The 72,089-nt window shown below is 44.2% G+C and overlaps 3 protein-coding genes and 1 long non-coding RNA gene across 4 annotated transcripts; all 4 read left to right on the top strand.

Moving 5' to 3' along the window:
• The first annotated feature begins 15,771 nt into the window (after positions 1 to 15,771).
• Positions 15,772 to 17,352, top strand: LOC123405826. The gene is made up of 5 exons (XM_045099368.1): positions 15,772 to 15,804; positions 15,847 to 16,216; positions 16,344 to 16,519; positions 16,820 to 16,915; positions 17,010 to 17,352. Exons 1-5 carry the CDS (start codon positions 15,772 to 15,774, stop codon positions 17,343 to 17,345), a joined length of 1,011 nt encoding a protein of 336 aa, XP_044955303.1. The 3' UTR covers positions 17,346 to 17,352.
• Positions 17,353 to 18,684: 1,332 nt separating this feature from the next.
• Positions 18,685 to 21,532, top strand: LOC123404567 (protein NRT1/ PTR FAMILY 8.3-like). Its single transcript, XM_045098505.1, has 5 exons — positions 18,685 to 18,878; positions 18,960 to 19,214; positions 19,585 to 19,687; positions 19,781 to 19,998; positions 20,111 to 21,532. The coding sequence occupies exons 2-5, from the start codon at positions 19,152 to 19,154 to the stop codon at positions 21,419 to 21,421; spliced, it is 1,695 nt and encodes a 564-aa protein (XP_044954440.1). The 5' UTR covers positions 18,685 to 18,878; positions 18,960 to 19,151; the 3' UTR covers positions 21,422 to 21,532.
• Positions 21,533 to 28,678: 7,146 nt separating this feature from the next.
• Positions 28,679 to 29,121, top strand: LOC123405958. Its single transcript, XR_006611989.1, has 2 exons — positions 28,679 to 28,751; positions 28,917 to 29,121. It is a non-coding gene; the product is annotated as an uncharacterized LOC123405958 (long non-coding RNA).
• A 4,954-nt stretch (positions 29,122 to 34,075) lies between these two features.
• Positions 34,076 to 39,564, top strand: LOC123404757 (probable cinnamyl alcohol dehydrogenase 5). The gene is made up of 4 exons (XM_045098701.1): positions 34,076 to 34,449; positions 38,033 to 38,660; positions 38,840 to 38,993; positions 39,150 to 39,564. Exons 1-4 carry the CDS (start codon positions 34,352 to 34,354, stop codon positions 39,371 to 39,373), a joined length of 1,104 nt encoding a protein of 367 aa, XP_044954636.1. The 5' UTR covers positions 34,076 to 34,351; the 3' UTR covers positions 39,374 to 39,564.
• Positions 39,565 to 72,089: the final 32,525 nt, after the last annotated feature.

Here is a 72,089-nt window from a genome sequence, read left to right as displayed (position 1 = left end):
GTATTTCCTCACTGATGAATTACTCTCGAAGACTGAGGAATTTGGGTTGCTCTTATGACAAGTGTCAGTTTCTAACGGAGCAGCCAACCAGCTAATGGTTGTGGGGGCGGCTATTTATAGCTTGGGAGCATCCCGACATGATTTCACATTAATGCCCTTAAATAATATGATCGTTGGTGTGGATAAGACCAATGATGTGGCGTGGCTATCGATAACGGTCGGGACCCTCAACTGTGAGAGTCCTCATGTCTCTCATATTCCTCATTTGAGGCTTTTGGTAGGATTAGGCTTGGGTTGAGCATCATGAGGAAATTCATTCCAATGTGTTACCTTGACCCCCTTTAACAGTACGGTGTTCCTATTACTCAAGTGTGAAGAAAACAAAACAGGAAGAATAAATCTTCATGCTTCAAAGTCTTCAGATTGATTTTCTTCAGGACACACCGAATTCCTCAATTTCAATATCTTCATGAGGAATATCAATTTCATCGCAAATTCTTTGCGATTCAAATCTTCAGCTTCAGACCAATTTCTTCAACCGAAGATGTATATTTTTAGGGTTTGATATTCATCAAATATTTCAAACTTCTCAGCGACTTATAGATCCTGTGTACACTCAAGAACACATTAGATACTTAACCTATAAGTCTCCAAACCACCAAAATCACTAAGGTGCAATAGATGCACTTATAGAGCTCCAAGACACCACCAAGCTTCTAGGACGCCAAAGCATCCACGAAGAATAATATCTAGGGTACTAAGTACCAAAGGTAATAAGCTTCTCAAACTTCACTTCCACGTATCACCGTGGAGAACTCAAACCGATGAAACTAATGCAATGGCAAGAACACATGAAGTGGACAAGTCCCTCACACTCAAATCCCTCCACAACAACAAAAGCTATGAAGAAATATGAGAGGAAGAACAAGGAGCTCACAAAAAACTCCCAGATCAAGATCCAAGTGGTTCCCCTCACACACAGGAGAAAGTGATTGGTGGAGATGTGGATCTAGATCTCCTCTCTCTTTTCCCTCAAGAACAAGCAAGAATCATTGGAGGGATTGAGAGTTAGCAAGCTCTAAGAAGGTCAACAATGGGGGAGAACATGAGCACAACGGATGGATAAGTCCAAGGGGGAAGAAGACCCCCTTTATATAGTGGGGGAAGAAATCACACCGTTACCCTCACTTACAGCCCGAGCACAGCGGTACTACCTCTAGCCCTGGCGGTACTACCGCTAGCCCGTGGCGGTACTACCGCTAGACCCTGGCGGTACTACCTCTAGCCCTGGCGGTACAACCTCTATAGAAAGTCTTCGCAAAAAGTCCGACGAAGAACAACCGCTCAGACAGAGGTACTACCGCCCACCCGGAGCGGTACTACTGCTAGGGTCTTACTACCGCTCCGGGGGTGGTACTACAGCTCCGGGGGCGGTACTACCGCTACAAGAGTGGTACTACCGCTGGCACCAGGAGCGGTACTACCGCTGGATACTGAATCTGCTCTAACTTTCGCATACGGACTCCGATTTCAACGAAACTAAGTTTGTTGGAAAGCTAACGACATGCGCTAAAACAATCTTGATAGAAATATAAATAAGAAGCAAGTGAGAAAAGGCCCATAAGAAAATGGTGAGAACCCTTCTTCGAATAAGATCGGTAAAAACTCCCAACATCGAAAACATCATAGAAGATGCATATGGACTCCTTTTTCGATGAACTCGAGCTTGTCATGAAGATGACCATAAGCTCTAAAACTCAAAAATAGAAACACCAAACAAGAACCTAGAAGTATGACGCAAGGATGCAAATGGGTGAGAAACACCAAACAAGAACCAAGAAGTATGATGCAAGGATGCAAATGGTTTGAGCTCTCAACGAATGATACGATCAAGCTACTCACTTGAGAGCCCCCTTGACAGTACGACAATCTATCCTAAAATAGAAAACCTATGAAGGGAAAACCTATACCTTGCACCACGTCCTCTTGAGCTAGATGATGATGATCTTGGCTTCCTCAAGATGGACCACCTTTCTTGATTACGTTGGCTTGATGAAGACTAGTTGATTGCTCCCCCATACTCACTATGGGTAAGCCACTCTTCAGCATATCTTCACAAGTCCATTGCCACCACAATGGACGGCAAGCTTAAAGCATGATATATTCGTGTTGGTCCACTTGAACTTGTACACCGCAATCTTGATGACGATCACCACTTGACGTCATCCTTCATGGGTTGTATGAGATCTTCCTTTTGACGCAAGCCCATGGAAACACACCTAACCCCCACATAGAACTCTCACGAAGACCATGGGTTAGTACACAAACACGTAATGGAAAATGCTTACCATACCATGGGATCACTTGATCCCTCTCGGTACATCTTGTACGCTTTGTGTGTTGGTCATCTTGATTTACTCTTTGTCTGACGATCTTGATCAACCTTGTGTCTCTATGACCATTCTTTGGATAATACCTTGAATACCATCTTGGTCATCATATAAACTCCTTGAACTCAATAGATGGACTTCAAGAAGTACCTATGGACAAATCCTATAAATATAACTTAAGGCAACCATTAGTCCATAGGAATTGTCATCAATTACCAACACCACATATGAAGAAATATGCTCTAACAGCGGGGCTGTTATCGACTTGGACGTAAGTTTACCCCCACGACCTACCCTATCCACACTATATGAACAGACACACGCCTACCCTAGCCGCCAAAACATAGAGTTTCACATCGTTCCTGCACATTGTGTCGCCACAGAAGTCTTTTCCATCCCTCCTTCTGGCGTGCACCGCGAGAAGGGATAGCAGGGCTCCGAAACCCCGCCTCTCGTTATCCGGTACGGGAGAGGTACGATCATGTTTTTGGGGAACACACTCGCACAACTGCTGACAACAACTCCTTTTCGAACGATGACTTCTTCCCCAACCTCGGGAACGTCTTCATCAACGACATGGGTGACAACACCAATGCTGACGGTTCTGCTCCCGCTGCACCGTATGCAATCATGTGTTTTCTGTTTGAGATCGTACTAAAATTTATGTTTTAGTCTTTGTGCTAGATTCGATCTATTCATCTATTATACTAGTCGACATAATTAGTTTAGTCTCTGTTACTACCATCATGATTTATTTACTGTTTATTTAAATTAAAATTCATAGTAATTTGCTCAGGTCTTTAACATGTATACTCTTAGACGGACTCCATTGAGCTAGGCTCCACATCCCACCCTGCACTAGAAAGGCTACCCCTAACGACTCGCGTTCGTGGAGGCGGTCTTCTCACCACTTAGGCCTCGCATCGGTTCTTAGGCCCCTTCCAATGCTCCGCCTTATACATGTGCACTAAGGTTGCCAACAAAGGAAAAACCTGATGTGGCATGTTAACTAACAAGAGAGAGAATATTATGGTGTCCTAAGGAGAACCAATGTTAAATGCGTGTACCTGCAGGGTGGAAACAAAAATCTGAATCTATACCTAATTAAATGAAGGGAGCTCACCAACCAAAAGCTAAGCACCAGTACATGGGGAAGTTTAGTTGCTAAACATTTTAATGCACTTAGCACCTCATCTAAGCACTCATGCATTAGAAGAGGTCTTAGATGAGATGTTAAGAGCATCTACAACCGGACATTGCAAATACGATCCTCTAAATGCCCGCGAACACGCCCGGTCAGTGACTGGGCGTGTCCCCTATTTGTCCGTCTGCGCAGCCACACTCCTTATTTTCTTTCTCATATGTCCGGTGGTCACTTACATGTGATTGATGGAGAGAAAGAGAGAGAACAAAAAAATGAACAAAGAAAAGAAAAAAGATGGTCTAGGGTGAGGTCGCGTCCTATGTGGCGGACTGACTAGGCGTGTCCGGGCGCATTCGCAAGCCCTCATATCCTCTCATATTTTGAGATGGATATGGGGGGTCGCGGACAGCCCGAGCATATAGCAGTGATATGAGGGGTCCGGTTGGGTCACTTTTTTCTTCTCTCTCCTATTTGGTCACAGGTCATACGCATCCGCGGACGTATGAGGGATCATTTGAGGGGTCCCGTTGTAGATGCTCTAAGTGTATTGAAAACCTTAGCAACTAAGAATAGTCTCCTCGATGCATAGGTTTATAGCTTTTATTGCTAACTTTTCATATGAAATTATTTAATAATTAAACTTCTTCATATATTGGTTGGTAATCATTTTACCTAGGTTTACGTGCTTTGCATAGTATTTTCATGGGTCATCATAATGTTCTCTTTTTTCTTTAGGCTGGTTGTAATGAAAGTATTATAGGTAGTATCATGCATGCCAACTATGCATATTTGATGAGGTGTCATATAATTAAATAAAGAAAAAGAGGGTTTGAGTATCATATCATGATACGGTATCATATTAAATGTTGTGCTAGTATGTGTCATGCATGACAATAAATGAACTATCTTGTGATACTAATATATGATACTATGCATTACGGATGTAGTATCATACACTAGTATCATATGCATGAGACTACCCACAATGGGAATAACATAGGTAGTAGCATAGATATCACCTAAGTAAAAAAATGATGCGGCAACTAATTAATGAGAAGATAGAGAAATTGGATAACTTTGCTAGTTATTCATACTAACATAACGCATACCAAGGCAAGACGAGTCTATAAGCTAATAAATGAAACGCTCAATGTTACTACTCCTATATTACTATCCACTGTGGAGATAGTAACTTAGAATAGTAACATATGTGTGTTATTACTCTATGTTACTCCTCATTGTGAGTAGTATGATACCAGTATATGATACTCCTCATTACAAGCGGGCTTAATTGCGTTGCCATGTCACCTTAGAGCATCTTCAGCCGCTCTCCCTCCTTGGGGCTTGAAATAGCGCCGCCTGGGGCGCGCTGGCAAAAAAATCAGCGTGGGGGCGGCTCGGGTTCCCAGCCACCCACCCACCCCCAAGGTCGCCTCCCAATCGGTTTTAAAAAAACAAACTCGGCCTAAATTCGACAAAAAACAACTCAAATTTGAAGGAAATTCACAGTTTTCATTGATATTTGTACAAAATTGAAATAAAAACATAATCTAAAATGAAATTGGATGACGCCGCCCGTCGCCGCCTTCTACATGCCGAGAAGCTTGTAGAAGTTGGTGTAGTCACCGCCGTCGTCGTCCTCGCCGTCCTTACTACACCCCTGCCCTGGGTCATCGTGGCGAACGAGGTTGGAAGGCCCGACCACCTCCTCCTCGTTGTCATCGAGGATGACGACGCCGCCCTCCTCACGGCCAGGGCGTCGAGCGGTGATCTCCTCAAGGGCGCGACGATAGCGCTCCATCACCTCCCGGACGTAGTCGTCCCGCGCCCATTTCAGGGCGGTCTCGTCGGCGTCGGCCATGTCGAGGTGCTCCTGGTTGACGAGGAGGAGTGACGGCTCGATCTTCGGCTTGACGAGATGGGAGGAGGAGCCGCGCTCGTTGATGACGATGCCGTCGCTGCACGTGTGCCGTGTTGGAAATATGCCCTAAAGGCAATAATAAATTAGTTATTATTATATTTATTTGTTCGTGATAATCGTTTATTATCCATGCTATAATTGTATTGATTGGAAACACAGTGCATGTGTGGATATATATAGACAAAACACTGTCCCTAGTAAGGCTCTAGTTGACTAGCTCGTTGATCAAACATGGTCAAGGTTTCCTGACCATAGGCAAGTGTTGTCACTTGATAACGGGCACATCATTAGGAGAATCATGTGATGGACTAGACCCAAACTAATAGACGTAGCATGTTGATCGTGTCATTTTGTTGCTACTGTTTTCTGTGTGTCAAGTATTTGTTCCTATGACCATGAGATCATATAACTCACTGACACCGGAGGAATGCTTTGTGTGTATCAAACGTCGCAACGTAACTGGGTGACTATAAAGATGCTCTACAGGTATCTCCGAAGGTGTTCATTGAGTTAGTATGGATCGAGACTGGGTTTTGTCATTCCGTGTGACGGAGAGGTATCTCGGGGCCTACTCGGTAATACAACATCACACACAAGCCTTGCAAGCAATGTGACTTAGTGTAAGTTGCGGGATCTTGTATTACGGAACGAGTAAAGAGACTTGCCGGTAAACGAGATTGAAATAGGTATGTGGATACTGACGATCGAATCTCGGGCAAGTAACATACCGAAGGACAAAGGGAATGACATACGGGATTACATGAATCCTTGGCACTGAGGTTCAAACGATAAGATCTTCGTAGAATCTGTAGGATCCAATATGGGCATCCAGGTCCCGCTATTGGATATTGACCGAGAAGTCACTCGGGTCATGTCTACATAGTTCTCGAACCCGCAGGGTCTGCACACTTAAGGTTCGACGTTGTTTTATGCGTATTTGAGTTATATGCTTGGTTACCGAATGTTGTTCAGAGTTCCGGATGAGATCACGGACGTCACGAGGGTTTCCGGAATGGTCCAGAAACGAAGATTGATATATAGGATGACCTCATTTGATTACCGGATGGTTTTCGGAGTTACCGGGAATGTACCGGGAATGACGAATGGGTTCCGGATGTTCACCGGGGGGGCAGCCCACCCCGGGGAAGCCCATAGGCCTTGGGGGTGGCGCACCAGCCCTTGGTGGGCTGATGGGACAGCGCAAGAAGGCCCTATGCGCCATAGATAGAAAATAAAAGAGAAAAGAAAAAAAAAGGAGGTGAGAAGGAAGAGAAGGACTCCACCTTCCAATCCTTGTTGGACTAGGATTGGAGGAGGACTCCTCCTCCCCTTGGTGGCGCAGCCCTTGGGGCTCCTTGAGCCTCAAGGCAAGCCTCCCCTCCCCTCCTCCTATATATATGGAGCTATTAGGGCTGATTTGAGACAACTTTTGCCACGGCAGGCCGACCACATACCTCCACGGTTTTTCCTCTAGATCGCGTTTCTGCGGAGCTCGGGCGAAGCCCTGCTGAGATTAGATCACCACCAACCTCCGGAGCGCCGTCACGCTGTCCAAGAACTCATCTACCTCTCTGTCTCTCTTGCTGGATCAAGAAGGCCGAGATCATCGTCGAGTTGTACGTGTGCTGAACGCGGAGGTGCCGTCCGTTCGGCACTAGATCGAAGCGGATCATGGGACGGATCGCGGGACGGTTCGTGGGACGACTCGCGGGGCGGATCGAGGGACGTGAGGACATTCCACTACATCAACCGCGTTCACTAACGCTTCTGCTGTGCGATCTACAAGGGTACGTAGATCGGAAATCCCCTCTCGTAGATGGACATCACCATGATAGGTCTTCGTGCGTGTAGGAAATTTTTTGTTTCCCATGCGACGTTCCCCAACAGTGGCATCATGAGCTAGGTTCATGCGTAGATGTCTTCTCGAGTAGAACACAAAAGTTTTTGTCGGCAGTGATGTGCGTTTTGCTGCCCTCCTTAGTCTTTTCTTGATTCCGCGGTATTGTTGGATCGAAGCGGCTCGGACCAACATTACTCGTACGCTTACGAGAGACTGGTTTCATCGCTATGAGTAACTTCGTTGCTCAAAGATGACCGGCGAGTGTCGGTTTCTCCAACTTTAATTGGATCGGATTTGACCGAGGAGGTCCTTGGATGAGGTTAAATAGCAATTCATATATCTCCGTTGTGGTGTTTGCGTAAGTAAGATGCGATCCTACTAGATACCCATGGTCACCACGTAAAACATGCAACAACAATTAGAGGACGTCTAACTTGTTTTTGCAGGGTATGCTTGTGATGTGATATGGCCAACGATGTGATGTGATATATTGGATGTATGAGATGATCATGTTGTAATAGTTAATATCGACTTGCACGTCGATGGTACGGCAACCGGGAGGAGCCATAGGGTTGTCTTTAAACTAATGTTTGTGCTTGCAGATGCGTTTACTATATTGCTAGGACGTAGCTTTAGTAGTAATAGCATGAGTAGCACAACAACCCCGATGGTGACACGTTGATGGAGATCATGGTGTGACGCCGGTGACAAGAAGATCGTGCCGGTGCTTTGGTGATGGAGATCAAGAAGCGCATGATGATGGCCATATCATTTCACTTATGAATTGCATGTGATGTTAATCCTTTATGCACCTTATCTTGCTTAGAACGAAGGTAGCATTGTGAGGTGATCTCTCACTAAAATTTCAAGATGAAATTGTGTTCTCCCCGACTGTGCACCGTTGCAACAGTTCTTCGTTTCGAGACACCACATGATGATCGGGTGTGATAGACTCAACGTTCACATACAACGGGTGCAAAACAGTTGCACACGCGGAACACTCGGGTTAAGCTTGACGAGCCTAGCATGTGCAGACATGGCCTCGGAACACATGAGACCGAAAGGTCGAGCATGAATCGTAAAGTTGATATGATTAGCATAGAGATGCTTACCACTAAAACTATTCTCGACTCACGTGATGATCGGACTTGAGATAGTGGATTTGGATCATGAACCACTCAAATGACTAGAGAGATGTACTTTTTGAGTGGGAGTTCTTAAGTAATATGATTAATTGAACTAATTGTCATGAACATAGTATAATGGTCTTTGCGAATTACGATGTAGCTTGCGCTATAGCTCTACTGTTTTTATGTGTTCCTAGAGAAAATTTAGTTGAAAGTTGATAGTAGCAAACTTTGCAGACAGAGTCTGTAAAACCGAGGATGGTCCTCATTGCTGCGCAGAAGGCTTATGTCCTTAATACACCACTCGGTGTGCTGCACCTCGAGCGTCCTCTGTAGATGTTGTGAACATCCGACATACACGTTTCTGATGACTACACGATAGTTCAGTACAAAATACTTAATGGCTTAGAAGCAAGGCGCCGAAGACGTTTTGAAACGTCACGGAACATAAGAGACGTTCTATAGAGATGAAATTGTGATTTCATGCTTGTGCCCTTGTTAAGAGGTATGAGACCTCCGACAAGATTCTTTGTCCACGAAGTAGAGGAGAAAAGCTCAATCATTGAGCGTTTGCTCAGATTATCTGAGTACGACAATCGCTTGAATCAAGTGGGAGTTGATCTTCCAGATAAGATAGTGATGGTTCTCCAAAGTCACTGCCACCAAGCTGTGAGAGCTTCGTGATGAACTATAACATATCAAGGATAGATACAATGATCCTTGAGCGATTCGCGATGTTTGACACTGCGAAAGTAGAAATCAAGAAGGAGCATCAATAGTTGATGGTTAGTAAAACCACTAAGTTTCGAGAAAGGCAAGGGCTAGAAGGAATACTTCATGAAACGGCAAAGCATTTGCTGCACTAATGAAGAGACCCCAGATTAAACCCAAGCCCGGGACTAAGTGCTTCTGTTATGAGGGGAACGGTCACTGAGGCGGAGCAACTCTAGATACTTGGTAGATAAGAAGGCTGGCAAAAGTCGAAAGAAGTATATTTGATATACATGGTGTTGATGTGTACTTTACTAGTACTCCTAGTAGCACGAGGGTATTGGATACCGGTTCGGTTGCTAAGTGATTAGTAACACGAAATGAAAGCTACGGCATAAACGGAGACTAGCTAAAAGCGAGGTGACGATACGTGTTGGAAGTGTTTCCAAGGTTGATATGATCAAACGTCGCACACTCCCTCTACCATCGGGATTGGTGTTAAACCTAAATAATTGTTATTTGGTGCTTGCGTTAAGCATGAACATGATTGGATCGTGTTTATTGCAATACGATTATTCATTTAAAGAGAATAACGGTTACTCTATTTGCTTGAATAATCACCTTCAATGGTTTATTGAATCTCGATCGTAGTGTTACACATGTTCATGATATTGGTGCCAAAAGATACGAGGTAATGATGATAGTACTACTTACTTGTGGCACTGCCGCTTGAGTCATGTTGGTATAAATTGCATGAAGAGGCTCCATGCTGATGGATCTTTATACTCACTTGATTTTGAATCACTAGTGACATGCAAATCATACCACATGAGCAAGGCCTTGTTTTCATTGAGATGAAACAAGATAGTAACTTGTTGGAAGTGATACATTTTGATGTATGCAGTCCAATGGGTGCTGAGGCACGCAGTGGATATCATTATGTTCTTACTTCAATGACGATTTGAGTAGATACAAGAGTATTTACTTAATGAATCACAAGTATGAAATATTGAAAAGTTCAATTATGTTTCGGAGTGAAGTTCGTCGTAACAAGAGGATAAACTGTCTACGATATGATCACAGAAATGAATATATGAGTTACGAGTTTTGGTACGCAGTTAAGACAATGTGGAAATTGTTTCGTAGTTCATGCCACCTGGAACATCATGGTGTGATGATATGTTTGAACGTCATAGCCACGCACTATGTGGTATGGTGCATGCTATGATGTCTCTTATCGAATTACTACTATCGTTTATGGGTTATGCATTAGAGACAACCGCATTCACTTTAAATAGGGCACCGCGTATTTCCGTTGAGATGACACAGTATAGACTGAGGTTTAGAGAAATCTAAAATGTCATTTCTTGAAAGTTTGGGGCTTCGACACTTATGTGAAAAAGTTTCAGTCTGATAAGCTCGAACCCAAAGCGGATAAATGCATCTTCATAGGATATCCAAAACAGTTGGGTACATCTCCTATCTCAGATCCGAAAGCAAAGTGTTTGTTTCTAGAAACGGATCCTTTCTCGAGGAAAGGTTTCTCTTGAAAGAATTGAGTGGGAGGGTGGTAGAACTTGATGAGGTTATTGAACCATCACTTCAACCAGTGTGTAGCAGGGCACAGGAAGTTGTTCCTATGGCGCCTACACCAATTGAAGTGAAAGCTGATGATGGTGATCATCGAGCATCGGATCAAGTTACTACAAGCCTTGTAGGTTGACAAGGTCGCGTACTACTGCAGAGTGGTACGGTAACCCTGTCTTGGAGGTCATGTTGTTGAGCAACAGTGAACCTACAAGTTATGGAGAAAGCAATGGTGGGCCCGGATTCCGACAAATGGCTGGAAGCCATGAAATCCGAGAGAGGATCCATGTATGAAAACAAAGTGTAGACTTTGGAAGAACTACTTGATGGTCATATGACTATTGAGTAAAGATGGATCTTTAAAAGGAAGACAGACGATGATGGTGATAAGTCACTATTAAGAAAAGCTCGACTTGTCGCAAAGATGTTTCCGACAAGATCAAACAGTTAACTATGATGGGACTTTCTCACTCGTAGCGATGCTAAAAGTCTGATAGAATTATGTTAGTAGTTGCTGCATTATTTATGAAATATTGCACATAGGATGTCAAAACATTGTTTCCTCGACGGTTTCCTTGAGCAAACATGGTATGTGATACAACCAGGAGGTTTTGTCGATCCTAAAGATACTAGCAAGTATGCAAGCTCCAGCGATCCTTCGATGGACTGGTGCAAGCATCTCGGAGTTGGAATATACACTTTGATGAGATGATCAAAGATTTTGGGTTTGTACAAGGTTTATGAGAAACTTGTATTTCCAAAGAAGTGAGTGGGAGCACTATAGAATTTCTGATAAGTATATGTGGTTGACATATTGTGGATCAGAAGTAATGTAGAATTTATGTAAAGCATACAAGGTTGTTTGAAAGGAGTTTTCAAAGGTATACCTGGATTGCGCTACTTGAACGTTGAGCATCAAAGATCTATGGAGATAGATCGAAAGCGCTTAATAGAAGTTTCAACAAGATGCATGCCTTGACAAGTTTTTGAAGGAGTTCAAAATAGATCAGCAAAGAAGGAGTTCTTGGTTGCGTTGTGAGGTGTGAATTTGAGTAAGACTCAAAACCCGACCCCGGCAGATAAAGCGAATAGACGAAGGTCGTCTTCTATGCCTTGGCCGTAGAATCTGAAGTATGCCATGCTGGGTACCGCACCTGACGTGTGCCTTGACTCAAAGTCTGTTGAGAGGTACAGAGAGTGATCCATGATTGAATCACTAGCAGCGATCAAAATTTATAATTAGTAACTGATGGACTAAGTAATTTTTCTCGATTATGGAGGTGGTTAAAAAGTTCGTCGTAAAGGGTTACGTCGATGCAAGCTTTGACACGAATTCGAATAACTATGAGTAGTGAAATGGATTCGTTTAGTAGAGTAGATATTTGGAGTATTTCCGAATAGCACATAGTAGCAGCATCTATAAGATGACATAAAGATTTGTAAAGAACACACGGATCTGAAATTTTCAGAACCGTTGACTAAAACCTCTCTCACGAGCAAGACGTGATGAGACCCCATCACTATATGGGTGTTGGATTCGTTGGAATCACATGGTGATGTGAACTAGATTATTGACTCTAGTGCAAGTGGGAGACTGTTGGAAATATGCCCTAGAGGCAATAATAAATTAGTTATTATTATATTTCTTTGTTCATGATAATCATTTATTATCCATGCTATAATTGTATTGATTGGAAACACAGTGCATGTGTGGATACATAGACAAAACACTGTTCCTAGTAAGCCTCTAGTTGACTAGCTCGTTGATCAAAGATGGTCAAGGTTTCCTGACCATAGGCAAGTGTTGTCACTTGATAATGGGATCACATCATTAGGAGAATCATGTGATGGACTAGACCCAAACTAATAGACGTAGCATGTTGATCGTGTCATTTTGTTGCTACTGTTTTCTGCGTGTCAAGTATTTGTTCCTATGACCATGAGATCATATAACTCACTGACACCGGAGGAATGCTTTGTGTGTATCAAACATCGCAACGTAACTGGATGACTATAAAGATGCTCTACAGGTATCTCCGAAGGTGTTCGTTGAGTTAGTATGGATCGAGACTGGGTTTTGTCACTCCGTGTGACGGAGAGGTATCTCGGGGCCCACTCGGTAATACAACATCACACACAGGCCTTGCAAGCAATGTGACTTAGTGTAAGTTGCGGGATCTTGTATTACGGAACGAGTAAAGAGACTTGCCGACGAGATTGAAATAGGTATGCGGATACTGACGATCAAATCTCGAGCAAGTAACATACCGGAGGACAAAGGGAATGACATACGGGATTATATGAATCCTTGGCACTGAGGTTCAAACGATAAGATCTTCGTAGAATATGTAGGATCCAATATGGGCATCCAGGTCCCGCTATTGGATATTGACCGAGAAGTCATTCGGGTCATGTCTACATAGTTCTCGAACCCGCAGGGTCTGCACACTTAAGGTTCGACGTTGTTTTATGCGTATTTGAGTTATATGGTTGGTTACCGAATGTTGTTCGGAGTCCCGGATGAGATCACGAACGTCACGAGGGTATCCGGAATGGTACGGAAATGAAGATTGATATATAGGATGACCTCATTTGATTACCGGAAGGTTTTCGGAGTTACCGGGAATGTACCGGGAATGACGAATGGGTTCCGGATGTTCACCGGGGGGGCAGCCCACCCCGGGGAAGCCCATAGGCCTTGGGGTGGCGCACCAGCCCTTGGTGGGCTGGTGGGACAGCCCAAGAAGGCCCTATGCGTCATAGATAGAAAATCAAAGAGAAAAGAAAAAAAAGGAGGTGGGAAGGAAGAGAAGGACTCCACCTTCCAATCCTAGTTGGACTAGTATTGGAGGAGGACTCCTCCTCCCCTTGGTGGCGCAGCCCTTGGGGATCCTTGAGCCTCAAGGCAAGCCTCCCCTCCCCTCCTCCTATATATATGGAGCTATTAGGGCTGATTTGAGACAACTTTTGCCATGGCAGCCCGACCACATACCTCCACGGTTTTTCTTCTAAATCGCGTTTCTGCGGAGCTCGGACGGAGCCCTGCTGAGATTAGATCACCACCAACCTCCGGAGCGCCGTCACGCTGCCGGAGAACTCATCTACCTCTCCGTCTCTCTTGCTGGATCAAGAAGGCCGAGATCATCGTCGAGCTGTACGTGTGCTGAACGCAGAGGTGCCGTCCGTTCGGCACTAGATCGGAGCGGATCGTGGGACGGATCGCGGGACGGTTCGTGGGATGGTTCGCGGGGCGGATCGAGGGACGTGAGGACGTTCCACTACATCAACCGCCTTCACTAACGCTTCTGCTGTGCGATCTACAAGGGTACGTAGATCGGAAATCCCCTCTCGTAGATGGACATCACCATGATAGGTCTTCGTGCGCGTAGGAAAATTTTTGTTTCCCATGCGATGTTCCCCAACATGCCGCCCTAGCGGCGTCTCCTGCGGCTCCGGTTTGACAAGGAGGAGCGTCGATGACCCGGAGAAGCAAAAGCAGGAGCCGACCGAGGAGGAGGCAGGTGGCGGCGGGTATTCGAACCGCGATGAGCTGCCGCTCTCAATGTGCTCGAGGACGGCCTCCAACGTGCGGCCGGGGACGCCCCACCATAGACGGCGCTCCTCAGAGTCGAAACGGCTGCGAGGGTGAACTCCGTTGGTAGCGGCGAGCTGGTCGGCGTGACGACGTTCGAAGTACGCCGTTCATAGCGTGTTGCTGTTGGAGGCGTACCTCGGCTAGTCCCGCGAGATCTCCGACAGTGATAACCGGATGCGCGCGATCTCCGCGCGCTGGTCAGCTCCAGAGAGCTATGGTGGCACCGGGACTCCGCCAGCGCTCAGCCTCTACGAACCCGACAGCCGCATGTCTGGTGGCGTCGGGTAGTCCGCCTCGTAAAGGAGGCGGGCCTCACACTCGTGCAGGTGACGGCGACCGAAGCCATTGGTCGTCGCTCCGTTGCCGGGGTAGCGCTTGACCATTGGTGGAGAGAGGGAGAGGGAGAGGGAGAGGAGGTGCTGGTGACGAAAGGGGCGACAAGAGGAGAGGACGTCGGCGACGAGAGTCTGACGAGAGAGGTGTGTGGCCACCGGCGAGGGGAGGGGCGACTTTTATAGCCGCCGGCGGGCGGCACGCGGGGAGGCAGCCGTGTGAACGTGTGGCGGGAGTGGACGGGACGTGCGTCGCCGTGCGTTCACTGCGTCGCCCGTGAAGAATCAATGAAAGGATGACCGTCGGCGTAGCCTTCGCATTGATTCCCGCATGAAACAAGGCGATGAGAAGGACAAACGCTCCTAATCGCTCACAGGACGGGTCCACACACATTTCGCAGCGTTTCGCGTAAAAAAACGTTTCCATGTTGTCCCCGAACATTTCCAGCGCGATGGGTTCGGCCTGGAACCGTCAGAGACAATTTTGATCCTAAATAGCGAAAAAGGGGTTCTTAAAAACGCGAATGGATCGGGTTTCCAAAAAGTGATATTGGAGGGTCCGTTGGGGACGCAGGTGTAGATGCTCTTAGCACCGGTGCGGGCCTCACCTCCGTCGGTTTTCTCCGGGAGATTAACACAGCAATAATGGTTGGCTGAGGGAGATCGACGGACGGCGGTGAATCCTCTGCTCTCCCCTTTGTTGTTTATATAAATACCGGAGGGATGGCCGGAGGCGTCTTGCTCATCCTGTTCTTCCCCGGCAGCTGGCGGTGGCCTGAGCTTCTGCTTGTCCACGAGCCAATCTCAGGTGACCCTGCAACTGCAATGCTCTCCTTTTTCTTCAGATAGACCCCCGACTTTGCTGAGCCTACTTCCATCGATGGACTTCACTAATCTCTCATGTATCCGCTGGTTTTTCCCTGCCCCCCATAATTGCTAGCCGCCTGTGGAGAGGCACAACAAGCTTGCGCTTCATCTTGGACGAGAGGTCAAGTTTCTCGCGCTGTGAGCATTTTGGAAAGTTGGTGAAGCTGGTCATCCACCTCCGGGGAGACTCGCCTCTTGTCAAGTTCGAGATCAATGCCTATCCTGACGATGAGACGGAGGGCACATACACAAACACCATGCAGTTGATAGAGTACGCTCTCGCGTGCCAAGTTAAGGAGCTCCTCGTAAGAGCTGTGCAAATTGAGGCATAGCCGCTGACATTCGATGCGCCTCTCGTGTCCCAGCACCTGAAGACCATAGAGCTTGAAAGGGTCAACCTTGAATGCTCCGCTCTGAATTTCTCTGGCTGCCCGGTATTAGAGGGTCTGAAGATGATACATTGTTGGACTTATGCACGCAGCCTACCTTCTGAATCACTGAAGTATCTGTGCATCACCGGTTCTTGTTCTATGCTTGATGATTCCCACATGAGGATTTACACCCCGGCTCTTATCTCACTACAACTTGATGATTTTCATGGCTCGGCCCCTTACCTTGAAAACATGCCATATCTAGTAGCAGCCCAGCAATGCTACACATACATAAATTTACATAGGTTTTACAAAAAGATGGATTTTGATTGAAGATTAAGGGAAATGAGGGTCCCACCCCCTTAAAAATCAGGAAAGGAGTGGTTAGTTAGAAAGAAAGAATCATAGTCAGCGTGTAACATTATGTAACTCTTTGTATGTCTAGCGTTTTTAAGTAGCAGCATACGTTCGCGTTGGCAAGGGATGCTGCAATTCCACGTTCTGTAACATAAACATGGAGGAGGACTGTGATGTTCCTTGCTGTGATTGTCATGCGTATCCTGTTGATGAGGGTGTGCTTCTCAATGGCTTGACTCATGCTGTCAATTTGGGGTTGATTGCTGAACCTGAAAAGGTATGGTTGAACGTACTGCACTCTATTTTGCTCTTTTCCTCCCTTGCATCAGCTCTAGCATGGGATATACGTTGCTCCCCGTGGCCTTTTATAGAATTTAGGTAGGGGCCTCTCCTCCCAACTTCACTACAGAAAATGTTTCTAAGTAATGAATAAATAACACAGTGGTTTAATTGGATAAAAAAATGATATTTCAGGGTTCAAGGTGCAATGTTTGCCTACCCAAAATTCCCATTAACTGAAGTTATTTTGTCTTATAGAGCCTCAGATTTCTTTTTTCTTCATTTGCAATTTGTACAGATTATCTACAGCTGGGATTTGGAACGACGCCCTATATTTGGCAACTTAAAGACTCTGCTTCTCAATGAGTGGTTCACGACTATATGTAATACTGAGGTACACCGATCCTTTTTATATAAAGATGTTGCTCTATTTTAAAAGAGTTTTCATGTATATTCTATTATCTTACTAAATTTGCCATATTATAGAGAAACTCATTGGAACAACAGGAGCACAAGAAACAGTAAAAGAATCATTTGTGTGCGCTCACCTTAAGGTTGTGAACATTGAATGTGGAAAAGTCGACGAGGGAATTCATAAAATTTTGAAGATCTTGAGTACGTGTGGTGTACCTCACCAGCAAATTAGCATCAAGGATCCATGTTCTCGCTCAGACCGAAAGTTCCTTTGCCGTTCTTCAGTCTCAGTATGTTTTTGCAATGTCATCACTGCTTTGTTTGTCATGTTCTGCTGTAATTACATGTCAACTTTAGTCTATGAAAACATTGCAAAACCATTATATCCAATATCAATTATGGTTTCGTAAAAAAAAAGGATGTCATTACTGGTGGAGTTCAGGATGGCTTGTAATATTCACCAATACTAATTACTATGTTATTTCTGGTGGCCATACGATGATCGCCGCACATTACTGTGGTGGCCATACAATTTGATCGCCACACATTACCGTGGTGCACATAAATCTATACGATCCATGCAAACTAATTTAGGATTAGTCCTCTGCTTTCATCATTGTTTTAACTATTTATGAAAATAGCCGGTTGTTTGAATCTATTTTATTAATAATCTTAAACTGATAGGGGATAGAGTGTAGTTCTCGGATATCTAGCAAGTGCAAAGTGGCTTTGCCTCATGTTTCTTTTTTTGCTTCATAGTTGTTCCTCGCCTGGCGTAAGTCTAAAGCCCTGCCGAGTCTTGAGGTGTCTGAATGGTCATACATGTTTTGCTCTCACGAGGCTAAACTCTGTGTTAACACATAAATCTGGTCAAGGCCATTTGAGGAGAAACAAAGGGAAATTGATCAAATGCGTGGTAGTTCCTATACATCAAACTATTTGCCAAGCTATTCCCGTGTTTATATCAAGCGTGGTAATTAATGTCGAAACCAAACTTACAGTGCATCGTCATGCATCCTGCAGGTTTCAGTTTCCAGAAGCGTCCGGCAGCCACAGCGACCTCCACCATGGATCATGGATGGCACGTGAGACGTGTGCCCGGTCATGATATTTGGTCTGGGCCTTCTGTGTTTCTTTGAATAAGCCCGTATCGTTAGTTTCAGTTTCTTGCTTTTGATCTTTTGGTCAATGCTAGAACTTGGATTTGTGGGTTGTCTGGTGCGATCAAGCAATTCGATTTTCGGTCCGTTGATCTGTTTATCGCTGATGAAAATCGTCATGTGCCCCCATCCTGACTGCAGGAGTTCCTTTGGCTCGAGTATCGCTTTTTTCTTTGTTCTTTTTTTTTTAGCTTTAGCAGAATGGCTTTTGTGTTTGGTTGAGATGTTGGACCTGAGCCTGAACCTTGTTTTAGTGTTAGTGTTGTTGTTTTCTCTCTCTCTGGTCGCATCATGTGTATTCTGTCCCATAATATAAGAGCGTTTTTGACACTACGGTAGTATAAAAACACTCTTATATTATGAAACGAGGGAGTACTATTTCTTATGAATTCGTCACCCGCACCTGTACTCCGAGGATGGTGTAAGTATGAACCAAAAGTATGTACGGACTTTAATTCTGGCGTTACGTCTTATTAGGTGGAAATATGCCTGACGAAAATTCGGGCGTTTGTCCTGTGCACGAAGTTATTTTTTCTTCCAAACTCATGGATAGGACGACGCGCAACCTCACCATTGATTGGGCTATGTTGGGTCGTTGGTTGGTGAGACGAGTGGCCCTGTATGTGACACCTCAACTCAACCTACCTTCACCATGGCAGCTCACTCACTACTCTAACTGCTGATTAACTGGAACCGTGACGGAGGGAGAGGAAGAGGGCCTCCGAATCTCTCCCATCATCTGCTTCTGCTCCATCCTCAGCGCTACACCTCCTCCTCCATCAGGTATGTATTCATCTCTCCCTCCCTCTCTCTTTCTCAACTGTTCTTGCTGAATTTATTCAAAAAAATTACATTTCTCTGCAGATGAACCTTTCTCTTTAACAAGCAACGGCGCATGCTTTCCACGCTAGGTTTCATGATAGTACAACCCAGGCTGACCTGATGTGTGTATAGGGAGTTGAGTCACACGCAATCCTTGTATTCTATCACCATACTGCTCCTGCTTGACAAAATATTGCTGCTGAGCAAGTGAGCACCAACATATCTGGGGCTCACATGGAAGCAGAGGCAGCGGTAGCAGACGAGGAGAAGCCGCTGATTCACCACCTGCCTCGTCAGGTCACATTTCTTCTCTTTACCATTTATACGATGCATGATCCCTCTAGCTAGTCATTTTCCTTTTAGAGATCATCAGCTGTTGGAGCAAAACATTCTCCACTCGAAATTTTGTTCACTTGGATATCGAAAACATAATTTTCGGGAGTAAGATGAATGGTGTCGAAGCTCATGGTGTTCTCTACACTTCCCCGCATAGCTGAGGATTGTAATTAAAGTTTTCGTTGGAACAAAATTTTATTTTCATTTGAATGTACATAATCCTGCATCTTGCTACTTGTGTTTTGAAAGAGCAGACACTTACTTCTTGGTGTTTCCTATATTAAACTAATGGTTAGTATGACTGAAACTTTTGTTTGGTATTGTTCATCAGGATGAAGGTTCAGAGCATACAAGTGATGGAACAGTTGATATCAACAAACAGCCTGCTAGGAGGCGTAGTACAGGGAACTGGAGGGCATGCTACTTCATTTTAGGTATTGGCAAAATGTTCACACAATCTTCCTCGTTTTCCCAGCTTGGCTCTTCCAAACTAGTCACTTGACTCCTGCACATCACATTCGTATTAGGTGCTGAATTCACCGAAGGCATCTGCTTCTTCGGGATCCAGAAGAACTTGGTCACGTACCTCACGAGCGTGCTGCACGAGAGCAATGTCGACGCCGCCAGGAACGTGTCGACCTGGACCGGCAGTTGCTTCTTCACGCCGCTCATTGGAGCCTTCTTGGCCGACACATATTGGGGGAGATACCGGGCAATAGTAGTCTTCCTTTCAGTCTATACCATTGTAAGTTTTCCCGTAAATACATAAAGAATTTCTCCTTATCTTAAAAAATGTGTTATGTGTACTTGTCTGCAATGCAAAACATTTCTGAATGCTAGGTCTCCTGTGCTGGTAGGGGATGTTGGTCATGACATTATCAGCGTCGCTCCCGGTGCTGATGCCCTCTTTCAGCAGCAGCGAAATCCAGCGCACCACGGTCTACCTAGGGCTCTATCTCGTCGCCTTGGGGACCGGCGGCATCAAGCCGTGCACGTCGGCCCTCGGGGCAGACCAGTTCGACAGCGCCGACCCGGTGGAGCGGTTGACCAAGGGCTCCTTTTTCAACTGGTACTACTTCCTGATTAACATGGGCTGCCTTCTGTCGACTACCGTGCTTGTTTGGGTTCAGGACAATGTCGGGTGGGGAGTCGGGTATGCTATCCCCACCGTGCTGATGGGCTTCGGGCTCGTCGTATTCGTCTCCGGGAGGAATGTTTACAGGTATAAGAGACTGGGAGGGAGCCCTCTGAAGAGGGTCTCACAGGTAGTCATCGCGGCCGCAAGGAATTATCGTCTCAAGTTGCCTGATGATAGCTCAGCACTGCTGTATGAGGAGAGTGGAGCCAATTTCAGCACTAAGCATACCAGTCGGTTCAGGTTCCTTGACAAGGCTGCCATTCTAGTACCACCATCTTCGGGCAAGGCTGTGGAGATGATGGACCCATGGAGGACATGCACGGTGTCACAGGTCGAGGAGCTGAAGATGCTGCTGCAGTTGTTCCCCGTCTGGGCGTCTCTGCTCTTCTTCTTTGCGGTCACCGCTCAGATGTCGTCGACCCTGGTTGAGCAGGGCATGGCCATGGACAACCGCATCGGCAAGTTCTTGGTCCCGCCAGCCTCCCTCTCGACGTTCGACATCCTCGCTGTCGCAGCCTTCATCCCCGTCTATGACCTCGTGCTGGTGCCGCTCGTGCGCCGCGCCACCGGGAGGGACCGGGGTCTGTCGCAGCTGCAGCGCCTTGGCGTCGGCCTTGCACTGTCCGTGCTCGCCATGGCCTACTCAGCGTCGGTCGAGATGAGGCGGCTGGCGGCAGTCAGAGCCGGCCGGAGCGTGAACATCATGTGGCAGACGCCGTCCTACGTTGTGCTCGGCGTGGCCGAGGTGTTCACCAGCGTCGGCATCATGGAGTTCTTCTACGATGAGTCCCCGGAGTCCATGAAGAGCATGGGCGCGGCGCTCGCCCAGCTTGCCATCTCGGCCGGGAACTACCTCAACTCCGCCGTGCTCGGCGTGGTGGCGTCGGCGACGGGGCGTGGCGGCGCACCCGGGTGGATCCCGGATGACCTTGATGTAGGCCACCTCGATTACTTCTTCTGGATGATGGCTGGTCTCAGCGCGCTGAATCTGTTGCTGTTCATCTACTTCTCACTGAGATACAAAGGCTAGAGTTTTCAGGTGTATATTTTTCTTTTGCTAGGCTGAAAATGTATAGCAGTTCCTCTGAACAAAAAATGTATTAATTATATCTATAAATTCTGCCAACATGTTATACATTAATAGAGGAGTTGCGGCATCGAACGAGACAAAAAAATTGCAGCAAGAACCATTAATTACATCTACTAAAGAATGTCATCCTTAAATAACAACTGGATACGATTTGATCTTCATTTAGAAGCAATTGATGTAAGAAATTCCCTCTGAATTTCTCACTGGCAGTTCATCATGCATTTTGTGTGCACAGATCCTGAAATCAAAATGCAATCTATAGCAAGTGTCTCCTACTAATTTCATCCAACACTACCTACCCAATTCACATATTTGGAATACACATATAATAATGGTACCATGCAATACAACGAGGATCACAACACTGCACGAGAAGAACCTGCAACATGATAACACAAGAAAACGTGACAGCGGTACCTCTTTGGCCAAGGCCAAAATCCTTCAAGTGCTTGCTGTTAAGAATGGCAGTTTTATACCCACGGGAATGGTACCGTACCGGCGGGTACCATACCCGCATGGATAGATTATGGGCTTACGTTTATACCCATGGATAGTACCTATACTTTACCTGTTAAGTCATGGGTAGGGTATGGCTAGAGCTTTGTACCCGCGGCATACCCATATCCTACCCACTTGTGAACTAATGTTAAGATGTCGCTAATTAATCATTCATTTATCATGTGACTCATTTACTCCTATTGTCTTATGAGTATGTTGTGATTTCTAAATTTTGATTGTGGTCATATACACATCTATCTGTTATTGAGCTAAGACGATTCTTTTTTGTGTCAAATATGCTATCAGTGAGTGTAAAATTATGAACAGCGTGTGTGCTACTCGTTCTAGCACCCAATGAGAGAGCCAACCCAGTTACTCTACCCTGCCTATACCCTAAGCACCGCCATTCTTACTTCCTCTCCATGTCCATGCACTTGGTGGGAGAGCCAACCCAGTTAATCATGGGGTGCGCGTCGCGTATGGTTTGCTCTTTAACAGGTGTTATAGACTCCAAAGAGGAAACACATAGCATTACTGGGAGAGAGCTTTCAAAGAGGAAACACATTTCATTACTCGGAGAGAGCCTGAAAGGACGAAATCACAAATTGAGGAGTACTTCTTTTAAATATCACTTCCATCTTTCCAGGTTGCAACAACTGGCGCACTATATGTGTGTCACTTGTTGCAACCTGTGATTTTTCTCTTTTTTCGTAGATTCATATTTTTTTCAAAATGTTTTATCGTTTAAATCGTGCGTTCAAATCTTGAACTGTTTACATCATTGGATTCGTCGCGTCGAGATCTTCAAAACTAGATCTCATTTAATAGGTTTTGACAAAAAAACACAAAAAAATGAATGATAGAAACCGAACGAAAAAATCAGGCCTCTCGAGATAGGAAGAAAAGCAAAAAAACAAGGTTTTTTTCCTTTTCGAGAGGCACGACGAAGGCAAAACTATGCCTTTCGCGGAAGCAAAACCTGCCTTTCGTGGAAAAAAACAGAAAATAATTTTTTCCCGTTTTCGAGAAACCGTGCCTCTCGCAGAAGCAAAAACCATGCCTCTCGCAAAAAAAACAGTAAACACATTTTTTTCGTTTTAAAGAGGCACAGACGTGGAAGCAAAATCGTGCCTCTAAAAAAACAGAAAACACGTTTTTCCATTTCCGACAGGCATGGTTCGTGCCTTTCGTGAAAACAAAATCGTGTCTCTCCCGAAAAAAGACATGTTTTTTCCGTTTCCAAGAGACACTGCAAAAGTAAAACCATGCATCTCACAGAAAAAATGTAGAAAATGTGTTTTACGTGCAAATAAATATATATTAAAAAAATCCGTCAAAATGCTAAGAAAGACGGTGAAAAACTGAAACACGAAAAAACCAATTTAAAATAGCAAAGACGCATGCGAAAAAATAGAAAAAATAAAAATCCGAAGAAAACGCTCAAAATGCGACACATGATGACGAGTTAGAACGCGTCAAATGACGGCGCATGAGAGCGATCGCTCGAAGGCTCCCAAAGGATTGCTTCCTAATTAGTTGCTCCTTCAAAAGGGAAAACAATTAAATATGTTCGTACGATGGGTTGACCCGAGTTTCAAGTCGGGCTTGAGAAAGCCCGGTCTAAAATACCAAGCCCGAACGGCCTAAAATAGGGAACATGTGAACAATTTACTTTTCCATTACTTTTATTAATTTTAGTTTATATAAACTATTTGGTATACCAATACAATATTGATATTTACCGTTTTCAGGCTTTTTTCGGATGAAAAAGTTGAGCTTGAGCTTGAACCCAACCCAAATGTCGGGCTGTTGGGCCTAGGACACTGGGTTGGTCTGTCCACTCTCAAGTCTATCCGTATAAGATTTTCTACATTAATTGCTTATTAATTTTGGGAGTTTTGTGGGCCGGAAAATATACGTTGGTACGACCCTTATGTCCGTTTGGGATTTGATATTAATAATAATATTCTTCTTAGGAACCAATAACCTTGAGCCATCACCTTATTTGCGAAAAATTTGAAAATTGCCACGGCAGAAAGGTTTCTTCATGCTTCATCAATAGCGGATACAACAATGTTTTTTTTAATGTCCACAAGTTAAGAAAAATATAATGATTCAAAAAACATAAATTTTATTTTTTATGAAAATTAAATAATTTTAAGGAAATGCTCATGGTTTTATAAAAAAATAAAAAATCATGAAAGTTTTTACATGTGGTGCTACAAACTGGCGACAACCCTCTTCTGCACCTAATTGCGGTCTCATTGCAAGCATGAAGTTGAGTTAAGGGTGAACTTTTAGCTGGGACATAAATTGGTCAGGCCACTTGCGTGTCGAGGCTATATTTGCAACTAGGAGCAAGAAATGGATCAACACTTGTTGTAAGTGGAGGATGAACATGCAACTGGGACAAAAAAAGGCCGGCCCCTGGCTGTGAGTCGGGGGTGGACATGCAATTGAGACGAAAAGAAGGACGTGAATGTAGTTGCGAGTCGAGGATGAGACCGCAACTAGGACAAAAAATATCGTATCCCGGTTGCGAGCCGAGGGTGAACTTGCAATTGAGACAAAAAGGTAAGGATGGACTTGCAATTGTGATTAAAAAAGGCGGGCAACATTTGTGAGTCGAGGATGGGATTGCAATTGGGACAAAAAGGTCGGACCCCAGTTACGAATGGAGGATGGACTTGAAAGTGGAACAAAAAAGGTTAGGCCCTAGTTGCAAGTTGAGAATTGACTTGCAAAAGGGAGAAAAGAAAGGTCGGGTCCTAGTTGCGAGTCCAGAAACAAACAGAAGGTTAGACCGCACTTGCGAGTCCAGGTTGGACTTGCAATTGCGATAAAAAAGTTTGCACCCCATGGCGAGTCAAGGGTACATTTGCAACTAGGATGACAAAAGGTCATGCCCCATTTATGAGTCAAAGTGTGAACTTACAACTAGGATAAAAAAATGTTGGGCTCGCACTTGTAGTTGATGATGAACTTGCAACTGAGACAAGAAAAGATTGAGCCACTGTTGCCATTCGATGATAGGCTTGTAACTAGGACAAAAAGGTTAACCCAGTTATGTGTCGAGGTTGGACTATCAACTGGGGGGAAAATATTGTCCTCTAGTTGCGAGACGAGATTGAACTTGCAATTGAGACAAAAAAAATCGAGCCCCACTTGCGAGTCGAAGGTGAACTTGCAATTGGGACTGAAAAAGATTGTGCTCCAGTTGCGAGTCCAGAGTAAACTTAAACTGGGACAAAAATGTTGGGTCTTAGTTACGAGTCGAGGATGGACATGCAAATGAGACAAAATAAATTCAGGCCCGAGTTGCGAGTCGATGGTGGACTTGCAACTGAGACAAAAAAATGTCAAGGGCCAGTTGCAAGTCATTGTAACTAGGACAAAAGAATGTTAGACCTAATTATAAATTGATGATGAACTTGCAATTGAGACAAAAAAATACAACCCTATTTGATGGTGAACATTCAACAAACAAATATGAAAAAATTCATAAATTTTAAAATGCTGAAAAAAAATTAAAAGAAAAAATAAAAAATAAAAACAAAGAAAAAGTTCATGAATATAAAGTGTTTGCGAATTTGAAACAAATAAATGAAAAAACATGAAATAAAACAGAAGAGAAACAAAAACAGACAATCGAATAAAACAACCACTTGCGGTCGCAGCCCACATGAAGGCAATGCACGGGGGCTGTGAAAAAGAAATAACAACTTAAACTCCACGTTGGCTCCTCACTGGAGCGACGCGTACGAAAACAACACTAAATCTTTACCTACTAATAAAGTAAATAGTGCTTTTTTCGTATGTCATTCAAATTATCCTTAAAGTTGACTAAAATTATCCACCAATGCCACCTATAAGTCATAAAAAACGTTTCAAACAGGAAAATATCCAGACTGGGCCGGTCCATGTAGGCACCTTCTATATTGCGGTCTGGGCGTTGGAAAAAGATGCAACACACCAATTTGAGCCGGCCCATGCGTGGGCGTCTGTTTTTTTAGTTTAGTTTTTTTATTTTTATTTTCAGTTCCATTTTGTTTTTCTAATTTAAATAATTTAGAACTTCAACCAACTTTCATCAATTTTAAGAAACTGAGAATTTCGAAATAAAATGTACAAAAAAACATTTTTTTAGAATTCAAAAACTGCTCAGGAATTTTGAAAAATGTTTGCATATAAAAAAATGTTTAAACTTTGAGAAAATGTTCATAAAATAAAAAAGTCAACGATTTTAAACAAAAGTCGGTGTAAAAATCTTAAAAACAGTTCGTGCCTCTGTTTTTAGTCTCGTTTTTTATTTTCATTTTTCTGTTCCATTTTTTAGTTTAAATAATTTAGAACTTCGAAAAACTTTTGCAATTTATAAAACTGGGAATTTGGAAATAAAAGTTTGAACAAAAAATAAAATGTTTGTAAATTCAAAAAATGCTCAGGATTTTTGTAAAAATATTCGCATATTCAAAAAAATGTTCATAATTTTGAGAACAATGTTGGTGAAAACAATAAAAGTCCAGGAGTTTGAAAAAAAGTTTGTGTGTTATTTTTTGAGTGCAATTGAAAAAAATGTTTGCTAATTCAAAAAATGTTCATGCATTTCCAGAAATGTCCTAGGCGCCATTGGAGATTATAATTGTTTTTTTTCCGTTACAACGCACGGGTCCTTTTGCTAGTGACTAAAAAAGATTAAAGAAATGCAAATCCTAATGTTTATAAATCGAGTCATAGAAAGTTATATGTGATGTAACTATTTTACATTGTAGACGTGAAATAGCAAATGTTTAAACGAAGCTGTCGCAGTCTTTTGTTTTCACTCGAACAAATACTTGACATGAAGAAAACAATAGCAATAAACTAAAACGATCATATGATATGTTCATAGTTTGGGTCTTATCCATGACATGATCTCTACTATTAAAGGGGATGTGCCGTCGTGATGGTTCGACCAGAGGATGGTTCGACATCTCGATCCCACCTTTCCACTTCCTCCCGCTACCACTTCCACCGATTTTTATCATCCCTTCGTAAACCAGGCGATTAAATAAAAAAAACCTCTGTCTGATCCTTCTATCCACGCCCATAAAAAACCAATAGAAAGGGGGGAAATCCCACCACCCACGAACGCACGTCCCACTTCTGCGCACCCATCTCCCCGACCCGGTCGCTCCAGCCTCCAGATCACATCTCTTTCCTCGCGGTTACATACTGAAGCAAAATTAGACTGGATCGATGGATCCAAGCCCTTCCATCTCATCGTTCTTCACCGAGTCCAGGAGGATCTCGACACGGGAAGGGAGACGAGTAGGAGCGCCGTGTCCTCCGGCAGCGATGAAGGAGGCCCAGGTAACCCTATCTCCCTACCCTCTCTCCAACCCATCTTCTCCCTGTAGCCTGTACTGGCGCATCCACACGTTCTCCTCTCCCATATGGCATGGACCGGCGAGTGGCAACGGGTGGCGGTAGACCGGCTGGTGGCGCAACGGACGGCGGGACACCGACTGGTGGCTGGCCGCGCAACAGACAACGGGAGATTGGTTTCTAGCATCGGACGGCGGGAGGCGCTGTGGATCGTGGGAGGAGCAGGTAGCCGTAGCCTGTCGCCGGTGGAAGCTTGACCGCCAGGATGCAGGAAGAGGGTGGGAGCGTTGTGCGCGATTGGAGGCGGAGCAGGCTGTCTTGCGGTTTAGCATCCACGAAGTGTCCGAGGGTGCAAGTGCAACATGCCAACACCCTTTGGTGTATAGGCAACCGCAGGAATGGAGAGAGACCTGAGCGGAAGGGGTATGGGATCGACACTCTGCCATGGGCATGTTGTCCGCCGCTGCAGGCGGGGACTACGGTGGGGCCGTGGGGGGCGATTTGACGTGGATTGGATCGTTAACCATGGGATGGGGACCAGAGAATTTGGGAACTACGTTTGGATAATTGATCCTCAATTTAGCTTCTTTGTTTGCACAGTCGAATTAAGCTTACAACATCTCTGATATTGACTGTTGGTTCTCCAGCTATTGGACTTATGGGGCTTTCTGGAAGGTGCCTTGTTTTGATTGTTGGTTTATAGGGGGTTTCTTCTGTTGACTTCATCTTTCCTGATTTTCTTTGAACATTGTACTTCCAGGACATGGTTTTCTGTGCCCCTGGTAACCATGTGCCCTTGCAGACATTGACATGGATGAGAGATAATATAGTTCGCTATCTGGAAGACTAGGACTGGCGTTGTTGCCTAACTAGCCAAGCAGGCTTATCCTATCCCCTCACTGTTTGATGCATCATTTAGCTATTTATAGGCAGCTTCATTTCCCCAAAGCAAAAGTTGAAACAAAGGTTTCTTGGTCCACTGCAGGTCCTAACTGACGATTTAGGTCCAACATGATGATGAATATGTTTGAAGATTTTCTAAACCCTGCACCTTTCCAATTCATCATAATTTTTTCAACATATAGTTTATCTTACAGAGACAAAATTTAAACATTCAGATTGATTTGGTGGATGTACAAGGTTCGAAGGTTGCTCTGGAGCATCAATCTAGACGGGGCATCCTACAACTGAAAAAACCCAGTGCTCTCTATTTTGATCTGTTGAAGAAGCTACTGTTGTCTTAGCTGCTAGCATTGATTGTGGTTTCTTGCTTCTGCCTTCTTGTGGTTGCAGATTGTTTAGCCCAAGCTATGCTGGTAGCCATCAAAATATGTCGTATTTTTGGCTTGTGATCCTCTCCTGACTTATATTTGGGTAATGTGGATGGCTTGATATGCAAAAAGAGGTTAGGGACTAACACTTTATACCAAAACAATGGAGAGTTGAAGCTTCTGAACTGGAAGCTTGAACAAAAAAATTGCCATGGACACTCTACTCGTCATCATGTCTTTGATTAGTGTCATTTCCACTGAATATGATTCCGATTTGTTTGTATAGAATTGATTTTCAGAAGTGATGTTCTTCTGGTGGTTCTCCAGTGGGATCTGGATACGAATCTTCAGTGCATCTTCTCGGTTTGCTGCGGAACTTCCTATTTTAATTTGGCAACTTGTAAAATAAGTCTCGCTAAATTTGATGACTACTGCTGATTGTATACTTTTCAACTCAAGTAGCTTGTACATGTCAGTTTCATTCATGCTGGATATTCTCATTCATGTTCTGGAATTTATAGCTTTCCTTATTTGTGCCCGTATGTCCCTGCCTTGTGATCTTGTGCAAATGTTGTGTGAATATTTACTGCCTTTGGTGAATTGTGTGCGGTGCCAATCCTGCCTTTGGTTGATCTTGTGGCTTGTGTACTTAGCTGAATATAATTGGTTCTGGTGTTTGCTAATTTTTGTGTTTAGTAAGTAGTTTTGTAGTTTAACACTACCTTTGCCGGTCCCAAGCCCGGATGAGAAAATGTGGAGGGAACCGCATCCTTTCCATTAGAACTTGCATGGTCTTGAAATATTTTGATTTGAGTGACAGGGAATGAAGGGTGTAGAAGTTACAGAGTTACTGTTGTTAATGTCCTAACCAAACAGAGAATCATAACATAATGTCGTAAGCATATGATTCAAGCTTTGAATGCATCCTTGCTCAATAAAACAGCTATGCAACTTTAATGGTAGTTAGAGCTTACCTCGAGGAACTTACTTGCTGCCTTTCTGAAGCTACACAAGATGTTCTTAGCGCTCGTGTACGAGGAACCCCCCGTTCTCTTGCTCGGCTATGGGCTGACAACACTTGAAATTGTATTTGTTAGATTTTAATTAACATGTGTTAATTATAGGGTAATCTCTCTTTGTACTTAAGTTCGTTTAATTTTGAGAAGTACTCTCCACCACGATCAGACCGGCTGGGTTTGACGTGTGGACGAGGGTCTTGAGGATCTTAATCTGGTACGCCACTCCCTCATTTTCACCAGTGCCAACCAAGATGTTGTTGTCGCATAGGTCTCCCCCTACCTCTCGCTGTCAGTGCAATGAAAAAGGCGGCGGCAGTTGATGTCTTGTCCAACTGTGATGAGGAGGGCGAGGAAGTGAACCTCGTTCATAGGTGTGTGGAATTGAAGTGCACCAAATTATCAGTTGAATTATTAGATGATGTACTAAAGTATGTCATATGTTTGTGGCACATTGCAAATCTTGCAGGAAACAAGACTATGGTGCTACTTGTGTCTGCTTTCAATTTTGCAAGGGAGGTTTTCATGCTGGAAACAAGCTAGCTATGTAAGCTGAGAATGGATGGAATTTGTCACAACCTGTTATATCTAATATGCGATGACTCCCAAATACTTTTTGCAGAGAAGTTCATGACCCTCCCAACTGACGTTGCCTCATGAAGATATTGTTGAGGTGTACCATCACCTCAAGGTGAATAGCTGACGCGGTCTTCTGATAGTGCATTTATACTTTAGAAAATAGTAGCCGGAACAGTGATCTATTTATATGCAAAGCATAATCAAGAGAGTATGGTCAAGAAGCCACAAATGTGGGCATGAAGGTATGCTTTCAAGAATTTCCACCTAACATTCAGATTCAACTAAGATCCACATGTTTCTTTGGTACTATATATTATACGTCACCACAAGTCTCCATATGTATCAATAAGTTGTACTGAACCCTCGTAGTAGGATGGGTGTTAGGTGGAAAGCAGAATATGTTTTTTTCTTAGTATAGTACAGTTTTCAGTTTCCACAACTTATAACAATGAGCCTTGCCAGTTTTGCGTGAAATTATGTTGAATATGTGAACCGAATGTTCATTTATGATTTGTGTTTAATATATACTCAATTACTCTTGCAAACAAATGAAGATGGTCTTGAACTTTCCAAGACAACTAATAGTAATTTATTTTTCTTCTCTTTGCTTAACTCATGGGCCGCAAGACCATGTTCTCAAGGTCAACGATCACAGGCTCAGACATGCCTTCATGATCCCTCTCCCCAAGTGCACACATGAGGTCCGGTTTCGGGTTCTATTTGAAATATGACACATGATTGACCACCCCTCTCTCTCTCTCTTTCTCATTCAACTAAAGATCACCAGTCTTGGCATCTAGAATTCAGGATGCAAAACTCATAATTTTGTAAGGCAGGGCCCACCATTAACCAAGTTGCTTCATCTTGAATGCCAACATCCGTCATGTACTTGCACTCTGAAAATACCAGTTGTGGCATAATCCACAGTTATCGACTCCATTTTGAGCATACAACATGTCTGTAGTTTGATCTCTTTAGTAGTTGCCATACAAAAGAATCCTTTGTTTGCAAATAGAACTATGAATAATTTATTGCAGCATCGCCACTTATTAATCTAGCTTGTATATTCATTAAGGTGCAACTTCCTAATTTTGTTTGATCGGGCGGGAGGGGGACTGACTCACGCGCTCATAATTAGCCCATGGATTACCCCTGAACACGTGGGGATCGCCGACCAACTATTAGGATTTTTTTGTAAGCAATTGTGTGATATCTGACATCTACTTTTTGAACTCAAATGTATCAACTGTTTTATCTGGATTTCCGCATAATGTATTTTAGCTTTTATTCGATTAACATTTTCATATATATTGTATGCTACACTCTGTATGTCTTTTATTTGATTTTTGTCTTCTCTTATGAAGAAAATGGTTCTTGCTTCCCAGCTAACTATGAATGTAAATGCCCGTATAAGGCATTATTTTCTTCTTACAAGAAGAAACTATTTCTAGTTTTCAGGTTATGCCTTGCCTGCAATGAGCACATTATGTTGAATTTGTGCTTAATTACTTGGTATAGTAAGAATTGAAAGTGTTATGAAGTGCAACAAATTCTTTTTACTACTGGTCTTATTTCTAGAATTCTACTACAGCTTTATCTAAGTAGGTGGGGATAACCAAACCTTAATTGGACAACTACGAGGGGCAATCGCACACCAAACTATAAGGCCATATAGAGGTACAGAAAACATAGGGACACACAACGGCACACACCAATGTAAAGGGGAGTACAATCTAGGCAAGGCGAGGCTCACACAACCCATAGTGTCTATAGCTAACTTGTGATTCGAGAGATGCTGGTGGATATCTTTTAGGCATGAGGTAAAAATGGTCAATATCAGTCACGGTCTGGCTGGCGGCTGCAACCTCCAGGAGACATGCTTGCATGCTTGTAGGCATGGATTTAGGTGGATGAGCGCAAATTGAGAACAACAACAGTGAAATAATAGTTGAATGCATGATGCATCAGAACAATGAATGATGCATCAGAACAACGAATGTAGGTCATTTGAAGATACTGAGGAAAAAATCAAGCATTTATTTACTATATCCCGTGACAACGTACGGGCATTCAACTAGTTCTTCTAATATACCAATAAGCTGTTGCGCCACCATCAAGTCCATGTGCCGACCTTGGAGAGTGGTGGGCCCATTTGATGGACCCCCGGAACCCATTCGTCACTCCCCGTACACTGCTGGTAATGCCCGAAATCCTTCCGGAATCTAAACACCAACTTCTTATATATTAATCTTCGCTCCGGACCATTCCGGAACTCCTCGTGACGTTCGGGATCTCATATGGGACTCCGAACAAAACTTCGGTCACCAGCACCTATAACTTAACTATACTGAAACGTCACTAAACCTTAAGCGTGCAGACCCTATGGGTTCGAGAACTATGCAGACATGACGTGAGACACTCTCCGGTCAATATCCAATAGCGGGACTTGGATGGCCATATTGAATCCTACATATTCTACGAAGATCTTATCGGTTGAACCTCTATGTCAAGGATTCATCTAATCATGTATACCATTCCCTTTGTCCTTCGGTATGTTACTTGCCCGAGATTCGATCGTCGGTATCCGAATACCTATTTCAGTCTCGTTATCGTAAGTCTCTTTACTCGTTCCGTAATACAAGATCCCGTGACTAACTCTTTAGTCACATTACTTGCAAGGCTTGTTTGTGATGTTGTATTACCGAGTGGGCCCCGATATACCTCTTCGTCACACGGAGTGACAAATCTCAGTCTTGATCCATGCTAACTCAACGGACACCTTCAGAGATGCCTGTAGAGCACCTTTATAGTCACCCAGTAACGTTGCGACGTTTGATACACACAAGGCATTCATCCGGTGTCAGTGAGTTACATGATCTCATGGTCATAGAAATGGATACTTGACATGCAGAAAAAAATAACAACAAAATGACATGATCACATGCTACGTTTATAGTTTGGGTCTTGTCCATCACATCATTCTCCTAATGATGTGATCCCGTTATCAAGTGACAACACTTGTCTATGGTTAGGAAACCTTAACCATCCTTGACCAACATGCTAGTCAACTAGAGACTCACTAGGGACATTGTTTTGTCTATATATCCGCACATGCATTTGTGTTTCCATTCAATACAATTATAGCATGGATAAATAAAGGATTATCTTGAAACAAGAAATATAATAATAACTACTTTATTATTGCCTCTAGGGCATATTTCCAACAGAGGGGAGTGGAGTAAAATGGCTAGGGTTTGATGCGACAAGCGGATGATGATGAATATATGTGGGATCGATGCGGGCCAGCGCGGATGAGGCGGGCGTCCCTGGATATGCCTATATCCGCCCCATATTTAGGCTGGATATGAGGAGATGACGGTCAGACCGACCGTTTGAAGTCGGTTTGAGAGGTCTAGCTAGGTCAAAATTTCATGATCGATCAGTGACTGGACGGTCTCGCGGGCGTTTGAAGAGGGCATGAAGGGTCCGATCGTAGATGATGTAAACATCATGATTGGCCCCTCACGCGAGGGGCGCATACCAGAATAACACCAAATAACTAAAAAAGACAAAAGGATGCAAACCAGGATGTTTAAATCAAGTGACAGAAAGATGTAGGTGATGTAACTATTTTACATCTAGACGTGAAATAACAACAAATCTGAAAACAAAACCGTCGCAGTCTTTTGTTTTGAGTTTTGACGCCGCGAGATCGATGGAGAGGGGAAGAAAAGTCTGGCATTGCCATTGTAGTGTCTGGGGACCCCGAGTGTGTGGGCGTGCGGAGAGGAAGTGTTTTGTTTCTTTCCTCTGGCCATGCACACCGGCGCGGGACAATGACTGACACGGTTCACACCCACGCCGCGCTCGAGAGAACCATCCATCCATCCATCCACACCCTCTCCCTCGGCTGACGAACTCAGCGATGACGCACCTGCCACACCCGAGACGCGCGGGCCGGGCCTCGTGGTATAAAGGGCGCCCATCGTCGGACCTCCTATCGCCTCACCGTTGCAGCCACCGACAACACCTACAGTAGAGACGCGCCACCCGCCCCACCACACCACTCTGGAATCAGTAGTCAAGAAGGCAAGAACTCTCCGGCCGGCCGGACCCCGAGCTCGCGTTCGTCAGTCAGGATGGCACCCACGGCGGCGGAGCAGCACACGAGGAAGGCGGTGGGCCTGGCGGCGCGCGACGCCTCCGGCCACCTCTCCCCGCTCGCCATCACCCGGAGGTACGTACGCACGAACGCAAGCCACTCGCCCTCTCCTGCTTACTGCTTAGGGGTACGTCCGGCGGCGTCTTTGCCGTCGCTGCGTTCGCCTGAGACGCGGCTATGGCGCCGTACGTCCTGTCCGGTTTGGTGTTGGCTACTTTTCCCCTAGTGCCCCGGCCCTTTGGTTGCATGCATATGCATGGTTCCGTGGAATAATTTAATTTGTTCTTAATTAGTAGCACGATGATCAGCTGTCCTGGATTTCTCGCGAAGCTAATTACGGAGATTTCGACCTTTTCTCTTCTGCGAAGGGCCGGAGGGGATTTCGTCTTGAACAATCCTCAAATGTTCTGAATCAGTAGTATGATTGTAGAGAATTTGTGCGGCTGACAGTGGGCATTAAGCTTGCACAGCTGCTTTATCCCGTACGTATATTCTCCTCCTTTGTTCCGCGATGCAGATTCGCTGAATAGTCATGTGTGTGGCATGTGAATTTGTTTCCCTGGATTTGTACATGGTCGTTATTGGGTTGCTTTCTATTTTTTTTTACATGAAATTCTGCCTTAATTTGTAAAGACGTTTTGTTAAGACATATCTAGATGTGAGATAAGTATTGCATATCTAAGTCCTATATCATTTATCTTACGTGAAGATTCGTGTGAATATTTTTTTATCTTTTTTTATATTTGATTTAGTAATTTAGATGTGAATTTGTTTCCCTGGATTTATACATGGTGGTTATGGGGTTGCTTTCTATTTTTTTACATGAAATTCTGCCTTAATTTGCAAACGGTTTTGTTAAAACATATCTAGATGTGAGATAAGTATCGCACATCTAAGTCCTATATCATTTATCTTACGTGAAGATTCATGTGAATATTTTTTTTATTTTTTTTATATTTGATTTAATTATTTAGATGTGCAATTATTATGTCACATCTAGATGGGTCCTAGACACATCCATTTGCAAATAGTATGAATAATATCATGTGTATAGTAACAAATACAGTAGTGTGTATTATCATGTGCACAGTACAACCGTAACGTCGACACCAGACCTTTTTCCCTTTTGGAATCTTTAGGCGACGCCGCTGTTAGTTGTAAAGGGCACATAGTACAGTAGATGTGTTGTGTCACTCTCAGCCTATGTGTGTGTGGCTCGTACTCTTCCTATATGTGGTATGAATCAGGTGGGTCATGTGGGCAGACCTCAACGGCACACCTGTTTCAATGACTTCATTGATAAGCATTTTTTAGTAGGACTTGACATGCTTGGACTGGCCGACAAAGGGGTTGCGGCGATTTTAATTTTGATTTTTGCTGCTAGTTTATCTGGATTGAAACTTCTTGATCAGAAGAGGATTTAGTTTTACCTGTACAATTTAACCATCATCACAACTTCCGCAAATAGTGAATACACCTAGCTATTTAGGCCCATTTGATGCAAACATGCAAAGGTACCGCCATAAGTTTGTCATAAAAGTCATTTGCTATTTTTATTTTCACTTCCGCTTCGATACCCTCCCTAAACACATCAACGGATGAGATCTATCTATACCCTTTTATAATAAAGGGTATGATGGTTATTTTAGAAAATACATCGCACACGCAGTCAATTACGGTATGATGGGCCGGCCCATTGACGGATGCATGTATGACGTGATTGTCTAGTATTAAAAGATAAAGCTAAATAAAATGTTGATAAGACAGGATTCAAACACAAGACCTTCTACTATCAGAGGGAGTTGATAGCCACTAGGCATAACAAGCACTTGTGATTATTTACTAATTACGCAGCATAACATATTAGAGAGGCTCCTAGAGGTGCCAGATCCTGAAAACAAAAGTGAATCATTATTTCTAAAAAAGTGAATATTTTTAAAATGCGAATATTTTGCAAAAGTTGTGAATTTTAGAAATTTCAAACTTCTTTTAGAATTTTGAACATTTTTTGAACGTGAACGTTCTTTGAAAAACAAACAATTTTTCAAGAATAGGAGGTAATGTAGCAAAAAATTATATAGAATATGAAATATTTTTTGAAATTTAAAAAAACGCAAACATTTTCCGAAAAGATGAATAATTTTTAAAACTAACGGATACTGTATCTAACTTTTTTTAAATGAACATTTTTATTTTCTTTATCAGTTTTGGAAAATATGAATAATTTAAAAAAAAAAAACAATTTTGACATAAGAAACAAAAACCAGTGAAAACAGATTCATGACAAACCGGATACGGCAGTATATGCATTTATCTCATAATTGGGCAGGCCCATCTTGTTTGTTAGGTCGCTCGCGCTCTGTGCTAATGAGCCACACTTTGTCGCAAAAAGTAATAAAATTGGATTTTCGTCGTATTTTGTGCTATGGTCTTTCTCTAACTTTTTTGAATTTTTTAGGTAATTGAACTTTTTTTGCAGTTTTTTTTGAATTTTTTTAAATTCGCATTTTTTTTCCAATTTGTTTACCACATTTGCGATTTTTCTAAACAGGTAGATTAAATTCTGATTTAAAAAATTCACATTTATTTCAAAAAATATTGAACAAGTAAAAGAATGGATGTACGTTACTTGTTTAGATAGTAATTAAAATTTAACGCTGCTTATAAGTTAATCTTACCTGCTAGCTCGGCTGGCTGGTACAACCCCCTTTCAAAAGGTTCTTCCTATGGCTTCTCATTCCATTTTCTCTATCTTTTGTGTTTTTCTAATCTTATTGTTTATTTATACAAAGAGTTTACGCGTGTATTAATAAAATATTTATCATATATTTTGAAAAAAATCACCGCATATTAAGAAAATGTATATTTCATTTTAGTATATGCATAGTTAAAAATGTTCATGTTCAGCGTATACCCATGGTTAAAAATGTTCAGCGTATACAAAGGGTTCATGCATAGTTAAAAATGTTCATCGTATACAAAGGGTTTATGCATAGTTAAAAATGTTCAGCGTAGCGTTTGTCACAAAAGTGTTCAATGTGTATTTAAATATTGTTCAGCGTATATGGAAAAAAAATGTTCAATGTGTATTTAAATATTGCTCCGCATATATTACAGAAATGTTTAATGTGTATTTAAATACTGTTTAATGTATATTAAGGAAATCTTATTGTATATTAAGAAATATTCATTGTACATGAAAAATTTAGAATCTTTAAGAATTTCAAAACTGTGTACACTTTTTTCATTTTTTCACTTTACAAAAAATGTTCATGTTCTAAAAGGCTTTTTCAATTTCATACTTTGTTCATGATTTTTAAAGATTATTCGCATTCTTTCTTAAAATGTGTAAACATCTTTTTTAGCAAATGTCTAAGCTTTTGGTGAAAACGTATCTTCCGATTTACCCCCAATTCCAAAATATCTGAAGTTCTTTGTTTAGATGTCAAAGTTTTTTGAGTGTGACCAAATTAGTTTATTCAGATTGATCATAAAATATAGTTTCAAACTACATACATTTGAATTTGTGGTTATCGGAAAATTTTCCTATAACTTGGTCAGACAAATCTAGTACTCCTACTTCGTTTGGATCACTCGTAGTACGTAATAGCGTTTGTTTTTTATGATGTTCATGTTTTTCTTGCGATTCTCCCTTCAGGAGCACTGGAGATGACGATGTGGTGATCAAGATTCTGTACTGTGGGATCTGCCACTCTGACCTACACTGCATCAAGAACGAATGGAAGAACGCCAGGTACCCCATGATCCCTGGGCACGAGATCGCCGGCGAGGTCACCGAGGTCGGCAAGAATGTGACCAAGTTCAAGGCCGGCGACCGTGCGGGCGTCGGGTGCATGGTGAACTCATGCCAGTCCTGCGAGAGCTGCGACAAGGGCTTCGAGAACCATTGCCCGGGCATAATCGCCACCTATAACTCGGTCGACCTTGACGGCACCATCACCTACGGTGGCTACTCCAGCATGGTGGTGGTGCACGAGCGGTTCGTGGTCCGGTTCCCCGACACCATGCCGCTGGACAAGGGCGCACCGTTGTTGTGCGCCGGAATCACCGTGTACAGCCCCATGAAGTACCATGGTCTGAACGTTCCGGGAATGCACCTCGGCGTGCTGGGGCTGGGCGGGCTGGGCCACGTTGCCGTCAAGTTCGGCAAGGCCTTCGGGATGAAGGTGACGGTGATCAGCTCGTCGCCCGGGAAGAAGCAGGAGGCCCTCGAGCGGTTAGGTGCCGACGCGTTCGTAGTCAGCAAGGATGCTGAGGAGATGAAGGTATATATGCAGATGTTTCCGATCACCAATTTCTTTTGACTCGAATCTGGTTCTATTGGCTCACAAAGGCTCGAAAGAAGAGCTTGTTGAAGAAGACGATGTTGCAGCCGACGATGACATGAAGCTTACTGCTTTATGCTTACTGTTTACTGGTTAATTTAAATTTGTTATCTTTGCAGGCTGCAATGAATACCATGGATGGCATCATAAACACGGTGTCTGCAAACATCCCCATGGCCCCTCTCTTAGGGCTACTGAAACCCAACGGCAAGATGATCATGGTTGGCCTCCCCGAGAATCCTATGGAGATCTCCCCCTTTGCTCTGGTTGCCAGTAAGTCCTCCGACCTCACAAGCCTAGCTATATATATCCTCTCTGGTCTAACAATTTTAAGAAACCATGCATTGCGTTATCGACCACAGGCATTTAGTTTCGTGCGTCACTGACTGTTACACATGCTGACGTGCGTGTGGCTGATTTTATGTACAGCGAACAAGACCCTGGCCGGGAGCTGCATCGGCGGCATGAGGGACACCCAGGAGATGCTGGATCTGGCGGCGAAGCATGACGTGACGGCGGACATCGAGGTGATTGACGCCGAGTACGTGAACACGGCCATGGAGCGACTTGCCAAGGCCGATGTCAGGTATCGGTTCGTCATCGACATCGGCAATACCCTTGACAACGCCGCTGCCGCCGCCACCACTGAGTGACTCTGCCTCTCTGTTCTTGTTAGCAGTAACAAGAAACAATCTGAAATCATTTTGTGTGTGTGAAAATGTAAACCCGTGTACGTGATGCTTGTGTGTTTTGTTGTATGTGATCAAGGAAGTCATCTTCCTATTGGCAGATGTTGCATGATATCCAAAGAAATCATATGTGCTATACACCATCAGTTTTTTAACCGTGCTTTCCCCTAACGTAGTAATGTAAGTGGTTCTGTTATTTCAAAAAAAAAAAAAACAAGTTGGAAGATGCAGCATTGTGTATTCAAATGAAAAACTTCATTTATGATCCTTAGCTACGTAGGAAGTGTAGAAATTAAACACCGTCGACTTGGACACCGCTCATTCTGATTATGCCCCTTGTACTACCAAAGCTGATCTCTCCATGACTCCATCTGAGAATGCTTCCTATTGACAGTTGAAGATCTTATTTCACTTGGCGCATAGTTTTTGTATTATTTTTTTGCTTGCTTGACAGGAATACTCGCTGCATAGATGAAAATTCAAGATGGTTGGAATTGGCAATTACTTGCTAGAGAAATATGTGTGCTAAAGTAATAAGATGTCAGGAGGCGAACAGTGAATCAGCGTCTTCTCCTCATCCACTTGATGGGGATCCTTGGAGTTGAGGTAGCGGTTGATGAATTAGAGCTAGTGGTGGCCTTGGAAACCCACTTGACCGTGGCTTGGGATTCTTCTTCAAATGACTCAATATCCTCTTGAAGCTTGTTCCTGCCCATGAGCTTGTGGTCTTGTGGTGAAAGGTCATCTTGAGCAATTGTTCACTTGAGGAGAGTAGGATCATACTTCTCCTTTTGGGGAACAAACTTCAGATTGGGGTATTAACCTTCTTCCCATTCAACTCCATTGACATTGAAGTAGCCAATGCCTTGTTTCTTCTGGTGCCCTCCTTGCTTGCGTACAGTCTCCCTGAATTGCTTACTTCCGTCAAGACTCTCGAAGACACCTCTCTATAATTCCTTTCAATAAATCATTTTATTACTCAAGTATAACTTGGCTAAAAGAATTATTAGTGAAACCAATAGACCTACTTGAAAAAGCATCATTTGATTTAGCATTAGTGTTGTTGTTACTACATGAAGAAACTTTCTTGCCTTTATTACTAATTTGCTTAGGTTTAACTTGTGAAACAAAAGTATACAAGAGTAATCGTTTGGCTAGATAAGAAGAACACTTCTTTCGAAGATCGTCATTGATAGTTTTAAGAAACTCATGCTCTTGCTCTAAATTTAGCTTCTCGAAGTGTAACTTCTCATGAGTTCTTACAAACTCTCTATGATCTTCTAGAGTAGATTCATGGGCTAACTTAAGAGTGTTTAATTATTTATTTAGACGCTCAATCTCCTTCTTATCATCATCACATGAATTATCTTGACTAGCATGATTACCATCAAGTTCATTTTCATTGATATCACTAGTTTTATCAAAGAGCAAGTCATCATCTCCTAGTAAGTCATCCTCATCACTATTAAAGTCAAGGTATTCGGAGGTGTGATACTTTGGGGCCTTTAGCCATGAAGCAACTTCCAATTCCTTCATTTGGTGAATCAAATATGTCATAAGAGTTGTAGGATAATTAAGAGAGCGTTGACGAATGAGTGATGATGGACGTGCATAGGGTGGTGGCGTTGTCTAGCGTCATGATGGCGTCGACGGCATGCCTGGCAAGGTGGTGCGTCAGTACCTACTCCGAAAATGGATCGATGGAAGACGGTGGTGACAACCCCTGCAACGCGTGCATGTGGTGCACGTCGAAAGTGCACGAGACCGATGAATGACCCAGACCTAGCAATTCAGTTTGGTTGGGGCTTCCAGCTTTAGATGTTATGGTTAGTATGAGGTCTGAGTATGTTGCTCAAACAATTTGTACCCTTCATCATGTGAATAGGAGTAGCGACAGACATCGTGAACGTAAAGGCTTCAGAGTATTGATGTACTACTTGTTAAGATTTTGTTAAATACTCCCCCTTTCCTAAATATAAGGCATTTTAGATATTTTCCTATAGACTACATATGAAACAAAATGAATGAATCTACGTTCTAAAACATTTCTATATATATCCATATGTAGTTTATAAAGAAATCTCTAAAATGTCTTACATTTAGAAACGGAGGAAGTAATTAATAAAATAGTTGTATGCAGGGTCATCCTCCTTTTCAAAAAGAAACTTGATCCATATGAAAGAAAAATAGATAAGCAAAAAAAAGAACTAAAATTACTCAGAAAATAAAACTGAACAGTCGGCCTCACACAATGAAAACGCCCACTCACTAGTAGAAAACAGTCATTTGGTCCCGGTTCGAGAGGGCTTTAGTCCCGGTTCTTCAACTGGGACAAAACAATCGGGACTAAAGCCCAAACCTTTAGTCCCGATTGGCTTACGAACCGGGCCAAAGGATCTCCACGTGGCCGCTGCAGGACCCAAAGGCAGCCACGCGTCAGCAGCTCGCAAGCGCTGGGTTTTTTGCTTTGAAATGGGAGGTGGGGTTAGGGGTGTTGGAGAGTTTTATTAGGAGTTTCATATTGTGTTAGCTGGCTACTACATATAGAGAGAAGTGACCTCTCTTTCTTCGTGCTTGGTCAACGGTAGATACTACATATAGAGAGAACTCGACGCTAGCTAGTAAGTAAATGAAGAAACCATTAATTACAGAACATCGTCATGAATATATTCTCCGTGCTTGATCGAAAAACTCGACGCTACTACATATAGTACACGATCATGCATATATACAATATATAATATCTCTTGCAATCCCTAACGAGCTAATATCTATCATCGACCAAAATCGGTAAGAAAATCCTGATGATATTCCCCATCTGATGGTATGACATGCTCAACAAAGAATCCCGCCAATTCCTGTGGAAATGCTCGTATGCAATCAGTTGGTAGGAGTTCTTCCCGCTTCCGCTTGATTTAATCTAAAGAAGAGGGTCAATACACACACACACACACACGAAACTCAACACAGTTGATGGTGATTAAATAAAAATGTAAATATTGTTTACGTACATCAAGTTCTTTAAAACATCTGCCGTTCTGAGAGGTCGTCTGGTGAATCCACTCACAAACGAAGAATCCACATAAATTAGTCCCGGATTCTTGTCTCAAGCAGTACTTTACGAAGATAGATATCAATCAAAATAATAATCAAGCATGATAATGATATTGAAACTAGAATGAATGAAAATCAAGATGCACGGAACTAGCTAGTACTACTTACTTTGCAGATGGTAAATTGCAGCTCCTTATTCCACTCACCCTTAACATTCTTGGTGAACTTTTTCCAAACCCTTCACGGAAAAGAAAATGATTACTTGATATCAGGAAATGAAAGAAAGTTGTCGATATGGTGCGATAATGATTGAACTTACCTCTGGAGCATTTCAGTAACCCTACGTAGGGTCTTTACGTAGCGAGTCCAAGACAATTACTACTCCCTCATCAAGCCTAATGGTTAGCGGAACAAAGTGAAACATGTGCACGCATAACTCATCAATTACACTTAACCTCGAGTAAGCGAAACATAATATGCAGAAGACAAGTAGTAACACTCACCCGAAGTTGTAAGGAAATAATATTTCCCTTCTGTCATGTTGTCGAAGTAACGCAGTTAGCAAGTTGTTCTCTGTATCCTTGGGTGTATTACATATGTTATGTGCATTTACGGTATCTGTGTTAATGAACCCAATGTCATATATTTGTCCTGTTTTGCATTCGAGGATCTTCAGTCTACATAATATACCAAGGATAATTACACGTGCAATAATGAAAGAGATGAGCTAGAGACTTAATTACAGAAATAATACTTACAGACAATAGGGACTGGCGATCGTTTTGTTGAGTGCGTCTTAATTGTATAACTGAAATAATTTGTCAAATTCAACAAACAATGACCCGTTTCCATTGTAAAGCTGCTCATCTTTAAATCCCACGTAGATGTTGTTGATTGAATCATTGCAGGCATTCAAGTACCAATCATGCAGTCTTCGCATCATCGTTGATAGTTCCGTCAACTGCTCAGGTTTCATGAGAGGCTTCCCGTACTGGTATCTAAGGGCTACCATCGAGGCACTTTCAAACTGTACATCATCGCTTACAAAATCAGCAGGATTTAAACCATGATAATTAGCGGCCACTACCCCCGGATCAATATTAGCAATATCGGTAAACACCTTGAGCGAGGAGGGGGCATGATTGCTTCTCCTATTCGCCGAGCTGGGGAATTTTTCCCACTTCTCGAACCACTGGTAATTAAGCTTCCCGACTGCTTCGCTTTATCATGTGTCTTTTGAATAATTCGCTCATAGTTTGATGGCAGCGGACACGGTACCGATGGTGATCGCTCAAGAGCATCAAGATAGCGCTTCGCTTTTACCGGATCAACTGTCTCCTTTGGAGGTGGACGTTTAGGTGCAAAAAGGGCCTTATTATAGACAACCACGATTTCCGCGTTTTCTTCGGGAGTCCTCTCATATAGTAACTTTGAAAGAGACTTGAGGCTTGGACAATATTTCAATTTTGTCCCGCCTCTAGTACTGCTAGCCGTCGGAGTGGTGGCATCTCTCTTCCACCGTTGCTGACGCGCCAGAGGAGGCGGAGGAGGAGAGGTTGAGTGCGCTCAGTTTCGAGAGGAGGCGAAGGAGGACGAGGCGTAGTGCCCTCACGCGTTGTAGGATGCGGAGGAGGAGGAGGCGGAGTGCATTGACGCGTCGGAGGAGGCGGAGTGCTCTCACACGCTGTAGGAGGCGGAGGAGGAGGAGTCTGCTGAGGCGTCCAGTGTGGAAGCTTGATGTACTCCTTTCTCCATAAACATGTAGACCTTAAAGCATTTTCCAGATGAATCTCCCCTTCACCTGTAGGGTAGTCAAGCTCCAGCTCCTCAAATCCATCCGTTATTTCATCCGCGGTCACGATAGCATAGTCATGTGGAATCGGACGACAATGGAAAGTTCCCTCATCTCGAGGAGGTAGAACAGAGCTGACCGCCACCTTCAAGGTCAGGTTTTGGCATTTCTCCATTAGCACACAATGTTCATCCTCCGTGGTACTATCCACGGGGTAGCGAGGAGCCGTGAAATCAGGCTAAACAAGTTCCATGGAAGCCACGCTGCTTCTCCGCTGAGATGATGAGGTAGCTTCTATGGCAGCGTCCAAGTAATGATCTTTGTGCCGCTGAGATTGTCAGCCAGTAGCTCGCTGGCTCTCAAGTTCCTCTAGTTTCGCTAATCTTGCATTGAGCTTCTGCATTTCGTTTGCTTCCTATTTTTTCTTTCTCTATTGGCTTCTATAACCATCGCTGTCGGGAAACCCATGCACCCACGAAACGGAGCATGATGTGCCTCATGTTCGTCCAGCGAGTTCAGGATTCCCGAGGGCCTCTATCAGCTCGGCCTTCTCTCTGTCGGGAATGAATGTCCCTTCCTGTGCTTCCTTGATTGCCTTTTGAAGCTTGCTAATGGGTGTTGTAAGTTGTTCGTTCGTCCAAACACTCTTCCCTGGTTCTGGGTCCAAAGTTCCCCCAACCCCGAAGAACCAATTCCTTGACCGATGTGGACAATGCAATGTCTCTGGTTGGACCCCTTTAGCATGCAGGTCTTGCTCAGCTTTTTCCCACAATGGTCGGGCTTTGCTGTAGCCACGTGACCCCATGGTATGGTGATACTTCTTTAGTGCAACATTTCGCTTGTTTGTCTCTGACCTTTGCTTATCTTTGTTCGATTTCTTGTAGGCCACAAGTGCGGGCCAGTGATCTCTGATCTTCTCATATTGACCGATGAACTCTGGAGTCTTGTCTTTCTCAGCAAACTTTGTGTTCAAATGTTTCCTCCAGTTCTTGAATAGTTCTTCCATCTTCTTTAGAGCGAATGCCTTGACCTTTCGCTCTATAACTGGGTTATTCGGATCCTCCTCTGGCGGTAGGCTGAAATTTGTCATCAGCAAGGTCCAAAGATCACCTTTCAGTCTATCATGGACATAAGAAGCTTCACGATCCTTCTTCTGATTCCATTCGTGGATTGTGATTGGGATGTTGTCCCTAACAACAACTCAACACTGATGTACAAATGTGGCATTGGTCCACTTGGGAGCAATCGGTTGGCCATTTTGCGCGACTTCTGTGATCGTGAACCTTTCATCCTGCCGCAACCTTTTCTTCGGGCCTCGTCTCCTTACGGAAGTTTGGCTCGATCTGGAGTGCTAAAAGAAGAAAGAAGCATTACCAAAACATATAATGCATCAAGTCAGCACATGGCTAATTAATATAAATATACATTGTCGTATTTTGCAACAGTTAAGGCTCCCTCCTCCGTTCGGTGGCTAGAGCTGTCATCATGATCTCCTTCCTCCGCCATTCGGTCACCGAAGCCTGTTGGGGAACGTTGCATGGGAAGCAAAAAAATTCCTACGCACACGAAGACCTATCATGGTGATGATCATCTACGAGAGGGAGATTGGCTGTGGATGAAATAGTGGAGGTATTTGAGGACCTCGAGCTTGATTACCATACAGGTGAAGGGGAGATTTGTCTGGGTGATGCTTTAAGGTCTACATGTCTATGGAAAAAGGCGTACATCAAGCTTCCACACTGGACGCCTCACAAACTAATCAGCAGACTCCGCCTCCTCCTTCTCCTCCTCCTCCGCCTCCTCCGGCGCGTGAGCCCGCTCCGCCTCCTCCTCCTCCACCTCCTATGACTAATGATCCCACTCTGCCTCCTCCTCCGCCACCTCCGGCGCGTGATCACACTCTGCCTCCTCCTCCTTCGCCTCCTTCGGCGTGTAAGGAACCGCGGAAGAGAGTCGCTGCCGCTCCGGCGGCTAGCAGTAAAATAGGCGGGAAGATATTCAAATATGGTCCAAGCCTCAAGCCTCTTAAAAAGTTACCATATGAGATGAGTACCGAGAAAAACGCAAAAATCGTGGCTACCTATACTAAGGAACAACTTGCACCGAAACTTCCACCTCCAAAGGAGAAACCAGATCCGGTAAAAGTGAACCGTTGTGTGGATACACTTCAGAAACCACCAACGGTACCGCTTTCGCTGCCATCACACTATGAGCGAATTATTGAAAAGACATATGAGAAACCGGAGCAGTCGAAAAGCTCAAGTATCAGTGGTTCGAGACGTTGGAAAACAATTCCCCAGCTCGGCGAACAGGAGAAGCAATCGTGCCCCCCTCTCAAGGTGTTTACCGATGTCGCTAACGTTGATCCGGGGGTAGTGGCCGCTAATTATCCTGGTTTCACTTCTGCTGATTTCGTAAGCGAAGATGTACAGTACTAAATTGCCCCAATAGTAGCCATTAGATACCAGCACGGGAAGCCTCTCGTCAAACATGAGCAGTTGAAGGAACTATCAACAATGATGTGAAGACTACATAATTAGGATGGGACCAATTGTATCTACATGGGATTTAAAGATGAGAACTTTTACAATGAAACCGGGTCATTGTACATTGAATTTGACGAATTATTTCAGTTATACAATCAAGACGCCCTCGACAAAACGATCGGCAGTTCCTATTGTCTGTAAGTATTATTTCTATAATTAAGTCTCTAGCTCAGCTCCTTCATTCTTGCATGTGTAATTATCCTTACTATATTATGCAGATTGAAGATCCTTGAATGCAAAAGAGGACAAATATATGACATTGGGTTCATTAACCGAGATACCATAAATGCACATAACATATGCACGGATCCCATCGATACAGAGAACAACTTGCTAAATGCGTTACTTCAACAACATGACAGAAGGGAAATATTATTTCCTTACAACTTTGGGTGAGTGTCGTTACTAACTAGTTGTGTGATGCACATTCTGTTTCGCTTACTCGAGGTTATAAGTGTAACTGATGAGTTATGCATGCACGGGTTTCACTTTGTTTCGATAGAGTAGTAATTGTCTTGGACTCGCTACGTAAACACCCTGCACACTTGGCGCCGGTTACTGAAATGCTCCAGAAGTAAGTTCAATCATTATCACACCATATCGACAACTTTCTTTCATTTCCTGATATCAAGTAATCGTTTTCTTTGTCGTGCAGGGTTTGGAAAAAGTTCACCAAGAAAGCTAAAGGTGAATGGAATAAGGAGCTGTGATTTTTCTTCTACCAAGTAAGTAGGACTAGCTAGTTCCGCGCATCTATCATCCATTCTAGTTTCAATATCATTATCATGCTTGATTATTATTTTGACTGAACTCTATTCTCGTAAAATACTGCTTGAGGCAGGAATCCGGGAATAATTTATATGGATTCTTCGTTTGCGAGTGGATTCACCAGACGACCTGTGAGAACGGCAGATGTTTTAACGAACTTGAAGTACGTAAACAATATTCACATTTTTATTTTATTACCATCAACTCCGTTGAGTTTCATTCATATATATACTTATTGACCCCCCTTCTTTAAATTAGATCGCGTAGAAGCGGGGCGCACTCCTACCAACTGATCGCATACGAGCAATTCAAGAGGAGTTGGTAGGATTCTTTGTTGAGCATGTCATACCATCACACGGGAATATCATCTCGATTTCCATACCGATTTTGGTAGACGATAGATATTAGCTAGTTAGGGATCGCAAGAGATGTTATATATTGTATTTATGCATAGTCGTGTACTATATGTAGTAGCGTCGAGTTGTTCGACCAAGCACGGAGAAAGAAGGGTCACTTCTCTCTATATATGATGTTGTTTAATTAATGGTTCCTTCATTTGTTTACTAGCTAGCGTCGAGTTCTCTCTATATATAGTAGCTACCGTCGACCAAGCACGGAGAAAGAGAGGTCACTCACTCTCTATATGTAATAGCTATCTAACACAATATGAAACCCCTAATAAAATCCTCCATCCCCTAAACCACTCCCCCATTTCAAAAAAACAAAAAACCAGCGCATGTGAGTTGCTGACGCGTGTCTGCAGTTTGGTCCCGGTTGGTGTTACCAACCGGGACTAACGGTCCTCCTGTCTGGCCGCCCTGCAACGGCCACGTGGAGAACCTTTGGGCCCAGTTCGTAAATCAACCGGGATTAAAGGTTTGGGCCTTTAGTCCCGATGGTTTTGTTCCGATTGAAGAACCGGGACTAAATCCCTGTTTTCTACTAGTGCCTCCACTTCCTACCTCACTGCCTTTTGAGTCAAAACCCTAACTCCGGTGGGCGACGGCGGTGTCCTTGACGCCGTGACCTTCCTGAAGGCGTCGCCTTCACTAGTAGAAAACGGGGCTATAGTCCCGGTTGGTAAGGGCCTATAGTCCCGGTTCTCCAACCGGGACTATTAACTTGGTACTAAAGGCCCTCCACGTGGCTGCTAGGAATTATTTGAATTATTTGACAATTTAATCTCAAATCACCCCTACTCACTCCTCCAGCATGGAGCACTCATTTCTAATCGGCCCAAGCACGCTTAACTTTTCGGTTCTATCTCCACTAGTTTCCAAGCCTCCACTTGTTGTTTTCTTGACAATAGTAAGCTATCAATCCTATAAACCCTTAGGTCTTGATGTCACATGATTTAATTTTTTAATTCCAAACAATTATTAAAATAAACAACAATAATTAATTTAAAAACTTAAAAAAGTCAAAAAAGGAAAAAAAATCAAAAAACTCAAATAATACTTAAAAAGCATAAAAACAAAAAGTCCAAAATAAAATAAGTAATAATAATAATAATATTGAATTTCAATGTAAATCAAATAAGTAATAATATTATTGTATTCATTTTTTTGCCATTTATTCATTTAATACGACATAATTAATAGCTTTAAATCTATAAATCGAAATTTGACAAATAATATATTAATTATTATCAGAAAAATGTGAGGAATTAAAATATGACACCCTTTTATTAAATAAAATTAGAAACAACTAACATGGCAATAAAGTAATATTAACTAATTACAAAAACAAAATTATTGTGTGACAACATAAACTAAAGTTAATTACATTAAAGTGGCAAAAAGAATTACTTTTTAATATAGCAAAACTAATTCTACCAACTAAAGTACCAAATTTCAACCTTTTGAGTGTTCATTTGTATTGCTTTTTTATTTCATGGTCATTTAGCTCAAAAAATCACTAAATGCATGAAAAGTAACAAATGAAGTTAGAAATGGTTGAAATTTAAAGATGTGGCCTAAAATGGTGCATAATGAATGCAAAAAAAGTCTGGAGTTGAAATAAGTTAAAAAATTGAAATGTCTTTGTAACAGAAAAGTTTTCGTCTGAAACCCTCATACTTCGATAGAGATGGTCCAGTTTGTAGACGAAGTGCATCCAGTTTTTGTTGTAAGCCTCTCAACTTTTTATTACATGCTATGTGGTCGAAATGATGATACCATGCCAAATTTCAACCTTTTTAGAGTTCATTTGTAGTGACAACAATTAAATGACTAGAACAACTATATAAGCAAAACACTATTGTTTTAATTAAAATTCTAATTTAAATTATCCTAAAAATAACCAAATAAATCTTACTATGACAACAATCTAACATGTAACTAGGAGCAAAAAGAATTAAGTTTAAAACTATTTTTAAACTCAAGTTATTCACAATCTAGGGTTTGAAGCAAATTTGAACAAATTCATATTTAAACCATTCAAATTTGAAAACTAAGGCACAAACAGAAACTAGATAAAATATCGAATCTAATGCGAAAAGAATCACTTAAGAACATCAAATGTCCTAATAGATATAAGGAATTTAAAACAAAAACTAAAAATAGACAACAAATAGAACAATAGAAAAGAAACTTTCAAAACCCTTTAGTCCAGGTTAGTATCTCCAACAACCTTTAGTCCCGGTTTGTATCACCAACCGGGACTAAAGGAGCTCGTAGGGGCCCCAGCCCGACGCGAGCTTGCCACCGCCCCTTTAATCCCGGTTGGTAACACCAACCGGGACTAGAGGTCAAATATGAACGGGGACTAAAGCCTAGTCGTTGGAACCAGGACTAGAGGTCACATAAGTCCCGGTCCGAAATCCAACCTGGACTAATGCTCCGAACGAAAGGTCATTTTTCTACTAGTGCTTGAGGGCTGAGTGGTGGTGGGCACTGTGTGGGTCCTTGACGGTTGCTGGTGGTGGGCACTGCTTCGGGGGAAACCCTATGATGTGACCTTCCAGATCGGACTATGGCGGTACTGCGGTGCCATTTCTCTCTTGGGAACATCGTTTGAAGAGCAGCACTGGATGACAGAGGCAGGAGATGGAGCGGCTTCATCTTGACCGGAGGTGGAGCTATGAAGTCATGCCTGGCCGACATGTGCTATGCTGAGTCATGTCTGGTTGGTAGGTGCTACGCACGACAGTTCTTTCATAATCTTCGCGTCTGGACAGATGAGCGCAGGGCGGTGGCGCTGTTTGGCATCAACGGATGTTCGAACTCGCAAAGATGATACGGATCTCTCTCCCGAAGATGGATGAGTGGAACGATGATGATGGCGGCTTTTAATGTGTGCATGTGGTGTACGCTTTAGGTATGCTGCACTTGTTGTTGGTCCCGATACGTTATGTGAATGGATTGATGACAACTCCGATTTTAGATATGGGGAGTGAGAGCACTTCATATTATAAGTCTGTAGGTGTGAATGGTGGCTTCGGGTAGTTTAATATATATTTTTGTCAGACTTTTATGGAATAATTAATAAAGATGGTGAATGGTGGCTTCGGGTAGTTTAATGTATTTTTTTTACTTTTATGGAATAATTAGTAAACATGGTTGTATGCATCAATTGATGTAGAGGCCGGGGGTTGAACCTCCTTTTCTAAAAAAAACAAGATCATCAGTGATATTTACTCAAGATCTTCCCTGGTAAGGCATTCGTCTACCAAAGCAACCGAGAAAATCAGCAGAAACACCAACCAAATCAAGGAATCGTCTAACTTCCCTCCTTCCTTTAGAGCAAAAAAAAGATAAGGCCTTGTTCGGTTCCATAGGATTTCAAAGGGTTTGAAGGGGATTGGAAGGGATTAAATCCCCAGCAAGTCAAAATCCACCTCAAACCCCTCCAATCCCCTCCAATCCCTTCGTGGTGGGGATTAACCGAACAAGCCCTAAAGAAGAATGCAACATTACCTTACCTTGAGTCCTCCACTAGCGGAACCTCCAGTCGTCGAGGGGAAGAACAGGAAAGGGAGTCGAACGACAATCCACCCACCAATTTATCGCTGAGTAAAAACGGCAAACCCATTTTCTAGGGCTAAACATAAGTGATTACCCTCCTTAATCTCCATGCGGCCGTGCCCATGATCTCACGACGGAGCAAAGATCAGATGATAACACCACGTACCAATAGTGTTGCAATTAAATCAGGGTAAGTGGCCAACAAAGTTTGAGAACCCGCTAGTTCTCGCTAGCTGGCTAATAGAACATGGCTACCAGGCATGTTTCTCTAGGGCAACGCTCAAACTATATCCTCACGAAATCTCTAACCATTGCTCAAAGTAGCAACACTAGAATAAGTCGACGACGCGCTGATCACAATTTCTGATCGTTTGAACCACCTCCACACAATCAACTTAGACAACCAGTCAAAATGCACCTGATCGTTTGCGCCACGAAAAGACCTTGACGTAAAGCAAGGGCTTGGGCCATGCTTGTGTCTGTGTGCTATCACTAGTGGAAAACGGGCCTTTGGCCGGGACCCTTTAGTCCCGGCCTGCCTCTGGGCCGGGACTAAAGGCCCGGCCACGTCGTCCCAATTCTCAATACCTTCCTCGAGGCTTTAGTCCCGGCCTGCCTCTGGGCCGGGACTAAAGGCCCGGGCACGTCGTCCCAATTCTCAATGCCTTCCTCGAGGCTTTAGTCCCGGCCCGTAAGGAGCATTTAGTCCCCGTTCGTGTCCCAAACCGGGACTAAAAGGCTACGCGGTGGGCAGCCCGCATGTGCGCCACCTTTAGTCCCGGTTTGTGTCTCAAACCGGGACTAAAGTCCTCTGCCTATATATAGCACAGCCCCCCTCTCCCCTCTTCCTTGCATTTTTCTTGGATGGAAGAGTGTGGGTGTGTGCTAGCTCTCCATTTTTTTGGATGCACTAGAGGTGTTTGTTGAAATGTGTGTTAGAGCGATGCCGCTTCAGTTCACCGAACACAACTACGATATGAGATGCCCGAGCCACGCTTAAACCTCTTCCTCTTTATTTCTACTTATTCTAAAAGGTTAGCAACTATATTTCCTCGTTTAGACCGTGCGGTACTAATTTTTAGGATCGTGATTGTATTTGATATACTGTCATATAACACAGATGAGCCATCCATGGATGTACGGTGATCGACGCACATCCGCTTACAGAGAAGGCGTGCATTCTTTTCGAGATGCAGCCGATGCGAACAAGCATGGTGGTGGCTATATGTTTTGTCCATGTGTTGAATGTCAAAATGAGAAGGATTACACTTCCTCAAGAGTCATTCAGAGCCACCTGCTTCGGTCCGGTTTTATGTCGGGCTATAATGTTTGGACCAAGCACGGAGAAAGAGGGGTTATGATGGAAGACGACGATGAAGAAGAAGAGAACGATGATGACAACTACCGATCTATGTTCCCTGAGTATGCTGATACCGCAATGGAAGACAATGAAGAAGAAGATCAGGATGAAGAACGGGAACCAGATGAGCCCGCTGATGATCTTGGCAGGGTCATTTCTGATGCACGGCGAGGTTGCGACACAGAAAAGGAGAGGTTGCAGTTCGAGCAGATGTTACAGGACCACAACAAATTGTTGTACCCAACTTGTGAAGATGGCCAGAAGAAGCTGGGTAGCACACTGGAATTGCTGAAGTGGAAGGTAGAGACCGGTGTGACTGACTCGTCATTCGAAAAGTTGCTGGTACTAATGAATAAGATGCTTCCAAGAAAGAACGAATTGCCCGCCAGCGCGTACGAAGCAAAGAAGCTTGTCTTCCCTCTAGGATTATACGTGCAGAAGATATATGCATGCCCTAATGACTGCATCCTCTACCACGGTGAGAAGTACGAGAATATGGATAAATGTCCGGTATGCACTGCATTGCGGTATAAGATCATAAAAGATGACCCTGGTGATATTGAGGGCGAGCCACCCAGGAAGAGGGTTCCTGCCAAGGTGATGTGGTATGCTCCTATAATACCACGGTTGAAACGTCTGTTTAGAAATAAAGATCATGCGAAGTTGTTGCGATGGCACATGGAAGATCGTATGAAAGACGATAAGTTGAGGCACACCGCTGATGGTCGGCAGTGGAGAAAAATCGAGAGAGAGTTCCTGAGATTTGCAGCTGACGCAAGGAACTTATGGTTAGGTCTGAGTACAGATGGCATGAATCCTTTTGGGGAGCAGAGTTGCAGTCACATCACCTGGCCCGTTACTCTATGTATCTACAACCTTCCTCCTTGGTTGTGCATGAAGCGGAAGTCCATTATGATGCCAGTGCTTATCTAAGGTCCAAAGCAACCCGGCAATGATATTGATGTGTACCTAAGGCCATTAGTTGATGAACGTTTACAGATGTGGGCCGAACCAGGTGTACGTGTGTGGGACGAGCACAAACAAGAGTAACTTGACCTTCGAGCGTTGCTTTTCGTAACCATCAATGATTGGCCTGCTCTTAGTAACATTTCAGGACAGTCAAACAAGGGATACAATGCACACACGCACTGTTTGGATCAGACAGAAAGTATATATCTGGACAAATGTAGGAAGAATGTGTACCCGTACAATCGTCGTTTTCTTCCGCCCAAGCATCCCTTAAAGAAAAAAGGCAAGCACTTCAATGGCAAGGCAGAACCCCGGGGGAAGCCTGTCATCCGTACTGGTGCTGAAGTATTTGATATGGTCAAATATTTAAAAGTAATCTTTGGAAAGGGTCCTCGCAGCCAACCTGTTCCTAACGGCCCTGATAAGCGCGTACCCATGTGGAAGAAGAAATCTATATTTTGGGAGCTACCCTACTGGGAAGTCCATGAGGTCCGCTCGGCAATCGACGTGATGCACCTGACGAAGAATCTCTGCGTGAATATTCTAGGCTTCCTGGGCTTGTATGGGAAGTCAAAAGATACACCGGAAGCACAAGAGGACCAGGAACGTCATAAAGGAAGAGATGGCATGCATCCAGGGCAGTTTCAAGGGCGTGCCAGCTACGCTCTTACTAAGGAAGAGAAGGAAATCTTCTTTGAAGTCCTTTTCAGTATCAAGGTCCCGACTGGCTTCTCGTCGAATATAAAGGGAATCGTAAATATGAAAGACAAAAAATTCCAAAACCTAAAGTCTCATGACTGCCACGTGCTTATGACGCAATTGCTTCCGGTTGCATTGAGGGGAATTCTACCGGAAAATGTTCGCCTGGTAATTGTGAAGGTATGTGCATTCCTCAATGCAATTTCTCATAAGGTAATCGATCGAGAAAGTCTATCAGGGTTATAGATTGATGTGGTCCAATGTCTGGTCAGCTTTGAGTTGTTGTTCCCGCCATCCTTCTTCAATATAATGACACACCTCCTAGTTCACCTAGTCGAAGAGATTAGAATTCTCGGTCCTGTGTTTCTACACAATATGTTCCCCTTCGAGAGGTTCATGGGAGTCTTAAAGAAATATGTTCGTAACCGTGCTAGGACAGAAGGAAGCATCTCCAAAGGTTATGGAACAGAGGAGGTCATTGAGTTTTGTGTGGACTTTCTTCCTGACCTTAAGCCGATTAGTGTTCCTGAATCTCGGTATGAGGGTAGGCTGACAGGAAAAGGCACACTAGGAAGGAAAGCAAAAGTATGTATGGACGGACATTCTTTCTCTCAAGCACACTACACAATTCTACACAATTCCACCGTGGTGGCTCCGTATATCGTGAGACACAAGAATATTCTACGCTCCGAAAACCCGGGGAAGGCTGACTCTTGGATTAAAGGGGAACACGAGAAGACTTTCGGCAGTTGGTTGCAGACACATCTCATGAATGACGACACCGTTGGAGATCAGTTGTACTGTTTGGCCAGGCCACCATCTTTGACTATATGTACTTTCCAAGGGTATGAGATAAATGGGAATACATTTTACGCGGTTGCCCAAGATAAAAAGAGCACCAACCAAAATAGTGGTGTCCGCTTTGATGCAACAAACGAGAATGAGCACTGTTTGGAAACATATTACGGGTACATAGAGGAGATATGGGAACTTGACTATGAACCTACTTTTAAGATCCCTTTGTTTTGGTGCAAATGGGTGAAGCTGACAGGAGGCGGGGTAGTTGTAGACCAAAAGTACGACATGACAATAGTGGATCTCAACAATCTTGCGTACATGGACGAACCATTTGTCCTAGCCAATGATGTCGCTCAGGTTTTCTATGTGAAGGACATGTCTACAAAAACGAGAAAAAGAAATCAGCAAAAGAAGATATTGTCCGATGAGCCAAAACGCCACATAGTTCTTTCAGGGAAAAGAAACATCGTGGGAGTAGATGACAAGACAGACATGTCAGAAGATTATAATAAGTTTCATGAAATTCCGCCCTTCAAAGTGAAAACTGACCCAAGCAATTACTTTTGAAAATAGAAAATAGTTTTGAATTATTTATTCAATTTCAAACACTTTTCGTTATCATAGTTTTGTCAACTTCTCAAATATGCAGAAAGAATTTTAATAAACATAGTTTTTAATTGAAAATAACAAAATAGTTAATAGTTTGGATAGTCAAAATAATTACTTTTGAAAATAGAAAATAGTTTTGAATTATTTATTCAATTTCAAACACTTTTCATTATCATAGTTTTGTCAAATTCTCAAATATGCAAAAAGAATTTTAATAAACATAGTTTTTAATTGAAAATAACAAAATAGTTAATAGTTTGGATAGTCAAAATAATTACTTTTGAAAATAGAAAATAGTTTTGAATTATTTATTCAATTTCAAACACTTTTCATTATCATAGTTTTGTCAAATTCTCAAATATGCAAAAAGAATTTTAATAAAACAGAGTTTTTAATTGAAAATAAAAAAAATTGAAACTATATGAGAAATTGTAAAGAAACTTAAACCTAAATTCAAAGTGAGCTCACTTTGAATTCAGGTTTAAGTTTCTCCACAATTTCAAATATAGTTTCAATTTTTAAATTTACACTCAGTTTAGGCCCGTAAGCCTGCTTTAGAGAGGAGCTCGATGGAGTAGCTGCGACGGGGCTTATAAACAAGTTTTAGTCCCCCTCGCTGGGCGAGGTGGGACTAAACTTATCGTGCAGGCGAGGAGGGGCTTTAGTCCCGGGTGGAGCCACGACCCGGGACTAAAGCCCCTCGCCTGCCGCCTGCCGAGGAGGGGCTTTAGTCCCGGGTGGAGCCACGACCCGGGACTAAAGCCCCTCGCCTGCCGCCTGCCGAGGAGGGGCTTTAGTCCCGGTGCGTGGCTCCAACCGGGACTAAAGACCCCCCTGCTTCCCGCCTTCTAGTCTGCCCGAAAAAGGGCCTTTAGTCCCGGGTCGTGGCTCCACCCGGGACTAAAGGGGGTCTTTAGTCCCGGTTCGAGCCCCGAACCGGGACTAAAGATCCACCTATATAAGTGGGACTTAGAAAAATTCCAACCCAAATCGTCCATTTCTCTTCTTCTTCCTCTCGTTCTCCTGCCCGGCGCGGCACACCGACGACCTCGACAACGCCGTCAGTCTGCCCGCCGTCCTCCTCGCCGCCGCCTGTCGTCCTCCTCGCCGCCGCCTGTCGTCCTCCTCGCCGTCGCCGTCGTCCTCCTCGCCACCGCCGTCCTCCTCGCCGCGCGCCGCCGTCCTCCTCGCCGCGCGCCGTCGACACCTCCGGCCGGTAAGCCCCCCGCCCCCTCCTCCCCAACACTCCGGACAGTAGAAGAAAAGAAGAAAAAGGAGAAGAAAAGAAGAAAAAGGAGAAGAAAAGAAGAAAAAGGAGAAGAAAGGAAGAAAAAGGAGAAGAAAGGAAGAAAAAGGAGAAGAAAGGAAGAAAAATGAGAAGAAAGGAAGAAAAAGGGAAGGAAAAGAAAAGAAGAAAATGGGAAGAAAAGAAGAAAAAGGAGAAGAAAAGAACAAAAAGGAGAAGAAACGAAGAAAAAGGGAAGAAAGGAAGAAAAAGGAGAAGAAAGGAAGAAAAAGGAGAAGAAAAGAAGAAAAAGGAGAAGAAAAGAAGAAAAAGGGAAGAAAAGAAGAAAAAGAAAAAGATTTTTTTTGTCATTTAATTCCTATTGTTATTAGGTTTGTGCTAGATTATTAGGGTTAGTAATATTTAGAATTAGGTTAGGTTTATAAGAAGAAGAAATATGAACAAAAATAAGAAAATAAGATTAGGAAAAAGGAAAATAAGAAGAGGAGGAGAAGAAAAGAAGAAAAAAGAGAATAAGAAGAGGAGGAGAGGAGAAGAAGAGGAGAAGAAGAGGAAAAATAGAAGAAGAGGAGAAGTAGAAGAAGAGAAAAAATTAGAAGAGGGGGAGAGGAGAAGTAGAAGAAGAGAAGAGGAGAAGTAGTAGAAGAAGAGGAGAAGTAGAAGTAGAAGAAGAAGTAGAAGAAGAGGAGAAATAGAAGAAGAAGAAGAAGAGGAGAAATAGAGAAGAGGAGAAGTAGTAGAAGAAGAGGAGAAATAGAAGAAGTAAAATTAGTTTTTTGTCATTTAATTTTGCTATTGTATAGTGTATATGCTTAAGTGTTAATAGTGTTTCTTAGATTATTGCTTAATTTTGCTATTGTATATGCTTAAGTGTTAATAGTTTAATTTTGCTATTGTATATGCTTAAGTGTTAATAGTTTATTTTTAGCAAGAAAATTAATAGAACTAGTTTATTTTTTAGTTCATTTTACGATGCCTATCACACATCCTCGTCGTCGACTCGGCGGAGGACACCTGCTTGATCAGAGGGGCCTTGTCCGGGACTGGGCTCCGGCCGGCTGGTATTGGGAGGTGCTACCTTCCGGGGGGCGTAGGTTGGTGAGGAGCCAGCTCGTCGTTGACCCGATCCTTGTTTGGTGGTGGTCGCGTGGGCCAGTGAGGGTGCCGAGGCTTCCGGACACCACGGAGGTGGTACGTCATCGTGTCAGCGAGGAGGATGAGCACGTCCGTCGCTACATGGTTGCGTTGGAGGGCATGTTCGAGCATACCTGGCAGGTTCTTCGGGGATCTCACTGGAGCTATGATCCTGTGATGGTTCCTTCTCTTTGGGTGTCCACCGCCCGCGTCGATACCCGTCGGGCGCTAAGGTTCTAGATGTATCAGTGATGCTATATGTATGATAGTATTCGAGGAGTATTAGTGATAATATTCGACGATGTACGGACAAAAGAGATGATGTATTTGCTTATAATTGAATGCATGCTAATTTGAATACTACTTTATTTTACGATTTGGTTTTGCTTATTGAATGCTCAAATTGGAAAAGTACTCCTACTTTGAATACTATGCAGAAATCTAGGAGTCCCGGGTGGAGCCACGACCCGGGACTAAAGTTGTTTTGGAACGGAGTTCCTGATAGAATAATTCTTTTTTTGTACAAAGGTTAAGAGAATCCGTTAGACATATTTTAGAGTTTAGGTTCTAGCCAAGACCCGGGACTAAAGGTCCTCCTATATAAAACGACACTTCGAAGTTTCCAACCCCTCTTATATAGTTTGTTAGTTTATTAGTTAATCAAATGTCCGTTTTTTGCAAAACTATGGATCCACATATTAGGAACCTCGAAGAGGAAGAACTTCTCGAAGTTATAATCAAAGACGGCCCCGACGTTGAACCAGCTGAATCTCCGTCGTCATATCTAAACCCCTCCGGATATGGAATGGAGGTCGACCGACACGAAGATGAAGCCGATGGGGCAGGAGATAGGTCCAATGACGGAGAAGGTGATAGCTCCACTGATGGAGAAGCCGGTGGAGAAGCCGGTGAAGAAATAATAAAATCCGGCGAGGTATACATATGAAGTTCGACAATCACTTGTAATATATGAAAAATATTGGAGATAGCTCTATATTGTATACATATACATTCATTTGACGAATGTTTCTCCCTCTTAGGCCTCCACATCGAGCAAAGCTACGAAACGAGGCCGGACTAGAAAGTTGGATGCACGGACGCATTACACCTTTGAGGTGATATTGCATACGGGCGAACCCAAGCTTCCTAAGAATGTTTCTGACACATTCAAGAAGCAATGTGGAGTTCTCGTCAGGGATCACGTCCCGATCAGCGTTCGGGAGTGGAACAAGCGCAAAGGGGCAGCCGATAGTGACTATGTCACCGAAAGGTACAAAGATAATCTTTGGAATGATCTCATGTCACATTTCAACCTGCCAGAATGTGAGAATGAAGACGCCGCAGACAAACTGAGGGCCAAAGTCAAGCAGTGGACTCTAAAGAAGATGGCCGAACTGTTCCGTAGCTGGAAGAAGAAGCTATGGAAAAACTATCTGAAGACAAAGAAAGTGCCAGTATTCGAGGGGTATCTAGCCAAGCAAGCGAATCACTGGAAGGCATTTCAAGAGTACAAGGAGTCAGAAGATACCCAGGCATTATCAGAAAAGAACAAGATAAATGCCGACAAGAAGAAATATCACCACAAGCTGGGGTCAGGGGGCGATGAGACTGCCATCCCAAAGTGGGATAAGAAAGAGCAAGATCTGCTAGCTAAAGGCATCGTGCGTGAACCACTGTGTAACGAGTGGGAATTGAGAGCAAGAAATTGGTTCCTTGCGCATGGTGGTTCGTACAACGAAAAAACAGGGGACCTCATCTGCAGTGATGGTCTTAGGATACCCAGGGAGAATTGGAAAAGGATAGTGAAAGAAATAAGGAGGGAAAAAGAAAGTTCACTGCAGATAGAGAGAAATATTTGCTCACACTGGTCCTCGGCAATGACGAACATGCAGGACGAACGCGAGGCTTCGGTCCTTCTTACCCGTGGTGGCTTGGGTTTGCCAGAGACCAAGACACTTACAGAAGCCAAGAGAGAGCAAAGAAGCGGCAGCAGGATGAGGAGAATGACAAATTCAACCAGTTGCTTGCCAGGATTAACGAGCAACAGAAGCAAATTGATGAGCTTAGAGGAGTAGCGCGCCAGGAAGATCCTGCATTTGATATTACCGGCGCCCCATCTAAGCGGAAAAGCAGCGTGGCTGAATCTGAGGCCCCGCCCGATGATGCACGAAGAATGATAGAGGGTGGTCCCGGCTACCCCGTGGATGGAATCAAGGAGTCAACATCATGTGAACTCCATCAGAAATTCAAGAACATATCCATGAAGGTGGCCGTCGGACAAGCTTTACCTTCTGGCCCTGATGCACGCTGGCATGGCCGTGAGATTCCAGCTGGCTTTGCTAAAGTCAGGGTGGATGAAATCATGGAGGGGTTTCATGATATGGAGCTCGACATAGCTGGACCCGAAGATGAGAGGACACTCGGAGAAGTACTGGGTGGAGTCATCCTATGGGACAAGAACTACATCAAGCTTCCAGGCTCGGCCCCAAGGACAACACCGCCTCCGAGTCGTCGCAGGTCACCTACACCTCCATTACCTCCAAGCCCTCCACATGACGTCGGCCAGCACAACACGAGTCCATCTCAATCACCGCCGCCGGACATGGGTCGTCCGTCTCCGCCGCCGCCCGCTCCGGATACTAAGCGGAAGTGTGCTAGCAAGAATGCTCCGCCGACGATTTCTAAGCGACGGAGCCCCCCAAAGCGCAAACGGTCGCCCCTCCCAAAGGTACCTCATGCTAATCTTCCTATCAGACCTTATGATCGTACCCCCGAGGAAAACACCAGGATAGCAAAGGAACATCATGATGCGCAGATGAAAAAGAAGGAACCCGAGCCCCGCCCGGAATACACCGAGAAGCAAATATCATTTGCAAAATACTTCAGGACCCTTCCATCACAGTATGACTTACACCATAAGCTTGATGACTATACACGCACATTGCAGAAGGAAGTGAAAAAGAGCAGATCACGTGCAAGTGCAAGTGGGAGCAAATCAAGTTCAACTACAAGCAAGAAAAAATCAGACGTTCCTCAGCTTGGACAACAGGCCAAATAGTCGATCCCACCCCTCAGGGTGTTAACCGAGAATGTCCCCCCTCCGGTGCAGGGGCAAGATTTGGAATTAGCAAAGAAGTTGGCGGCTGAATGGGGTATCCCGGTTGAAGACATTCTGGCTTCCCAGGACGACAGGTTACCCAAGGCTGTGGTAGCCCCTAAGCCACAGTTTGTCATGGGGGCGCCTTTGGTCAGCAAAGATGATCTCCCAACAAATATGCGTTACTTGTTGGGGAACGTAGCATAAATTCAAAATTTTCCTATGCATGTTCAGATCTTCCTATGGAGAGACCAGCAATGAGAGAGGGGTAAGAGCATCTTCGTACCTTTGAAGATCGCTAAGCGGAAGCGTTGCTAGAACGCGGTTGATGGAGTCGTACTCGCAGCGATTCCGATCTAGTGCCGAACAATGGCACCTCCGCGTTCAACACACGTGCAGCCCGGAGACGTCTCCTGCACCTTGATCCAGCAAGCAGGAGGGAGAGGTTGGGGAAGAAGTCCAGCAACACGACGGCGTGGTGTCGGTGGAGAGACGAGGTCTCCCGGCAGGGCTTCGCCAAGTGACCCTTTCCCTTGCAATAGAAGCACTCCGTCTCAGGCTTGGGTCCGTTCTTTTTCTTCTTCCCGGCATCTGGCTTATGGGTGCGGCAACAACTTTGCCGTCTTTCTTGAAGTTCTTCTTACCCCTGCCTTTCTTGAAACTAGTGGTCTTGTTGACCATCAACACTTGATGCTCCTTCTTGATTTCTACTTCTGCAGACTTGAGCATCGAGTACAACTCGGGAATGGTTTTCTCCATCCCTTGCATGTTGTAGTTAAGCACAAAGCCTTTGTAGCTTGGTGGGAGAGACTGGAGGATTCTGTCAATGATAGCATCATCCGGAAGTTCGACTCCAAGTGAAGTCACACGACCGTGTAACCCAGACATTTTGAGTATGTGCTCACTGACAGAACTGTTCTCCTCCATCTTCCAGCTAAAGAACTTGTCGGAGACTTCATATCTCTCGACACGGGCATGAGCTTGAAAAACTAGCTTCAGCTCCTGGAACATCTCATATGCCCCGTGTTGCTCAAAACGCCTTTGGAGCCCCGTTTCTAAACTGTATAACATGCCACATCTGACCAGAGAGTAGTCATCACTCCACGCTTGCCAGACGTTCAGAATGTCCTGGGCTGCTACGGGAGCGGGAGGGTCACCTAGCGGCGCATTAAGGACATAAGCCTTTTTAGCTGCTTCAAGGATGAGCTTCAGGTTGCGAACCCAATCCGCATAGTTGCTACCATCATCTTTCAGCTTGTTTTTCTCTAGGAATGCGTTGAAGTTGAGGTTGACGTTGGACATCTACAATATTTATAAAGACAACTTTTAGACTAAGTTCATGACAATTAAGTTCATTTAATCAAATTAAGTATGAACTCCCACTTAAATCGACATCCCTCTAGTCATCTAAGTGATACATGATCCATGTTGACTAACCCGTGTCCGATCATCATGTGAGACGGACTAGTCACCATGGTGAGAAACTTCATGCTAATCGTATTCAACCATACGACTCATGTTCGACCTTTTGGTCTCTTGTATTCGAGGTCATGTCTGTACATGCTAAGCTCGTCGAGTCAACCTAGGTATTTCGCGTGTGTAAATCTGGCTTACACCCGTTGTATGCGAACGTTAGAATCTATCACACCCGATCATCACATGGTGCTTCGAGACAACGAACCTTCGCAACGGTGCACACTTAGGGGAATACGTTCTCGAAATTTTAAGAGGGATCATCTTATTATGCTACCGTCGTTTTAAGCAATAAGATGTAAAACATGATAAACATCACAATGCAAGCATATAGTGACATGATATGGCCATTATCATCTTTGCTCTTTCGATCTCCATCTTCAGGCATCGCATGATCATCATCGTCACCGGCGTGACACCATGATCTCCATCATCATGATCTCCATCATCGTGTCTCCGTGAAGTCGTCACGCCAACTACTACTATCACTACTACTATGGCTAACCGTTAGCAATGAAGTAAAAGTAGTAAGCACATGGCGTTGCATCTCATACAATAAATTAAGACAACTCCTATGGCTCCTGCCGGTTGTCATACTCATCGACATGCAAGTCGTGAAACCTATTACAATAACATGATCATCTCATACATCATACATGCAACATCACAACTTTGGCCATATCAGATCACATGTCAAACCCTGCAAAAACAAGTTAGACGTCCTCTAATTGTTGTTGCAAGTTTTACGTGGCTGATTTGGGTTTCTAGCAAGAACGCCTTCTTACCTACGTGACAGCCACAACGATGATATGCCAAAGCTATTTATCCTTCATAAGGACCCTTTTCATCAAATCCAATCCGACTTGAGTAGGAGAGACAGACACCCGCTAGCCACCTTTATGCACGATGTGCATGTCTGTCGGTGGAACCAGTCTCACGTAAGCGTACGTGTAAGGTCGGTCCGGGCCGCTTCATCCCACAATACCGCCAGAAAAGAATAAGACTAGTAACGGCAAGCAAATTGACAAACCATCGCCCACAACTTTTGTGTTCTACTCGTGCATAGAATCTACGCATAGAAAACCTGGCTCGGATGCCACTGTTGGGGAACGTAGCATAAATTCAAAATTTTCCTACGCATGTTCAGATCTTCCTATGGAGAGACCAGCAACGAGAGAGGGGTAAGAGCATCTTCGTACCTTTGAAGATCGCTAAGCAGAAGCGTTGCTAGAACGCGGTTGATGGAGTCGTACTCGCAGCGATTCCGATCTAGTGCCGAACAACGGCACCTCCGCGTTCAACACACATGCAGCCCGGAGACGTCTCCTGCACCTTGATCCAGCAAGGAGGAGGGAGAGGTCGGGGAATAAGTCCAGCAACAGGACGGCGTGGTGTCGGTGGCGAGACGAGGTCTCCCGGCAGGGCTTCGCCAAGTACCGGCGGAGAGGAGGAGGAAGAAGAGCAGGGCTGCGCCGAGGGAGAGGGCAAAGTGTGTTCCCCAAAGGCCAAAACCCCTCTATATTTATAGGAGGAGGGGGAGGGGGTGCGCCACCCCTAGGGTTCCCCCCCTAGGGGGTGCGGCATCCACCAGATGGGAGGGGGGCGGCGGCCAGGGCAGGGAAAGAGGGGGGCGCGCCCTAGGTGGGCCTTGGGCCTCATCTGCGCCTAGGGTTTCCCCCTCCCCCCCTTCTGTGGTGCGCATGGGCTGGGTGGGGGCGCACCAGCCCACCTAGGGGCTGGTTCCCTTCCCCACTTAGCCCATCTAGCCTCCCGGGGTCGTTGCCCCCCTTCGGTGGTCCCCCGGGACCACCTCCGGTGGTCCCGGTGGTCCCGGTACGTTACCGGTGACGCCCGAAACACTTCCTTTGTCCAAAACCATCCGTCCTATATATCAATATTTACCTCCGGACCATTATAGAGCTCCTCGTGACGTCCGGGATCTCATCCGGGACTCCGAACAACTTTCGGTAACCTCGTACAATAATTCCCTATAACCCTAGCGTCATCGAACCTTAAGTGTGTAGACCCTACGGGTTCGGGAGACAGGCAGACATGACCGAGACACCTCTCTGGCCAATAACCATCAGCGGGGTCTGGATACCCATGGTGGCTCCCACTAGCTCCACGATGATCTCATCGGATGAACCACGATGTCAAGGATTCAATCAATCCCGTATACGATTCCCTTTGTCTGTCGGTATAGAACTTGCCCGAGATTCGATCGTCGGTATACCTATACTTTGTTCAATCTCGTTACCGGTAAGTCTCTTTACTCGTTCCGTAGCACGTCATCGTGTGACTAACTCCTTAGTCACATTGAGCTCATGATGATGTTCTACCGAGTGGGCCCAGAGATACCTCTCCGTCACACGGAGTGACAAATCCCGATCTCGATTCGTGCCAACCCAACAGACACTTTCGGAGGTACCCGTAGTGCATCTTTATAGTCACCCAGTTACGTTGTGACGTTTGATACACCCAAAGCACTCCTACGGTATCCGGGAGTTGCACAATCTCACGGTCGAAGGAAAAGATACTTGACATTAAAAAAGCATTAGCATACGAACAATACGATCTAGTGCTAGGCTTAGGATTGGGTCTTGTCCATCACATCATTCTCCCAATGATGTGATCCCGTTATCAATGACATCTAATGCCCATGATCAGGAAACCATGATCATCTATTGACTAACGAGCTAGCCAACTAGAGGCTTGCTAGGGACACATTGTGATCTATTCATTCACACATGTATTACTGTTTCCTGTTAATACAATTATAGCATGAACGATAGACGATTATCATGAACAAGGAAATATGATAATAACCATTTTATTATTGCCTCTAGGGCATATTTCCAACAGTCTCCCACTTGCACTAGAGTCAATAATCTAGTTACATTGTGATGTATCGAACACCCATAGCATTATGGTGCTGATCATGTTTTGCTCGTGGAAGAGGTTTAGTCAACGGGTGTGCAATATTCAGATCCGTGTGTACTTTACAAATATCTATCACTCCACTCTGGACATGGTCCATGATGGAGTTGTAGCGGCGCTTGATGTGCTTCATCTTCCGGTGAAACCTGGGCTCCTTGGCTATGGCAATGGCTCCAGTGTTATCACAGAAGAGTGTCATAGGACCCGACGCGCTTGGAACCACTCCAAGGTCGGTGATGAGCTCCTTCATCCAAATTCCTTCATGAGCCGCTTCTGAAGCAGCTATGTACTCCGCTTCACATGTAGATGCTACCACGACTTCTTGCTTGCTGCTGCACCAGCTCACTGCCCCACCATTCAAAACATACACCAATCCGGTCTGAGACTTAGAGTCATCCGGATCTGTGTCGAAGCTAGCGTCGACGTAACCCTTTACGACGAGCTCTTCGTCACCTCCATAAACGAGAAACATTTCCTTAGTCCTTTTCAGGTACTTAAGGATATTCTTGACCGTTGTCCAGTGTTCCGTACCGGGATCACTTTGGTACCTCCCTACCAAACTTATGGCAAGGTTTATATCAGGTCTGGTACACAGCATGGCATACATTAGAGAGCCCACGGCGGAAGCGTAGGGGACATAACTCATCTTCTCTCTATCTGCTGCCGTGGTCGGCGACTGAGTCTTACTCAATCTCATACCTTGCAAAACTGGCAAGAACCCTTTCTTTGAGTTTTCCATATTGAACTTTTTCAATATCTTGTCAAGGTATGTACTTTGCGAAAGACCTATGAGGCGTCTCGATCTATCTCTATAGATCTTGATGCCTAATATGTATGCAGCTTCTCCAAGGTCCTTCATTGAAAAACTCTTGTTCAAATAGGCCTTTATGCTCTCCAACATCTCTATATTATTCCCCATCAATAATATGTCATCCACATATAGTACGAGGAAAGCTACAGAGCTCCCACTCACTTTCTTGTACAGACAGGCTTCTCCGTAAACCTGTATGAACCCAAACGCTTTAATCACCTCATTAAAGCGAATGTTCCAACTCCGAGATGCTTGCACCAGCCCATAGATGGAGCGCTGGAGCTTGCACACTTTGTTAGCACCCTTAGGATCGACAAAACCTTCTGGTTGCATCATGTACAACTCTTCCTTAAGGTTTCTGTTAAGGAACGCTGTTTTGACGTCCATTTGCCAAATTTCGTAATCATAAAAGGCGGCAATTGCTAACATGATTCGGACTGATTTCAGCTTCGCTACGGGAGAGAAAGTCTCTTCGTAGTCAACTCCTTGAATTTGTCGAAAACCCTTTGCGACAAGTCGAGCTTTGTAAACGGTTACATTACCGTTTGCATCAGTCTTCTTCTTGAAGATCCATTTATTTTCTATGGCTCGTCGGTCATCGGGCAAGTCCACCAAAGTCCATACTTTGTTCTCATACATGGATCCTATCTCGGATTTCATGGCCTCAAGCCATTTGTTGGAATCCGGGCCCGCCATCGCTTCTTCATAGTTCGAAGGTTCACCGTTGTCTAACAACATGATTTCCATCACAGGGTTGCTGTACCACTCTGGTGCGGAGCGTACCCTTGTGGACCTTCGAGGTTCAGTAGTAACTTGATCCGAAGCCTCATGATCATCATCATTAACTTCCTCTTCAGTCGGTGTAGGCGCCATAGGAACAACTTCTCGCGCTGCGCTACTTTCTTGTTCGAGAGGGGGTGTAATTACCTCATCAAGTTCTACCTTCCTCCCACTTACTTCTTTCGAGAGAAACTCTTTCTCTAGAAAGGATCCGTTCTTGGCAACAAAGGTTTTACCTTCGGATCTAAGATAGAAGGTATACCCAATTTTTTCCTTAGGGTATCCTATGAATACGCATTTCTCTGCTTTGGGTTCGAGCTTTTCTGGTTGAATTTTCTTCACATAAGCATCGCAGCCCCAAACTTTAAGAAACGACAACTTAGGTTTCTTGTCAAACCATAGTTCACAAAGCACTCCTACGGTATCCGGGAGTTGCACAATCTCACGGTCGAAGGAAAAGATACTTGACATTAAAAAAGCATTAGCATACGAACAATACGATCTAGTGCTAGGCTTAGGATTGGGTCTTGTCCATCACATCATTCTCCCAATGATGTGATCCCGTTATCAATGACATCTAATGCCCATGATCAGGAAACCATGATCATCTATTGACTAACGAGCTAGCCAACTAGAGGCTTGCTAGGGACACATTGTGATCTATTCATTCACACATGTATTACTGTTTCCTGTTAATACAATTATATCATGAACGATAGACGATTATCATGAACAAGGAAATATGATAATAACCATTTTATTATTGCCTCTAAGGCATATTTCCAACATTACTTGCATCAATGGTACTTAAGTGAATCAAAGAATGGGAGAACGATGATCGTGGTGAGTGTCCCACGGGAGTACTACGGCCGCCCCGAAGAAATCCATATCGACTTTGATGAACTCTTCCAGATGTACAATGGCGACGCCCTCGACAAATCGCTTATGAGTTGCTATTGTCTGTAAGTTTTTCAATTCGTTGTCTACATATAACTTGTTTAGTTATTTCAATTCATTGTCTATATATAACTTGTACTCTATTATGCAGAATGAAGATTATGGATTGTAAAAGTAGGAACATCATAAATATTGGGATTATTGACCCATATAAAATACATATAGCGAGGCTAACTGATAAACCCAAGGAGACGGAGGAAAACCTTCTAAGGTTTCTAACAGATCAAAATTTCTGTGACCACATACTGTTTCCATACAACTTCAGGTGAGGGTCTTTACTCTGTTGTGTCCATTCACTTATAAGTGTAATTGATAAGTTACTGACATATATATATATATACACACATGTGCAGCTTCCATTGGATTCTGTTGGACATTCAAATTGATAAGGGAAGAGTTGATGCCTTCGACCCATTATCGAGACCCTTGGAATAGTTCCAAAGCCTGCAGGACATGCTCCAAGGGTAATTTCAATCATTCTTGCGCTCTATCGGTCTCTTTTGATGATTTTCTGTTATATCAATTAATGAAAAACTTAGCAAATCATTATCCTTGTCGGGCAGGGTTTGGAAGTGGTTCAAGTGCGTGACTCCCGGTATCGAGCCTGAGAAGCTGACCTTTAGAGCGGCTCAGGTAAGTAGTAGTATGATATACTTCTATTTTCAATACATTTATGATGCTAGATTATTATCTTGATTATATATATTCTAATCTCGTAAAGTGCGACCAGCAGCCACGGGGGACGCATCTATGCGGATACTATGTTTGCGAGACCATTCACACGTTTACCTCTGAGCACAAGGATCACAGATTCGACGTAAGCAATGAACATTCACACCTCTATTTTTACCCGTCATTCTTTGTTATCATGATTGATATTCATATTCATCTCCTCTTCTTATATAGTACACGGCCATGAGGACGAAGGTCCTACCAGAGCAACGCGAGATTGCTGTTGCAGAGGAGCTTGCGACCTTTCTGAGGACGGAAGCTATAGATGACAAAGGACGATTTAGTGTAGCTAGGGACCATTACTGATGTTCGTCCATGTAATCGAATAGACGGGCTCTAGTCCCGATAATTCAGATCTCCATATAATTGTATATATATTCTCGCTTGTAAGATAAGTTAATCTTATATATATATATATGCATAATTATTTCTATTTAAATTATATGAAAACTAATTCCCGAACACCAAACGAGGCATCACGTTAATCTCCCGAACACCTAAACCCTAAAACCCTAAAACCCAAAAATAATTTCATTCAAAAAAAATCCAAAAATAAACAAAATCTGAAACTCTTTAGTCCCGGTCCGTGTAACGAACCGGGATTAAAGGGCCTGCCCCTGGGGCGCTATGAGGCGCCCACGTGGAGCACCTTTAGTCCCGGCTTGGAACAGGGTCGGGACTAAAGGTTAGGCCTTTAGTCCCGCCCCTTTAGTCCTGGTTGGTGAACCAGGACTAAAGCCCCTTACGGGCCGGGGCTAAAGGCCCCGTCCCCACTAGTGATACTGCATGCATTGATTCTACACAGTTGCATCCTTAGATCCTCTAATACCGGGCAGTACGAGAAATCTAGAGTGGAGCTTTCTAGGTTCACCAGGCGAAGGTCTATGATACGTAAGTGCTGGGAGATGAGAGGCAGCCGAGTACGAATGAGTCGTAGTAGTAATGAGTATAGACCATGACCTCTTTAGCTTGGCACTTTAGAGCGTACTCGATCAACAGCATGGTGTTTGTGTAGGTGCACGCGTCACTCTCGAGATAGGCGATCATCACCAACTTGTCCCCAATCCTAGCCGCCTCTCCCTTTCTCCCAACCCTACCGCCTCCCCCTCCACCTCCCTTCCTCGCCGCTGCCTGAGGCAGCCGCCGGGCAAGTCCGGGGCGTCAAGGATGCTGGCGGCGGGGCCTAGGCTGCCGAGCCTCTACGTTGGGAGCCCTGGATCTGGAGCGGCGACTCCATTGGCGAGGCACGGCAGGCTAGCAGCCGTGCGGGCGGTGGATCTGACATCTCGGCTGCGCGGGCGGCGGGATCCGGTGGTCTTTGGCATCCGACGACGGCTTTTGCGATGGACAGCCTGGTCGGGCCGCGATTCCTTGGGTCGTCGGTTTTGTTCAGGAGGTGCCGCTGGTGGCGGGGATCTAGTTCGGGCGAAATCCCTGGTCGGTCATGGTCGGCCCCGTCGACGGCGACGCCTAAGGGCGCCGTTCCACTTCTTGGAGGCGTCGGTATGGACTGATCCCCTCACTTCCCCTTCCCCTAGGTCTCCCGGACGAAAGCCTTAACTTTGTTGGGCGGCGGCGACGCTCACGGCGCCGTTCCCTTCTTGAAGGCGCCGCTTTGGGAACCTTGGGGCTGGGTGGCGCTTGTGGGTGGTGGGCGACGGCGATGGTGCGGCCCTATCCTAGCATGGATCTCCATCCATTTCTTGGAGATGGACTCGCGTAGGTGGAAGTCGTTGTTTGGCGTCATGGTGGCGTCGATGGCGGAGGCACCTACCAAGGCTGGTACCTCAATCTGATCTGAAGATGGACCAGTGGAAGATGGCGGTGACGACACATGTGAGTGCGTCGGACCGGTTTGTGCCCCGGACCCGGTATGTGGCTCGGTCAGGGTCTCCGGCTTTAGATGTTAGGCTTAGGTGAGAGGTCTGGGTATTTGGTCCAGTTTGCACCCCTTCATCATATGGATAGGAGTAGCGGCAGATGTTGCCAAGATGGCGGATTCAGGCATATTGTAGTACTGCTTTGTAAGGTCCTTGAGAATAATCAATAAAATGGACGCATCTCGCAGATGCAGAGGCCGGGGGTCATCCTCTTTTTCTATAAAAAAAAATAAAAAAATCACCAACTTGTCGAGGGGCGAGTTCCCGCGGAGGTGGATGAAGAGCTTCACCAGCTGTTTGAAACGGTCAAAGCTCAGGTCGTCAAAGATGAGGCTCAGGTCGGTGGTGTGCCTCCAATGGTCGCGCCACCTGGTGTTGAGCACGCAGGTCTGCATGGCATCATCCACCGGCAGGTAGGACAGAACGTGCCGGAGGATGTCGTCGCCGAGGCCGCTCGATGTGGCCTTCTTCTTGCGCATTCCTGCGAGAAGCTGCGCGAGCGGGGGAAACAATCAGAAGAAACAAGAGGAAAAGACGATGGGAATCGGCCGCTAGCTATATATAGAGTGCAGCAGCAACATGTCCAGGAATCACTTGATCTTTTCCCGATCCCTTGTAGAGAATATCAAGAAGCAGCGTCGCCTCGGTGCCTCACCTCTAGTCGTGAACTGGCGGACACGGCCGCCGGCCGCGAGGAAGAAGAGGAAGGGCGAGACGACTCCTTCAAACCCTCCTCTGGATGGACTCTGGTGTTTGTTGTTGCGTGCGAAACCAAGGAGAGTAAAAAACGGGAAGCCCACCTTTTATATATATATTTTTTATATCAAACCCATTTTATAGATTATGGCATAATGTCCATACAAATAGCATCCCGGATACATTCCGGGGACACACCACGCCAAACGCGACACTCTAGTTGATTACAAGATTGAGTCAACAGATGTGCAGCAACATTCTGCTCCCTACGCACATGAAAGATAGAACAACTAGTGAACAAAGCCTTAAGTTGCTTAATGTCCTGAATCACAGAACCACAAATAGATCGATCTTGGTCCAGTAAGTTGACACGCTAG

The sequence above is a fragment of the Hordeum vulgare genome, chromosome 6H (assembly GCF_904849725.1).
Source record: "Hordeum vulgare subsp. vulgare chromosome 6H, MorexV3_pseudomolecules_assembly, whole genome shotgun sequence".
NCBI classification, from domain to species: Eukaryota; Viridiplantae; Streptophyta; class Magnoliopsida; order Poales; family Poaceae; genus Hordeum; species Hordeum vulgare.
The sequence above is the reverse complement of the archived record's forward strand: the minus strand, read 5'-3'. Positions and strand labels throughout refer to the sequence as shown.

Bases quoted from the DNA above. Each gene is read 5' to 3' on its own strand.
- LOC123405826 (XM_045099368.1), top strand. From the start codon at position 15,772: ATGCAGTTGATAGAGTACGCTCTCGCGTGCCAA. The intron at 16,217-16,343 runs GAAGATTAAGGG...GTTTTTAAGTAG, and splicing joins CAAAAAGATGGATTTTGATT to CAGCATACGTTCGCGTTGGC. The intron at 16,916-17,009 runs GTACACCGATCC...CATATTATAGAG, and splicing joins CGACTATATGTAATACTGAG to AAACTCATTGGAACAACAGG.
- LOC123404567 (XM_045098505.1), top strand. From the start codon at position 19,152: ATGGAAGCAGAGGCAGCGGTAGCAGACGAGGAGAAGCCGCTGATTCAC. The intron at 19,215-19,584 runs GTCACATTTCTT...ATTGTTCATCAG, and splicing joins TTCACCACCTGCCTCGTCAG to GATGAAGGTTCAGAGCATAC. The intron at 19,688-19,780 runs GTATTGGCAAAA...CATTCGTATTAG, and splicing joins GGCATGCTACTTCATTTTAG to GTGCTGAATTCACCGAAGGC.
- LOC123404757 (XM_045098701.1), top strand. From the start codon at position 34,352: ATGGCACCCACGGCGGCGGAGCAGCACACGAGGAAGGCGGTGGGCCTG. The intron at 34,450-38,032 runs GTACGTACGCAC...TTCTCCCTTCAG, and splicing joins CCGCTCGCCATCACCCGGAG to GAGCACTGGAGATGACGATG. The intron at 38,994-39,149 runs GTAAGTCCTCCG...TTTTATGTACAG, and splicing joins CCCCTTTGCTCTGGTTGCCA to CGAACAAGACCCTGGCCGGG.